Raw genomic sequence first — 72089 nt, forward strand, 5'->3', positions numbered from 1 at the left:
ACTTTAAAGTTTTTGGGTGTAAATGTTTTATTTTGAATGAAAAAGATACCTTAGGAAAATTTGATGCAAAATCCGATTTAGGGATTTTTCTTAGCTATTCTTCTATCTCTAAGGCCTTTCGAAATTTTAACAAAAGAACTTTAATTATAGAAGAGTCTATTCATGTTGTTTTTAATGAAGTTTCCGAAGTCAAGAAAAATGAGTTTGATGATGATCTTAATTTTGATGCTTTGAATTTAAATGAAACCCTTTCTCCATCTAGCAACTTGGATGCATTTTCTTATGAAACATCCTTACCCAAGGAATAGAAGTATGTAGATGCTCATCCTATGGAGGTAATCATTGGAGACACATCAAAAAGGGTTCAAACTCATTCTTCTCTTAAGAATTTTTGTGCAAACACCGCTTTTCTCTCCCAAATTGAACCTAAATGTATTGATGAGGCCTTAAAAGATAATTCATGGGTCATCGCAATGCAAGAAGAGTTGAATCAATTTGAGAGAAATGAGGTGTGGAAGCTTGTTCGAAGCCAATGACTATTTAGTTATTAGTACTAAATGGGTCTTTAGAAACAAGCAAGATAAACTTGGTATCGTGGTTATATTAGTGGCCAAGGGTTTCAACCAAGAAGAATGTATCGATTATGAAGAGACTTTCGCTCCCGTGAAATGATTAGAAGCTATAAGGATACTCCTTGCCTATGCTAGTAGTAATAATTTTAAATTATTTCAAATGGATGTTAAGAGTGCTTTTCTTAATGGCTTCATTTCCGAAGAAGTTTATATTGAACAACCATCCGGATTTGAGAATAATAATATCCCTAATCATGTGTTTAAATTAACTAAAGCTCTCTATGGATTGAAGCAAGCCCCAAGGGCTTGGTATAAGAGACTTAGCTCCTTTCTTATTTAGAGTAATTTCTCTAAAGGCAAGTTCGATACTATATTTTTATTAAAAATTTTAAAAATAATTTTTTTATTGTTCAAATTTATGTTGATGACATTATTTTTAGTTCCATGAATGAATCTTTATGTGAATCATTTGTCAAAAGTATGAGTCTAGAGTTTGAAATGAGCCTAATGGTAAAACTAACCTTCTTTTTAGGCTTACAAATTAAACAACTTAGCAATGATATTTTTTTTAGTCAAATAAAATATGCTTTAGACTTGTTAAAATAATTTAATATGGATAGTTCAAAAGCTATCAACACTCCTATAAGTACCTCTACTAAGTTAGACATTTACAAAAATAGAGAAAGCTTTGATAAAAAAACTTATAGGGGTATGATAGGTAGTTTACTATAGCTCCCCGCAACTAGACCGGACATCATATTTAGTGTAGGACTTTGTGCTAGATTTCAATCTAATCCTAAACTATCTTATCTTAAAGCAATCAAAAGAATACTTAGATATCTTAACGGAACCACAAATCTAGGATTATGGTATCCAAAATCGAGAACTTTGAGCTAATTGCTTATACTGATGCAGATTTTGCTGGATGTAGAATAGATAGAAAAAGCACATCCGGAATATGTCAATTTTTAGGACACGCACTTGTCTCTTGGTCCTCTAAGAAATAAAACTTGGTTGTACTATCCATAACCGAAGCCGAATACATTGCAGCTAGTGCATGTTGTGCACAAGTTATTTGGATGAAAAATATATTAGAAGATTATAAAATTTATCTTATCAATATTCTTATAAAATATGACAATACAAGTGTAATATGTTTAACAAAAAAACCCTATTTAACACTATAGAACTAAACACATTGACATTAAGCATCACTTTATACGAGATCTTGTCAATAATCATGATGTAATCCTAGAGTTTATTGATACAACGCATCAATTGGCCGATATCTTTACAAAACACTTAAATGATAGACAATTTGATTTCATTAGAAGAGAAATAGGAATGCTAAATATCCGAATGCATGAGTTTGTTGTATTTCTTTTCCTAACTATCCTTCTCTTAATGTATTTCATGAATGAGGCTTTCATGAATCTATTTCATTTTTATCTTCCTTGGTATTAAGTTTACTTCATACCCTTGCTCCATCACTTAATGATTTTTGATACACTTAATCACTTCATGGATTTCATTGACAAATACATCTCTCATAGGTTTATCTCTTGTGAATTTTTAATGAGAAATAGATTTGACTTATGAATTTCTTTTTTATATGATGCTCCTCTCCTTATTCTTCTCATGAAAGATGAATTTTATAAATTCCAATTGATATATTGATCCTTGAAAGATAAATTTTACTACATGATAACCACTTGCAAGAATGGGGATTTGATTTCGTATGATCCTTTTCATGAATCCCTTCTCTTTGATTAAAACATGTTTTAACAAAAACTTATTTAGTGTTTTTGACTTCACAAATTTGGTTCTTAATGGATTTCCTTCTTACTTTCCTTCCTCTCCTTCATGCAAATGTTTTGATGACAAAGGGGGAGAAGTTGATAAAATATATCACTTTAATGTTGATAAATTTGGATGTTGAGAATTTGTGAATGTTACCATGCGACGATGCAATATCGATTGTATAAGTTAGTTTGATACTTGAATTTTTTTTTACCACACTTGCATTGTTAAATTGTTCTCCTTTTTGTTAATGACAAAAGGGGAGAAACAATACCAAAATATGGTAAATCGATGACAAATTGGCATTGTAGATATATACAATGTATCTTATCGTAAATGCTTATCATAAACACTTGTACGCTTTGTGGTATACTTGAAATATAATTGGAATTATCATATACATTACAACACATTGCAAATGCTTGAAACATATCAAAATGTACTTCATATGCATTGTAGATAAATGTCTTTATTTATGATAAGATATCTTGAGCTTAGCCTGCTATTTTACAATTAATATCTTGTCATGGAATGATGGATTGCTATCTTTGTCATCTTGTTATGTTTAATATTTAAAATTTGTATCATACTTAAAAATGATGATTGTCTATCATTAGACTTGAAAATAAATATCATGCCTTGATATCATTTTTATTAATAAATACGTGGCATCATATTTTGAGAATGTTAAATCATGATAGGAATCATGATATGTATGTTGATAAGTTTAAATAAACTTAACATATCGGTTTGATGCTTGAATTCAAAGACCTTGAATTCAAGAATGTATTTTCTCAATTATGGCATATAGATAGAGGGAGTTAAGGTTAACTCCATCATTAATTGATTATCATCATCAAAATGTGGGAGATAATCGAATCTCGAATTTTGATGAAGAAATCAATTGTTAATTGTTTGATCTAATCTATATGTTGAGAAAAGTGTACAGGATTAACTACGATAGCAGTAAGATATAAAGCAGGTGTTGTGCTAGAGTCAAAATTGAGATCTCATTGGGAGTTTAAGAGTTCGTCGGAAGTCCGGACATTCATCGGAAGTTCTACCAAAACCAACCGAGAAATCCAAGAGCTTGCCAAAGAAGCTCATTGGAACTCACCAAGAAGATCGTTGTAAAGTTCAGGAGCTTGCTAGGAGTCTGCCGGAATATTGCCGGTAGTTCGTTGGAAGTTCGTCGGAAGATCGTCGGACGCTCGCCGGAAGAGCAATTGACGTACCGGAACAAGATGCTTTGTCAAGTTGTCTTAAATATTATAGTTAGTCTGTAAATTGAGTTAGGATTGGGAGACAATCCCACTAATTTAGTTAGGAGCCAACTAGGCTCTAAACAAGGCTGAATTGGGCCAGATTGAATAGCTCATTCAGCCCTTGAAAATATGACCGGCGGTGGCACCACCTAGGAGACCAAGTCTCCCAAGTGGACTAGGCGATGGTACCATCCATACTAGGTGGTGGTACTGTTGAATCTCGTATTTTAATGATGAAACTACTTGATATATGTTTATGATTTAATCTGTGTTTTGAGTGACGCAGGATGCTTCGATCAGGATGAGACAATTAAAGCAGGAAAATCATGTTGTGCCGGAGGAACATGTCAGAAGATTGGACGTCGGGCCGGTGGAACGGTCGATGTATCGACAGAAGGCTTCGGGTCATGGACTCGGGCATTGGGCCAAGAAGAGCGGGTATTGTGCTAAGGATATCGGAGTTGCAGAGTCAACTGGCCGATTGGGCAATAGGCCGTAGGAGAGGACGATGCGCCGAAGAATCGGACGAAGCGTCGAGGGACCAATGACATGCCGGAAAACTTGGTTAATTGCTTAGGATTAATTGTCTCGATCGAAGTTTTGTTTTATATGTGCAGGATTAACTACGATAGAAGTAAGACATGTAGCAGGAGTTGCGCTGGAGTCAAGACAATGATCACGTTGGGAGTTCGAGAGTTCGACGGAAGTTCGGACAATTGTCGGAGGTTCTACGGGAACAAATCCGAGAAGTCCATAAGCTTGCCAAAGAAGCTTGTCGGAACTCACCAAGTGGATCATCCCAAGTCCAGGAGTTTGCCGGAAGTCCGTAGGAGCATCACCGAGGGTTCATCGGATGATCGACGGAAGTTCGCCGGAAGCTCGCCAGAAGAAGCGATTGACGCACTGGAGCAAGTTGTAGTAAATGTCTTAGGAAAAATCATAGTTAGCATAATGATTAAGTTAGAAATGGGAGGTGATCCCATTAACTTAATCTTGGGGCAATTGGGCCCCTGAAAAACCCAAATTGGGCCGAATTGATCAACCTATTCGGACCCTGATTTCTGCTGGGAGGTGCAACCGCCCAACCCAGAAGGTAGCACCGCTTGGGCTAAGTCTCCGAGCGAGACTGGGTGGTGCAACCGCCCCAGCCAGGAGGTAGCACCGCCTGGGCTCAATCTCCGAGCGAGACTAGGCGGTGCAACCTCCCCTGACAAGAGGTAGCACCGCTTGAGCTCGGTCTTTGAGCTCTGGCAGGAGGTGCAACTGCTGCAGTCAGGCGGTGGCACCGCCTGAGCTTGGTCTTCGAGCTTTGTCAGGAGGTGCAACCACCCCTGACAAGAGGTAGCACCGCCCAGAGGCTCAGTCTTCGAGCTCTGCCAGGCGGTGCAATCGCTCCAGTCAAGAGGTGCAACCACCTGATCCCGGAATTCCGGGAATTGATAATTTTGAGCTCCAAATTTGAACAGGATTGGGGCCTATAAATACCCCACCCATTCAGCACTGAAAGAGAACAACTTACACTCGAAATCTTGATCTTTCTCTGTGATTCTTAGAGCTCAAAATTGTTGTAAAGGCCAAAAGTTCTTCTCCCTCTATTCTTCCAAGTTCTGAGTTGTAAAGAGAGGAGAGAAATTTTTGTAAGGGTTGTCTCCTAAGCCCGTCAAAAGGAGTGAAACTGTAAAAGGGTGGTTGGCCTTCGCCTATTGAAGGAAGGCCTCTAGTTGATGTCGGTGACCTCGTCGGTGGAGGAAGCCAAAAGTGGAGTAGGTCAAGATAGACCGAACCACTCTAAATCTCGGTTTGCATTTACTTTGGGCATTTTATCTTTACTGCAAACCTCCTCAATAGCTTACTGCCTTCTGCGCTTTTACGAATGAGTTTCTAAGTTCAGAACTTTCCGAATCTGCGTTTAGACGTAAATCGGCTTTATCGTATGAATATCATATTTCAGTTTGCGCTTACATTCTGATTTCCATTATAACTGCAAACTGCCTTCTGCGCATTTACAAAACGTATTTCAAAATTCAGTATTTTCAAAATCAGCATTTAAACGTAAACCAGTTTTATCGTATGAACGTCGTATTTCAGTTTGCGCTTACATTCTGATTTTCATCATAACTGCAAACTGCCTTCATAGATTTACTTTAATGTCATCTCGCTTAATCTTAAGTTAAAGTAATCTTAGAATCGGCTTTTACACCAAAATCACTTTTATCAATGGACGAAGTTTTAATCGTTGAAAGATTTCCGCTGCACTAATTCACCCCCCTCCCTCTTAGTGCTCTTGATCCTAACAATTGGTATCAGAGCGGGGTTTTTCTCATTTCGGATTTACACCCAAGAGAAATGGCTCTTCATGGCTTTCAAGAGGGCTTATCAGTTGTTCGTCCACCGTTGTTTAGCGGATTGGACTACACTTATTGGAAAACTCGAATGCGAGTTTTCTTGATTTCTATGAATTTGGATTTATGGAATATCATTGAAAATAGTTTTCAACTTCCCTCTAAACCGATGAATGAATGGTCGGATTTGGAGAAGATGTATTTTTCCTTTAAACGCAAAGGCTATGAATGCCTTATTTTGTGCTTTGGACAAAAATGAGTTCAATCGGATTTCTACGTGCGAAACGGCTTTTGACATTTGGCAAACACTTGAAATCACGCACGAGGGAACTAGTAGAGTCAAAGACTCGAAAGTTAACATTTTATTGCATGATTTTGAGCTTTTTCGAATGCAACCAAGCGAGACTTTAGGCGACATGTACACCCGTTTCACGGATGTCGTCAATAGTTTAAGAGCTCTTGGAAAATGTTTGTCGGATTTTGAACTCGTAAACAAGATTTTGCTTTCTCTTTCTAAGAAGTGGGATTCAAATGTAACTGCAATACAAGAAGCTAAAAACCTAAACAACTTACCACTTGAATAACTAATTGGTTCGTTGATGACATATGAAATGGTGCACAATGCACATGATGAACATGTTGAACACAATCACCTTCCAAAGAACAAGAAGGATTTGAAACTTCGGACAAATGAATACCACTTGAGTGATGACTCAAGTGATGAGGACAATGATGAACTTGAACTTCGAACACTAACTCTTAATAAGTTTATTAAACAAAAATCTAAAATAGACAATGAACTTGAACGAAAGAAGAGGAAGGCAACCAAAGATGAATCAAGAACTTCCAAAGGTGAAACGGCGAATTGGGCTTTGATGGGCTTTGACTACAAGGTAAGTAACTCAACTCTCTTGAATTATTTTGAAATTACATGATCCTCTTGATAATGCATTTCCTTTTTTAATATAGAATTAATTTTCTTGAAAATTACATGTTTAAAAAAAATATATGATGAAAATGCAAAATTTATGATCATGCTAGTAGTTGTCATCATCAAAAAGGGGGAGATTGTTGAATCTCGTATTCTGATGATGAAACTACTTGATATATGTTTATGATTTAATCTACATTTTGAGTGACGCAGGATGCTTCGATCAGGATGAGACAATTAAAGCAGGAAAATCATGTTGTGCCGGAGGAACATGTCAGAAGATTGGACGTCGGGCCGGTGGAACGGTCGACGTATCGATAGAAGGCTTCGAGTCGTGGACTCGGGTATCGGGCCAAGAAGAGCGGGTATTGTGCCAAGGATATCGGAGTTGCGGAGTCAACTGGCCGATTGGGCAATAGGCCGCAGGAGAGGACGATGCGCCGAAGAATTGGACGAAGCGTCGAGGGACCAATGATATGCTGGACAACTTGGTTAATTGCTTAGGATTAATTGTCTTGATCGAAGTTTTGTTTTACATGTGCAGGATTAACTATGATGGAAGTAAGACATGCAGCAGGAGTTACGCCGGAGTCAAGACAATGATCACGTTGGGAGTTCGAGAGTTCGACGGAAGTTCGGACAGTCGTCGGAGGTTCTACGGGAATAAATCCGAGAAGTCCATAAGCTTGCCAAAGAAGCTCGTCGGAACTCGCCAAGTGGATCGTCACAAGTCCAAGAGTTTGCCGAAAGTCCGTAGGAGCATCACCGAGGGTTCATCGAATGATCGACGGAAGTTCGCCGGAAGATCGCTGGAAGAAGCAATTGACGCACCGGAGCAAGTTACAGTAAATGTCTTAGGAAAAATCGTAGTTAGCACAATGATTAAGTTGGAAATGGGTGGTGATCCCATTAACTTAATCTTGGGGCAATTGGGCCCCTGAAAAACCCAAATTAAGCCGAATGGATCAACCCATTCGGACCCTAATTTCTACTGAGAGGTGCAACCGCCCAAGCCAAGAGGTAGCACCGCCTGGGCTAAGTCTCCGAGCGAGACTGGGCGATGCAACCGCCCCAGCCAAGAGGTAGCACCGCCTGGGCTCAGTCAGGGGAGGTTGCACCGCCTGAGCTCGGTCTTCGAGCTCTGGCAGGAGGTGCAACCGGCCCTGACAAGAGGTAGCACCGCCTAGAGGCTCAGTCTTCGAGCTCTACCAAGCAGTGCAACCGCTCCAGTCAGGAGGTGCAACCGCCTGATCCCAGAATTCCGGGAATTGATAGTTTTGAGCTCCAAATTTGAACTAGGGCCTATAAATACCCCACCCATTCAGCACTGAAAGAGCACAACTTACACTCGAAATCTTGATCTTTCTCTATGATTCTTAAGAGCTCAAAATTGTCGTAAAGGCCAAAAGTTCTTCTCCCTCTATTCTTCCAAGTTCTGAGTTGTAAAGAGAGGAGAGAAATTTCTATAAGGGTTGTCTCCTAAGCCCGTCAAAAGGAGTGAAACTATAAAAGGGTGGTTGGCCTTCGCCCATTGAAGGAAGGCCTCTAGTTGACGTCGGTGACCTCGTCGGTAGAGGAAGCCAAAAGTGGAGTAGGTCAAGATTGACCGAACCACTCTAAATCTCGATTTGCATTTACTTTAGGCATTTTATCTTTACTGCAAACCTCCTCAATAGCTTACTGCCTTCTGCGCTTTTACGAACGAGTTTCTAAGTTCAGAACTTTCCGAATCTGCGTTTAGACGTAAATCGGCTTTATCGTATGAACATCATATTTCAGTTTGCGCTTACATTCTGATTTCCATCATAATTGCAAACTGCCTTCTACGCATTTACAAAACGTATTTCAAAATTCAGTATTTTCAAAATCAGCATTTAGACGTAAACCGGTTTTATCGTATGAACATCGTATTTCAGTTTGCGCTTACATTCTGATTTCCATCATAACTGCAAACTGCCTTCATAGATTTACTTTAACGTCATCTCGCTTAATCTTAAGTTAAAGTAATCTTAGAATCGGCTTGTACACCAAAATCACTTTTATCAACGGACGAAGTTTTAATCGTCGAAAGATCTCCGCTGCACTAATTCACCCCCCCCCTCTTAGTGCTCTTGATCCTAGCAGGTACCACTAGCAGTTAATATTGCCAGTGGTGGTACCGCCAGAGCTCGGTCTCCGAGCTCTATCAAGCGATTGTACTGTTACGCCCCTCAAATAAATATCGATGATTTTAAAATTTTCATCACAAACTAATCCAGAATCCAAACTAACATTTGAGGATACTAAAAAACATTCTATCAAATTCATATTTATAAAACCTGTGCAGTTTATAATCATATATCACATCTCTCGATAATTCACATTTATGGCAACCCAAGCCAACTTAACAAACATGAACAACATTTATAAATCCACAAGCTAAGTAATTTATACAATCAGAACTCCAACCATTTACCACAAGTTCATATCATCGTAAACTAGACTTAACATTCCAAAATTTCAAATAAGAGAGAGCATCTAATACTTTTACAAGGTATATCCATTTCGGTTCATCGATAACATTTCATTAGATACAAAATATGCTTATACAATAATAACATAATAACCAACAAGACTTGCCCATAATTCTGAATAGCTCTCCACTGCCTCAGCCCAATTCAAACATCTCAAAGAGTGACAAGCTGACCTGAAAGATTTATATAACAACGGAGTAAGCTAAAAATAGCTCAGTAAGTGACAAAGCATATCTAGCACGAGAAGGGACAGTTTCAAACAAAATAAGATATCATAATGCAAGACAGAATCCAAGAGATTCAAGGATATCATCTCATTAGATACAGAATCGTAAATGTCATTTCATTCATAACATATTTGGTTCATAACACAAATGGAGAATAGAGTAATTAGAGCATATCAATAGCGTACGAGATGTTTCGGAGCATATCAATAGTGTACGAGATGTTTCGGAGCATATCAATGGTAAATAGGACATTTCAGAATATTTCAGTTCATAGCAAATGGAGAACAGAGTAATTGGAGCATATTAGTAGCGTACGAGATGTTCCGGAGCATATCAATGACAAATAAAGTATTTCAGAACATATCAATGGTATGTGAAGCATTTTGAAGTATATGAATAGCATAGGAAACATTTTGGAGCATATCAATACAAAATAAGAAACAGAAGCTCAGACATCGTACCCTAGCATAGTGCATGTGAGGTTTAACTCAATGGTGGCTCCACGCCGTGATGAGTTCTCGACTCCATCCACGGGTAGCCCTTTCCTACTCGAGCCCTCTCACCCTGCCCAAGTGCTAGGTCGACTCTGAATTTCATATCAAACAGATAGAAGATGAAGTGGGATTTCAAACATAATATGGTCCATCCATTTCTGAATGACCACCAAACATAATCTAGAGCATCGCGGGCTCTAAACACATACGCTTTACCATTTCTAACTAAGGTCCAAATAATCCCACAAACACCAGAGTATAAAAGGGTATTATGAACAATAAATTGGGACATATCGGATGCACATGCGGAACAACGAAATGTACATGTGCCTTTATGAGTCAATACGATGCAAACATAATCCTTCACAAATGTATTCAGATTTGAAAGGAAATGAAAGCAAGAGCATACAAAGATTCCAAGCAATCACATATAGCTCAATTCAAATAAGAAGGTTACATGAAATTAATTTACAAAGTAATGAAACCAGAATATGCGAAATCGACCAAAGCTCGATTTTTGGCAGAATTCAAGAGGCACATTGAACAAATGATTTCAACTATCAATCGTGCTCTAATTTACACAGAAATATATCATTGGAAATATATTTCAATCTACTTCCAGATAAAACAAGCTTCATATGAATTGAACTGTCCAATAGATAGAGTTACAAATAATTTGGTAAACAAGGGTCGTAGAACAAAATCTCTATTTGGTAGAATTCATAATGTCAGATTCAACAGATAACTTGGCAGGTGTTTGGATTCTAAATCTTTCAATCCATATATCAAAAGAAAGATCTACGAGTCTAGTTTCCAATGAAATCAGTCTTAAATAAATCAGAGTTTTCAACAAAGACTTATAGGTAGCTCGGTATCAAAAGGTCAGAATCTCAAAAGTTGCACAGATTCGAATCGTTACATCTAAACGGGAGATATATCAAATACAAGGCTATAACAATTTAAAGTTCCTCATATTCAAAGCAAATGTAGAGATAAAATTACAGTAAGGAAAGATCAGGACACTTGCAATAGGAAAGATTAGAAAGCTTACAATAGGAAGGATCGGAACACTTGCAAGAGAAAAGATTAGAAAGCTTGCAATAGAAAGGATCAGAACACTTGCAAGAGAAAATATTAGAAAGCTTGTAATAGAAAGGATCAGAACACTTGCCTTTCAAAGATTTTGATCCGAAGATCCAAAGAAGGTGTCAGCCCAAATCCTTCTACTTTTCCTCCGTGTCCTCTCCTTGTTTCGTGTCCTACATATGTCTTCTCTTTTTCCTCCACAACTGCAGCTCATTCAGAACATAGAGGCATAGTCACCTGCTCTCTCTTACTCTCATTCCTTCATTTTCTTTTTCAAACACAGTTGTCGCAGCCATCGTCGCTACCACTACCATAGTCGTAGTCACGACCGCAACTGCTATCACAACCACAGCGCCTTCCACTACATTACTTCCTTCCTCCCTTCTCTCGTTCCTATTTTTTCTTTCTTAAACACAACTACCGCAGACACAGCCACCACCACCGCAGCCGCAATCATAGCCACAGCCCCTTTTTTTTTTCCTTTCCTTTCTTTCTCTTTCCCAAATGCAGCTGCTGCAGCCACCACCGCTGCCGCAGCTACCGCAGCTAATGTCGCAGCCGCAGCCACAGTCACAGCCACGACCGTAGCCTCTTCTTCCTCCCCTGCTCTGTTTCCTCTCCTTCTCTTCCAGCTGCAGCTACAGCTGCCTCCCTTTCTCCTCTTCCTCTCTTCTTCCCTTTTCCTTTCTCTTTTTCTTCCTTTCCTTCTCTTCTTTCCTAGCTGCATTGCTGCAGTCGCAACCTCAGCCACGGCCACAGCCTCTTCTTCCTCCTGCTCATCTTCCTCTCCTTCTTCTCTTCCAACAGCAGCTGCCATCGCCATAGCCGCAACCCCTTCTTCCCCTTCTCTTCTTCCTCTCCTTCCCTTCTTCCTTCCTCTCCCTCTTTCCTTGCCACAATTGCAGCTGCCACAGCCGCAGCCGCTGCTACTTCTTTCCCTTCTCCTCTTCCTTCTCCTTCCTTTCTTCTTCTTCTCTTCTTCTCTGTCCTCCCCTTCTTCTCCCCGATGCACAGCAACTCCTCTCCTCTGTTTCCTCTTGCAGAAAACAGAGGTGCCGCCACTTCACCCGCTTCTACTTCTTCTCTTCCTCTTCTTCTTCTTCTCCTTCTCCTTCTTCTTCTCCTCTTCTTCCCTTCTCCTACCCAACACCCCACACCTTCTCACTGCAGCCCATGCCGCAGCCATCCTTCTCTTTTTTTTCTTTTTCTCTTCTTCTTTTTCCTCTTCTTCTTCTTCTCCTCCCCAATGCCCCACACCTCCTCTCCTCTGTTTCCGCCTGCAGGAAATAGAGGTGCTGCAGCCCTAGCTACTGCCACCTCTCGCTCCTCTCCCACTTCCCTCTCTTTTTCTTCTTCTTCTATTCTTCTCTTCTCCCTCTTCTTCCTCCTCTCTTCTTTTCCTTCTTCTTATTCTTTTCTTCTTCTCCTCTTCTTCCTTTCTCCTCCCCAACGCCCCACAGCTCCTCGCTGCAGCCCTTGCCGCAGCCACCTCCTCTTTTCTCTCTTCTTCTTCTTCTGCTTCTCTTCTTCTCCTCTTCTTCCCTTCTCCTCCCCGACGCCCCACACATGAACTCCTCTGTTTCCTCCTACACGAAACAGAGGTGCTGCAGCCCTAGCTGCTGCAGCTATCTCTCTTTCCTCTCCCTCTTCCCTCTCTTTCCTCTCCCTCTTCCCTCTCTTCTTCTTCTTCTTCTTTTCTTCTCTTCTCCCTTTTCTTCCTCTCTTCTTTTCCCTCTTCTTCTTCTTTTCTTCTCTTCTCCCTCTACTTCTCTTCTTCTTCTCCCCACACCCCACCGCTCCTCTCTCTGTTTCTCGAGAAATAGAGAGCGTGGGGGCGGTGGGATAAAACCAAAATTTTTGATTTTTTTTTGTGTAACTTAACAGTTTACTCATTGAAATTTTTATATTTACATATAGGTCCTTCAATTTATAAATAAATCTTTATTAATAAATTTTCAAAAGTGAGGGATATTACAGGTACCACCCAGACTTGGCTGTGGTACCGCCCAGTAATGGCGATGGTACCGCCAGTAACTCGAAAATCCGGGATGAGACACTTTTTTGCTCCATTTTTGAAGCCATTGGGGCCTATAAATACCCCACCATTTTCTACATGAAAGGGCATGAAAGCATTGGCAGAATCTTAAGTTCTTGAGTCTTAAAGTATTGTAAAAGTCAGAAGAGTTTTCCTCCTTCATCTCTTAGCCTTGTAACCATCCAAGAAAGAAGAGTGAGACTTGTAAGGGTTGTGTCCTAAACCTGGCAAAAGGAGAAAGAGCTATAAAAGGTGGTTGGCCTTCACCTATTGAAGGAAGGCCCTTAATGAACGCCGGTAATCTCGACGGAGGAGGAATCCAAAGTGGATGTAGGTCTCATTGACTATACCACTCTAAATTCTAATTTGCTTTTCCTTTCGTACAATTACTTTACTGCAAACATCCTTGAGCTTCTTCTTATATTCTTACGAAAGTTTTAAAGTTCAACATCTTTCTTAAACGATTTGAATCGAGACGAAGTTCATACGAAATCGAATAATTTTTTGCTACACTAATTCACCCCGCCCCCTCTTAGTGTTGCTCTTGATCCTAACATAGATCTCGAAAGAAAACTGATAGTATAGTTTTTTCGGATAGAAAATGTACGAACTCACGATAATACATCAATAAAATTGAAAAACAGCTCACCATCCAATTTAAAATCACAAAGGGATACAGAAAGTTCACCACACCCTAAGGAAATTAAACAAGGATATAGAACTGAAAATAAAAGACTCACCACTCAAGGAAGCATCCAAGAGTTACAAAGTTTAAGCGAGAACTCTAAGAGAGCTTCTGTAAAATATCATCAATTTCTAAAGTCCTTTCTAAGCCCTAAACACCAAAATAAGTACTAATACATGAAACAACCCTTCATGCATAGGAAATTTCGAAATTAAGTGTTCACAACTACTAGTCAACTCATTTAATGTATTCCTTGGTCATGAAGAAAAGCACCTTGAAGCAATTTTAACTTTGTGCAGCGAATATGCTGATGAGCTGTCATATTTGAGTGGGCTGAGTTGAATAATATGAGGTATCATTTTTTACTGAAAAAAATATCATATCATAATTAAGGTTCATATGATCAAATTGTAGTAAATTAAACACTCCCGTGTCATTCTCTCCTGGTTGATAAAGACTTGTCCTCAAGTCCATGTTTGATTCGTTAGTATGATTATAAAGAGGACTTAAATTAGCCACATTAAATATTGAGGATACTCCGTAATCTTCAGGTAGCTGAATCTCATAAGCATTTATGCTAATTCTCTTAAGCATCTTAAATAGACCATCAACCTTTAGTTTCAATTTTCCAAATTTGCCCAGTGGAAACCTCTCCTTCCTTAGATGAATCTAGACCAAATCTCCTACATTAAACTCCTCATGTTTTCTATGTTTGTTGGCAGCTTGCATGTACCTCTCATTTTGCTTCTTAATAGTTGCTTTAACACCCTCATGCAGCTTCTTTATCTGCTTAGCTCTTTCATCAGCATCTCCACTAAATTGCTTTGTTGTAGAATGAGGGATTAAGTCCAAAGGACTAGCATGATTAGCACCATAAACTACCTTAAAAGGACTCTTACCAATACTATGATGCATAGAACGATTGTAGGCAAACTCAATTTATGAAAGAATGAGATCTCACTACTTAATATTATTACCAACATAGCTTTTAAGCAAATTTCCCAAGCTTCTATTCATTACCTTAGTTTGCCCATCGGTTTGTACATATGCAAGCGACCGAAATTCAAAGAAGTACCCAGCTTTCTCCAAAGAGTTCTCTAAAAATGACTAAGAAATTTTGAATCTCGATCAGACACCATAGTTCTTGGAATAGCATGCAATTTAATAATCTCCATACAATATAAATCAGCAATATGAGATACATCATTCGATTTATTACATGGAACAAAGTGAGACATTTTTTAGAATCTTTTTTTTTTGTAAGTAAAAGTAAATTGAATAAGTGTGAAGGTTATACAAATAGCTTTGTTTATACAAGCCATAGACTAAAGCCTGATATCTCATAGAGTAGTCTATAATAGTATACCCTGCCTCAACGGTGGAATGCTCTCACTCTACAAACTCATCTCCTAGAGTAGTCAAACAAAGAGATAGTCATGACTACATATGCTGTAGACTATGACTCCCAACTGTAACCAGCAAATAAAGTGTAGTCATGACTACACATGCTGTAGACTATGACTCCAAACTATAGCCAATAAAAAAATGTAATCTCCAAATATGTCAAGACTACTTATGGGTACAACACATTAATAATGTAGATAACTACGGGATACATATAATTTTTCAATATCATTCTTAAGATATTTAACTAATAGCAAAATTGAATCTGATAAAAATATCTTTCTCTCTTCATGTAAAGTGCTCCATTTTGAGATCGTGCTCCATGATCTTGAGTCTCTAATAATCTCTATCAAAAGTTGAGCATTATTTGTGTGTCGACACTAAAAGATTTTGCTACATCTTTCCTTCCACATCCACCAAATAGCGCATCTGAAAGTAACCTTTGCTAATTGTGTAAGAGGCCATTTTCTTTAGAAACATTGCATGAGTTCGCATAATTCTTGATGCAAGTTTGGCTGTGATGGCCTATTGAGTTCAAATCGTCGAATAATCTCCTTCCATATCCATTTAGTATAGTCATAAACAAAATAGAGGTGGTCAACTTCCTATTGTATAGGAAGGGAGCATCGATTTACATGATAAATTTCTTTTCTCTTCATATTATCTCTTGTATGTAGTTTATTAAGAAGGGCCTACCATGTGTATAAGGTCAATCCCATGTCCAACTATTTGGGATCCACTTGTTGTTCCTTTGCCCGATTTGATTCCATGTTGATGTGGTACTAAATTTGCCATTGTCTAGATAAGCATATCTGAAGAGAGTTAATCCAGATTAAAATAGTTGTAATAGTCGACCAAAGTGATAATTATTATGACCCGAGCCTGATGAGCTAACTGGCCTATCAACTTCATTTGGTCTAAACCACTGACCAAAATGCTTAAGCTGAAGTTGATAGTAGTACACTCATCAGACCCTTATAAGTCATTCTTAGTCTTGCCCACTTTCGATGTGGGACTAATCAGGGATGTTACAATCACCCCCACTCAAAGGCTTGACGTCCTCGTCAAGCCCTAACATAACCCAGATCAAACCCTAGCATAGTGCATGTGAGGCGTAGCCTAGTGGTGGCTCCACGCCGTGATGAGTCCTCTGACTCCGTCTACGGGTAGCCCTTTCCTACTCGAACCCCCTCACCATGCCCAAATGCTAGGTCGGCTCTGATACCAAATATTATGACCGGAGCCTGATGGGCTAACTAGCCTATCAACTTCGTTTGGTCTAATCCACTGACCAAAATGTTTAAGCTGAAGTTGATAGTAGTACACTCATCAGACCTTTATAAGCCAATCTTAATCTTGCCCACTTTCGATGTGGGACTAATCACGAGTGTTACAATAACATTTCAAGAGAAACAGGATTAGGGAGACACTATGTACCATTAGCAATGAACCTGGAAACCTTCCAATCTTTGGGAGCCCCAAGGTGTTTTCGTATTCTATCAACATATAATTGAAATATACTCTTCCCATTCACCTAAGGAACGTACCACATATTAGTACTAGTTCCGGTAGAAATTACATAGGAAATGTGTTTGATTAGCCAATTCCTTGCCTTTAAAATTCCTTTCCAAGCTATAGAGTGATTTTTGAAAATCTATCAACAACAACCATGATAGAATCCTTGTTCCTTTGAGTTTTTAACAGTCCTAAAATAAAATCAAGACTCACATCCTCCCATAGAGCATTTGGCACTAGCAATGGAGTGTGCAAACCAGAATTTTATTTTTTTGTTTTTGCCAAATGACACAATTAGCATTGCTTCATATGTCTATCCACATCTCTAAATATTTTAGGCCAATAGAAATTTGATTGAATAAGAGCTAGAGTCTTGTCCCTATCAAAATGTCCTCCCAAAACACTACCATGAGCTTCAGCTAGAATTACTTATCTCAAAGAACAAGATGGAACATACAAGGCATTAGCTCGAGAAAGAAAACCATCAAAGATATAAAATTTTTTAAAGGAACCAAATTTATAATTCTACCATATTGAGCTAAAATCTACATCATTCTCATATAGATTTTTGAACATCTCAAATCCAACAACTTTGACTTCAATTGCTGATAATAAAGAATGCTTTTTGCTCGATGTGTCAACTACATTTTGAATATCAGATTTGTGCTTAATTGTAAAGTTATAAGATTGCAAGAACTCCACTCAAGCTGCATGCTTCATGATATGAATATAGAATAAATAGCTTGGCAAGAAGGTACTAACTCCAATGAGATAAAGCTCGATATATGGCATAAAACTCGTTATCATAGGTAGAATATTTTCTTCTTGTATCATTCAGCTTTTTACTGAAAAAAATAATGGGTTTTTCATTTTGACAAAAAACAGTACCAATTCCCATATTAGATGTATCACATTCAACCTCAAACACATTATCAAACTTTGGTAGAACTAAGAGAGGAGCTTCGGTCACCTTTCTTTTTAAAAACTCAAGCATCATTAGTCTTACTAGTCCATTTGAATTTATCACATTTCAGGCATTTGGTGATTGGAGCGACAATAGAACTGAAACCCTTGATGAATATTATGTAAAAGGAAGTTAAGCCATGGAAACTCCTCACATCATGTAATGAAGCAGGTGTTGGGCAATTGAAAATAGCTTCTACCTTACTTTAATACATCATGATTCCATCTTTTGAAACAACATACCCCAAAAACACAATACTAGAAGTAAAGAAATCACACTTCTTTAGATTAGCATAAAGCTTTTACTATCTTAAAATAAGAAAGATATTTTTCAAATGATTCAAATGCTCCTCTTCACTCTTGCTATACACCAATATATCGTTAAAGTAAATAATAACAAATATTCCAATGCATGGCTTAAGTATGTGATTCATAAATCTCATGAAAGTGCTAGGAGCATTAGATAGCCCAAAATGACTTAACCAACCATTCATATAAGCCTTCTCTAGTTTTAAATATTATTTTTCACTCATCTCCAAGCCTCATTCGTATTTGGTGATAGCCACTCCTCAAATCAATTTTAGAGAAAATAGAAGCACCACATAATTGATCAAGTAAATCATCTAACCTTGGAATGGGAAAACGATAATCCACTGTGATTTTGTTGATAGTGTGGCTGTCCACCCACATTCTCCAAAAACCATCATTCTTAGGCACCAACAAGGCTAGAACCGCACAAGGACTCATGCTCTCCCGAATTAACCTCTTTTTCACCAATTCATCAACTTGCCTTTGAAGTTCTTCATGTTCCTTGGAACTCATTTAGTACGTTACCTTATTAGGTAGAACAGATCCCGGAATCGAGATCAATATTAAGTTAGATGTCTCTCAAAGGTGGAAGGTCATGTGGAATCTCTTCTGGTATAAATAACATCTTGAAATTCCTCTAGGATTGGTTTCATAATTGTCGGTGTCTCCTTATGTTGTTCGTTCTCCTCTACTACTATTAGGGCCAAAACATTACCATCCTTGTCTAATTCACATTTGCATTCACCATAAGACATAAAAACACTAACTTTCTTTTTTGGTGCACTGATTTCGAAAGATTGTAATGGAGCTAAGATAATCTTCTTTTCATTCACCTTAAAAGAATAATTATGTTTATAGCCATCATACAATACCCTTCTTATCATAATGCCAAGGTCTTCCCAATAGCAAATGACAAGCATCCATACGAGCAACATCACACCATACTTCATCTTTATAATATTTACTAATAGAAAACGAAACTAAACATCTTCTAGTTATTTTTTCGCAACCAACATAATTGGTATGGATGTGGATGAGGGATTGTGTCCAACTTTAGCTTTTGTACCTCTCCAAAGAAACCATGTTCTCAAAGCTGTCGCTATCGATGATCACGAAGCATACCTTACCAAGAGAAGTGTATTTAGTGTGAAACACGTTTTTTCTCAACTAACTTTCATCCTCGGCCACATAAGACACTTGTAAGCTATGTTGCAATACAATAGATAAACCATGATCTGCATAAGTAACCTTTCCTCATCTTTATTATATTTTGGTTCATCATTAGCTTTAAATTCTCCTCCATCACTATGATCTTCAACTAAAGTTATAATCCTCTTATTTGGACAATCTAAAATAATATATTCAAAACCATAACATTTGAAGTATTTTCGGTCACTTAGGATAGAAGAATTAGGTGTTTTTTTACTACCAGTAGATTCTTCACCATTTTCTTGCACCTTCGATATCATCTTACTTTTGACAGTAGACTTAGAACTTTCTTCTTTTGTATATCATTCTTTTAAATTATACGGATAACTTCTTTTAAACTTCTATTATTTTTCAACTTTGAATATTGGCTTGCTCACATCATTCAAAGACCAAGATGACTGTAGTTGAACCACTTTAACAATATTATATTTCAGACCTCCTAAGTATCTTGTAATGGTTTGCTCTTCCGGTTCCACATACTCTCCTCTTAACATTAGATTATCGAAATTCTACAGTGTACTCCTCCAGAAATCATGAATTTTAAGAAAGATCTCTTGCCTATAATTATGAGGTAAATATTTTCTTTTCAACTCCTGTTTTACTTTTTTTCCCTATCACAATTTTACTTTTTTTCCTCACGTTCTCTTTATTTCTTCATATTTTCCTAAAAAAAATAAAAAAAATTTGACTTTCTTTTGTTCGGTGGTATTTGTGAATGGCAATCGGCGTCCAACGCGAACAAAAGAGCATAGATCTCTCATCGCCGTTTCTCTTCTTCCTCTTCTCGCCTCTCTGCCAGCGGGAACAGAGGAGGGGGAAATTGGGCTGATTTAGCGATCGGTGAATGGAGGAGAGAACTCCATTACTGTCGGCACTGCTCACCTCCTTCCTCTTCTCATCGGGGAAAAGGGGCCCGGCGTTGTGATCGGCCACCCCCATTTTTTTTCCTCTCCATCGGCGAAGGGGGAGAAACAGTAAAGAAGAAACGTCAAGAAACGCAACAGTGAAACTGCGCGCAGCCTTATGCTGCTCCGTTCCCTCTGCTCTTCTCCTCTTTGTGGAACAGAGGGGAAGAGGTTGGGGTAGATCGGCATCCAGCGCGAACAAAGGAGGAGCAGAGATCTCTCATCACCCTTTCTCTTCTTCCTTTTCTCGCCTCCCTGCCAGCGGGAACAGAGGGGGAAACTGGGCTGATTTGGCGATCGGTGAAGGGAGGAGAGAACTCCATTACTGTCGGGACTGCTCTCCTCCTTCCTCTTCTCGTCGAGGAAAAGGGGCCCAGCGCTGTGATCGGCCAACCCCCTTTTTTTTCCTCTCCATTGGCGAAGGGAGGAAGTGAAGGGGGAGAAACAGTGAAGAAGAAACTTCAAGAAAAGCAACAGTATAACTGCGCGCAGCCGAGAACAGAGAGGGGAAAACTGGGCTGATTCGGCGATAAGCGAAGGAAGGATATTAGAACCCTTACAGATTTTAAACTTGGGATTGATCTCTTTAGGGGATCGGTCTCTTTAGAACTCCGGGTTTCTCCCTCCAAGTTTCTGCTCAAAGGCGGTAGAAAAAATTTATCTATTGCTTAAGAAAAGAGAATGAATACATGGCTATTTATAGGGCTTCTAAACCCTAACTCCGAATATGACTCCTACTCAAAACTCTTATTCCCTTATAACTCCTAATTCTTCTCTAAGAAAAAACCTCCTAATCCTAGCCCCCTTCTTCATCTCTTTAATAGGATAATAGGAGTTGGCTTAAATAGGTTTTACATGAATGTCCCTCTCAATTAGGACTTTCCTAGCTAGAGTCCTAACAGACCCACTGTAATATCCCTCACTTTTGAAAATTATTAATACAGATTTATTTATAAATCGGAGGACCTATATGTAAATATAAAAATTTCAAGGACTAAACTGTTAAGTTACAAAAAGAAAAAAATAAAGGAAAACCAAAAATTTTGGTTTTATCCCACCGCCTCCCACGCTCTCTGTTTCTCGAACAGAGAGAGGAGCGGTGGGGCATAGGGAGAATAAGAGAGGAAGAAGAGGAAGAAGAGAAGAAGAGAAGAAGAAGAGAGGAGGGTAGCTATGGCAAGGCTGCAGCGAGGAGGTGTGTGGCGTTGGGGAGGAAAAGGGAAGAGGAGAAGAAGAGAAGGAGAAGAAGAGGGAAAAGAGAGGGAAGAGGGAGAGGAGCAAGAGTGTTAGAACCCTTGCAGATTCTAAACTTGGGGTTGATCCCTTTAGGGGATCGGTCTCCTTGGAACTCTATAGGGGTTCCTCCCTCCAAGTTGCTGCTCAAAGACTGCAGAAAAGATTCATCTATTGCTTATCAAAAGAGAAGGAATACATGGCTATTTATAGGGCTTCTAAACCCTAACTCCTAATAGGACTCCTACTTAAGACTCTTACTTCTAACCAACTCCTAATAGGACTCCTACTCAAGACTCCTATTCCCTTACAACTCCTAATTCTTCTCTAAGAAAAAACCTCCTACATGAATGCCTCTCTAAATTAGGACCCTCCTAGCTAGAGTCCTAACAGAATGTCCCTCTCAATTAGGACTCTCCTAGCTAGAGTCCTAACAGTTTTACATGAATGTCCCTCTCAATTAGGACTCTCCAAGCTAGAGTCCTAACAGACCCGCCCTCTTCAAATCAGCCTTGTCCTCGAGGCTGATGATTCGTGAATTCTAGGAATTTGATCTTCAAGTCGTCATAGTTCTCCCAAGTGGCATCTTCTATTGGTAGGTTCGCCCACTGTATTGACACTTCATTAGTGGGTTGTCGTCGTCGAGTCACGATCCGTCGATCAATAATGGCACTTGGCTGGGTCTGGAGTTCTCTTTGGGTAGTCATATTTGGTGGGTTGCTTTGGGTTGTCTCCAAGCACCTGTTTAAAACTTCCGGCTGGCTGTTGGTTTGTGGGTGATATGTCGTACTCCTTTTCAATTTAGTACCCTGCATATGGTGGAATAACTTTATCCAAAATCTGCTCTTGAAAATGCAAGTAGAATTTATCACAAGCACAATGCATCCCTTATAGCATAATTCTTTTAAGTCCCGATTGTAATGAGCCACAGAGCTTGGTGCTTCCTCTAATTTTTTTTATATCTTACTGATCTCCGAATCTTCCTACCATTCCATCTTAATATCCTCAAGGAAGTCGCCATTTTTGCTGCTCGGGGGAAGATATCTTCTGCTCCAAGAGATATTTTAGGCTTTCATGGTCGGTCTTGATTTGAAAGTATCGCCTGATCAAGTACGATCTCCACCTCGTTGCTGCATGCACAATGGCGAGCATCTCCTTATCATATGTTAACATGTTTTGATAGGAGGGAGACAATGTCTTGCTAATGTATGTGAGTGGTCGACCATCTTGCATGAGAACGTCTCCCATTCTGTCTCCCGATGCATCAGTCTTAATGATGAATGGTCGATTGAAAACTGGTAGCGCTAGCACCGACGTCGTCATTATGGCTGCCTTAAGTTTGTCGAAGGCAGTGGAGGCTCTGTCCGACCATTGGAAGACATCTTTTTCTAGTAAGGAAGTAAGTGGTGCACTGATCTTTCCATAGTTTTTCATGAACTTATGGTAGTAGCCTGTTAAACCCAAAAAGCCATGTAGCAATTTTATGTTCCTTGAGGTAGGCCAGTTTTGCATTGCTTCAATTTTGAAGGGGTCTACCGTCACACCTTCCTCTGATATGATATGCCCAAGATATTTCACCTTTTGTTGAAGAAAGTAAAAATTCGTAGGGGCCGTTATGTGTTCGAAAGACGGTTTTCGGTATGACTTCTTCATACACTCATATTTGATAATATCCGGATCGAAGGTCCGGCTTTGTGAAGATTTGTGCTCCCTTTCATCTAGCAATTCATCTGCTATTGGAATAAGGTATTTGTTCTTGATGGTTATGCCATTGAGAGCTCGGTAATCAATGCATATTCACCATGTTCCGTCCTTCTTGTGTACAAGTAGCACCGGTGAAAAGTAGAGGTTGCAACTTGGCCGAATAACTCCTATTTCAAGCATCTCTTTTAAAATCCTTTCTATTTCATCATTCTGGAGATGTGGATACCAATATGGCTGAGTATTTGCTGGAGATTTGATTGGAAAAATCATTATACAATGATCATGCCGATGAGTAAGAGGTAGGTTGTGCGGCTCATCAAATATATCTGAAAATTCAGCAAGCAAAGGAAATATGTTTGGATCTTCAAATTCTATTGGCTCTCCTTTAATTTGCTGCTCAAGTTGTACCAAAAAGCCTCTGCATGCTTTATGCAAAACCATCTCCATTTGTTGTGTGCAAATCATCGTTACGTCGCCCTCACGTTTCCCATGTAGTATCACCTGTTTCTCCTTACTGTAAAATTTTATAAATAGTTGCATAAAATTCCAAGAAATATCACCTAATGTCATCAACCATTTAATTATAAACATGGCCTTATGATCCTCAAGAGGGAGAAGGAAGAAATCTGCAATTATCTCTTGGTCCTACAGCAATAGTTTCTCCTGCGGGCGCTTACGATCACAATTCAAAATCCGTCCGTCGACGACCTTAACGTCAAACCTACTGCAATTCTCAATAGGTAAGGCCATCTGGATTGTAACCTAACTATTTATAAAGTTATTAGAACTGCCCGTGTCGATGAGAACAGTGATCGGTTGTTGTTTGAGAAGGCCTCCAACTTTCATCGTTTCCGGGTTTGAGTAGCCGGCTAGTGCATGTACCGTAACTTCAGTCGGTTGTGGCTCTTCTTCTGTATCTTCTTCTTCATGTTCAAGGCTCTCTTCTGGATGTTCAATGACCTCTTCTTCTATTGGTTCAATCATAAGAAGTCTCCCTTTACTACAGCGATGCTCACGGCTCTACGGCTCGTCACAATGCCAACATAACCCCTTCGCATATCGCTCCCGAAGCTCTTCTCTTGTTAACCTCTTTGGTGTAGGGACTTGGTCAATAGTAGGAGGGGCTGAGGGCTTCAATATTACTGGTTGAGGAGAGACCCTAGTCCTCCGAGCTTCATGGTTCAATTGCTCCTCTTGACGTCATGCGAAAGAGATGGCTGCCATAAGCGTATACGGTTGTCGCGCTTTAGCTTCTCTTCGGATCTTCGGCTTCAAGCCCTCAATGAAGGTCCTCAATAGCTATTTTTGAGACCAATCATGAGTTTGATTAGATAACCTTTCAAACCTGATTTGGTACTCCTGAATGGTGGAAGTTTGTCGGATCTTTGCTAGTTGTCCATCAATATTCTCGTAATCGGTTGGTCTGAAGCGGATCAGCAGTCCTTCTTTGAATTATTGCCATGAAAGGACTCTATAAGTATGTTCAAACCAGTCAAACCACTGTATAGCATCCTCTTCAAGATGTATAGCTGCAATTTTCACCATAGATACATCCGTGGTTTTGTGGTACCGAAAATATCGCTCTGTTCGCGAGATCCAACCAATCGGGTCTCCTTCTTCCCATCTAGGAAAGTCCACTCTCATGCATGGATAGTTGGGGTCAGTCATATAGCCTCCCCTCCCTTGGAAGTCATCTTTTCGGGCTTGGTGTGATTGGGCAAAGCTCTCTCCTTGATATGATTTCTTCGGGTTTAGTGGTCGGCCCAATCTGAGTTCGGTAAAGAGCATCCGAATCTTATCCTCCATTCGTGCCTCCATGGCTTCGAATTTAGCATTGATTGCCTCGTTAGATGCCATAGTATATGCTCCCAAATCTATGATGTTAAGATCTCTCTTTTGTTGTTGGGTTAAGGGCATGTATAGGTTGAGAGAAGTGGTGGTTGAAAGGGTTGGTGGATTGGTGGATGTAGGCTGCGGTTTATGCTTGTTTTGTAGCTGTTTTGGGTGCAGTTTGAGGGTGTAGTTTGGCAAAGTTTTAGGGTTATGAATGAAAGTTTTGGATCTATGGTAGATGGTAGCAAAGGTTTGACAGAAATCCGTGGGAGTTGCAGCAAGTATGTGCTGTCTTGTAAGAGTAGATTTATCGTCGAAGAAACAACGGTTTCTCGACGTAATTTCCACCAAAAACTTGAGAGAATTGAGGAGGGAATTGATAGCAAAATCACAGTTTATATGACAGCAAGGATATCTAATTTAATGAAGAAAATTTCGGCAGTATAACAGCAAGGAAATTAGTGGAAGTTACAATTGCAGAATTCTTGTCGAAAAATTTCAGCGGGTTACGACGAAAATTTGCAGCAACATAAAATCATTTTTAGAGATGAATTTTCTTAATAGATCAATCTTAAATGGAATCTAAGATGATCTATGAAGTGTATACAAAATTTCATTCAAAAAAGATTGCAAATAGATGGGTTAAGGCAACAATAAGCGGCTGAAATTTTCTGCAGCATAGATTTTTAGATATAGAAGATTTGACGTAAAAGATCAGTGGTTTATATTGAGAATTTTTTGATGAAACCAAAGGGAAATACACTGTTAGGAAGTGTCAAAGCTATCATAAAAATTTCGTAGAGATTTGGATAGAAACAATATAGTATCAAGATCAAACAATCAGTGATATGCGGCTTAAATTTTACAGTGCAGATTTTCAAGTATAGCAGATTAGACGTAAAAGATCAATGGTTTATTTTGAGAATTTTTTGAAAAAACCAAAGGAAAATCTGCTGTTAGGAAGTGTCAAAGATGTCATAAAAATTTCATAGAAATTTGGATAGAGAAAGCACAGTAGCAAGATCAAACAGATGGTGCTATGCGGTTGGAATTCTGCAATGTATCTTTCGTCGTAGAGATGAAAACTTTGTGACGAAAGGTTTATGCAGCAGTATAGGAACAATTTTTTTTTTTTTTTTGGATTTTTGAATACGGATAACTAAATTGCAGCAGTAGTAAGGTAGGAAACCAGAACCTGTTGCAATTCACGGGGAGATCAAAGGATGATCTGCGGTGGTGGAGATGACGACAGAATTTGGTGACGATCTTTTAAGCAATTGTGTGAATTGCTTTGAGCGGTTGTGGAGGGTTGATGGATGGCTGTGGAAGGGCAGCGAGATGCCAAGAACGCTGCTCTGATACCAGGTGTCAGAACCCTTGCATATTCTAAACTTGGGGTTGATCTCTTTAGGGGATCGGCCTACTTGGAACTCTATAGGGGTTCCTCCCTCTAAGTTGCTGCTCAAAGGCTGCAGAAAAGATTCATCTATTGCTTATCAAAAGAGAAGGAATACATGGCTATTTATAGGGCTTCTAAACCCTAACTCCTAATATGACTCCTACTCAAGACTCCTATTCCCTTACAACTCCTAATTCTTCTCTAAGAAAAAACCTCCTACATGAATGCCCCTCTAAATTTGGACTCTCCTAGCTAGAGTCCTAACAGAATGTCCCTCTCAATTAGAACTCTCCTAGCTAGAGTCCTAACAGTTTTACATGAATGTCCCTCTCAATTAGGACTCTCCAAGCTAGAGTCCTAACAGAGAGGTGGCAGCAGCTAGGGCTGCAGCACCTCTGTTTCCTGCAGGTGGAAACAGAGGAGAGGTGTGGGGCGTTCGAAGAGGAGAAGAAGAAGAAGAGTAAGAGAAGAAGAAGAGGTTGTGATACCTCTGTTTCCTGCAGAGGAAACAGAGGAGAGGGTGTGTGTGACGCCGGGGAGGTGGAGGAAGAAGAAGAGGAGAAGAAGAGAAGGGAAAGGAGGAGCTGCAGCTGTGGCGGTGGCAGCTGCAGCTGGAAGAGAAGGAGAAGAAGAGAAGGTGAGGAAGAAGAGAAGAAGAAGAAAGGAAGGAGAAGGAAGAAGGAGAAGAAAAGGGAAAAGAGAGGGAAGAGGGAGAGGAGCGAGAGGTGGCAGCAGCTAGGGCTGCAACACCTCTGTTTCCTGCAGGTGGAAATAGAGGAGAGGTGTGGGGTGTTCGAAGAGGAGAAGAAGAAGAAGAGGAAGAGAAGAAGAAGAGGAAGCAGGAGAAGAGGTTGTGATACCTCTGTTTCCTGCAGAGGGAACAGAGGAGAGGGTGTGTGTGATGCCGGGGAGGAGGAGGGAAGAAGAAGAGGAGAAGAAGAAGAGAAGGGAAAGAAGCAGCTACGGCTGCGGTTGTGGCAGCTGCAGTTGTGGCTGGGAAAGAAGAGAAGGAAAGGAAGAAGAAGAGAAAGGAAGGGAGAGGAAGAAGAGAGGAAGAGGAGAAGGGGTGGCAGCTGCGGTAGTGGCAGCTACAGCTGGAAGAGAAGGAGAGGAAATAGAGCAGGGGAGGAAGAAGAGGCTGCGGTTGTGGTGGCCGCGACTGCGACTGCAGCTGCGATAGCTGCGGCAGCGGTGGTGGCTGCAGTAGCTACTTTTGGGAAAGAGAAAGAAAGGAAAAGGAAAAAAAAAGGGGCTGTGGCTGTGATTGTGGTTGCGGTGGTGGCGGCTGCATCTATGACAGTTGTGTTTGGGAGAGAAAGAGTAGGAATGAGAGAAGGAAGGAAGGAAATAGTGCAGTGGAAGGGGCTGCGGTTGTGACCACAGCTGCGGTCATGGCTACGACTATGGTAGTGGCAGCGGCGATGGCTGCAACAGTTGTGTTTGAAAAAGAAAACGGAGGAATAAGAGTAAGAGAGAATAGGTGACTGTGCCTCTATGTTCTGCATGAGCTGCAGTTGTGGAGGAAAAAGAGAAGACATATGTAGAAAACGAAACAGGGATAGGACACGGAGGAAAAGTAGAAGGATTTGGGCTGACACCTTCTTTGGATCTTCGGATCAAAATCTTTAAAGGGCAAGTATTCTAACCCTTTCTATTGCAAGCTTTCTAATCTTTTCTCTTGCAAGTGTTCCGATCCTTCCTATTGTAAGCTTTCTAATCTTTACTATTGCAAGTGTCCTGATCTTTCCTTACTATAATTTTATCTCTACATTTGCTTTGAATATGAGGAACTTTAAATTGTTCTAGCCTTGCATTTGATATATCTCCTATTTAGACGTAACGATTCGAATCTGTGCAACTTCTGAGATTCTGACCTTTTGATACCGAGCTGCCTATAAGTCTTTGTTGGAAACTCTAATTTGTTCAGAACTAATTTCATTGGAAAATAGACTAGTAGATCTTTCTTTTGATATATGGATAGAAAGATTTGGAATCCAAACACCTGTCTAGTTATCTGTTGAATCTGACATTATGAATTCTGCCAAACAGAGATTTTGTTCTACGACCCTTGTTTATCAAATTATTTGTAACTCTCTCTGTTGGACAGTTCAATTCATATGAAGCTTGTTTTATCAGGAAGTAGATTGAAATATCTTTCCAATGATATATTTCTGAGTAAATTAGAGCACGATTGATAGTTTGAATCATTTGTTCAATGTGCCTCTTGAATTCTGCCAGAAATCGAGCTTTGGTCGATTTCGCATATTCTGGTTTCATTCCTTTGGAAGTTGATATCCTTTAGCTTTCTTATTCAATTGAGCTTTATATTACTGCTTTGAATTCTTGTATGCTCTTGTCCTTCAAATTATTTACATTCTTGAAAACTATTGTGTAACGTTTATGCTATATCGTATTGACTCATATAGGCACATGTATATCCCATTGTTTCGTATTTGCTTTCGATATGTGCCTATTCCAGTTTCATTCCTTTGGACATTGAATTCATATAACCTTTTTATTTGAATTGAGTTATATATGATTGCTTGGAATCCGTGTATACTCTTGCTTTTATTTCATTCCAAATCTGAATACATTTGTGAAAGATTGTTGCTTGCATCGTATTTGACTCGTAAAGGCACATGTACGTTTGTTGTTCCGTGTGTGCTTCCGATATATGCTATTTATTGTTCATACTGCCCTTTTGTACTCTGGTGTTTGTGGGATTTGTGAACCTTTGCCAGAAATGGTAAAGGGAGTTATGCATAGAGCCTGCGATGCTCTACCGGCCCCCTCTAACTTCACCTAGACGTGGGTGGATGGAGCTCCCACACGTGGGAGACTTCTGTCTGGTGGTCATTCAGAAATGAATGAATCACATTCTGTCTGTGGTCCACTACACCTTCTGTATGTTTGATATGATATCCAAAGCTTTGGTTATGTGTTTCTATACATGCTTTAGATATGAATGATATGAATGCAACGTCAAATACAACGTTTGAGCTTCTGTTTGGTATTTATTATTGATATGTTCCGAAATGTTTCATTTGTTATTGATATGCTCCGAAACATTTCATACCCCATTGATATGCTCCGAAATATTTCATCTGTTATTGTTACGCTTCGAAATGTTCCATGTCATTGATATACTCCGGAACATTTCATACGACATTGATATGCTCCGAAATGCTTCATCTGCTATTGTCTCAAATTATTGTTCACAATACCCTTTTGTACTCTAGTGTTTGTGGGATTATTTGGACTTTTGCTAGAAATGGTAAAGGGTATGTGCTTAGAGCCTACGATGCTCTAGATTATGTTTTGTGGTCATTCAGAAATAGATGGACCATATTATGTTTGGAATCCTACTTCACCTTCTATCTATTTCATCTGTTATTGTTATGCTTTGAAATGTTCCATATGTCATTGATATGCTCCAGAACATTTCATATGCTATTGATATGCTTCAATTACTCTATGGTCCATTTGATATGAACTGATATGTTCTGAAATATCCTAATTACCATTGATATGCTCCGAAACATCTCGTACGCTATTGATATGCTCCAATTACTCTGTGCTTCATTTGCTATGAACTGATATGTTATGAAATGTCCTATTTGCCATTGATATGCTCCGGCACATCTCGTACGCTATTGATATGCTCCATTTGCTATGAACTGATATGTTCTGAATTGTCCTATTTGCAATTGATATACTCCGGAACATCTCGTACACTGTTGATATACTCCAATTACTCTATGCTCCATTTGTTATGAAACAAATATGTTATGAATGAAATGACATTTGCGATTCTGTATCTAATAAGATGATATCCTTGAATCTCTTGGAATCTATCTTGCATTGTGATATCTTGTTTGTTTGAATTGTCCCTTCTCGTGCTAGATATGCTTTGTCACTTGCTGAGCTGTTTTTAGCTCGCTCCGTTGTTATATAAATCTTTCATGTCAGCTTGTCACTCTTTGAGATGTTTGAATTGGGCTGAGGCAGTGGAGAGCTATTCAGAATTATGGACAACTCTTGTTGGTTATTATGTTATTGCTGTATAAGCATATTTTGTATGTAATGAAATGTTATCGATGAATCGAAATGAATATACTATGTAAAAGTGTTAGGAGATCTCTCTTATTTGGAATTTCGGAATGTTAAGTCTAGTTTATGATGATATAAACTTGTGGTGAATAGTTGGAGTTCTGATTGTATAATTTATTTAGCTTGTGGATTTATAAATGTTGTTCTTGTTTGTCAAGTTGGTTTGGGTTGCCATAAATGTGAATTATCGAGTGATGTGATATATGATTATAAACTGCACAGGTTTTATAGATGTGAATTTGAAAGAATGTTTTCAGTGTCCTCAAATGTTAGTTTGGATCCTGGATTGGTTTGTGATGAAAATTTTAAAAAAAAATCATCGATATTATTTGAGGGGCATGACACCTGCCCTCTTTAAATCAGCCTTGTCCTCAAGGCTGAGATTCCATGAACTCAGGGAACCGGGTCTTCAGCTCCTCATATGGTTCCCATGTGGCATCTTCAAGTGGTAACTTATTCCAATGCACTAATACTTCAGTAGAAGGACGTCGGCGACGCATCACGATCCTACGATCGAGGATGGCTTGTGGTTGAGCTTGAATAACTCCATCCTCAATGGTGTTGGGCAGTTGGATCTGGGGTGACTCGTGTTCTCCCAACTTGGGCTTCAAGCATGACACGTGGAAGACAGGGTGAATTTTGGCATCCTCAGGTAATTTAAGTCTATACGCCACTGCTCCAATACGCTCTGTGATATGATAGGGCCAAAAAAATCATGGAGATAGCTTCATGGAGGCTCGAGTGTTGATAGAGAGTTGCTTGTATGGTTGTAGGCGAAGATAAACCTAATCTCCTACTGAAAATTCTCTTTCGCTTCGTCGTGTATCGGCTTGCTGCTTCATTCTGGCTTGAGCTGTAGAAAGATTATCTTTTAACAGTTATAGGAGTTTGTCCCTATCAATCAATTCTTGTTCAACCTGATCTACCTTGGCCGAGCCAATTACATACTTTGGAATCACAAGGGTCAGTCGACCATACAATGCTTCATAAGGGGCACATTTTGTAGATGAATGATATGTAGTATTATACCACCATTCGGCCCAGGGAAGCCATTTTGCCCACTCTTTTGGTCGGTCGCTAGCGAAACACCGAAGGTACATCTCTAAACACCTGTTTACCACCTCTTTTTGGTCGTTAGTTTGTGGATGATACACTGTGCTCATCTTGAGTTTGGTGCCTTGTAACTGGAATAACTCGGTCCAAAATTTACTAGTGAAGATCCTATCATGATTACTTACAATGGACCTTGGCATCCCGTGCAGTTTACCAATATTTTCTATGAAAACTTGGGCAATACTAGCTGTAGTGTAGGGACTTCTCACAGCACAAAAATGAGAATATTTCGTAAGTCGATCAACCACCACGAGAATTATGCATTTACCTTTGGCAGGTGGAGTAACACCCCCCATTTCCGAATGTTCGTATAAATTTCTGGTGATAATGTAAGCATCTATTTTAAATTAACAAAAGAAATAGAGTATGAATCAGAGGTAACTTATTTTTAAGATTTGGGAGATCTGTTCAAAAAAAAAAAGAAAGAATCTGAGGACCTATATGTAAACCCTAAGGACCTAATCGTGAATATGATAAAAACAAGGACTAAACTACAAAACACATAAAATGACAAATCCCACCGCTTAAGCCTCTCTGCCTTCGTTCTTAAGGAACCAGAGAAGGCAGCTGCGGTGTGGAAGAACAGAGAAAGAAAGAAAGAAAGAAGAAGAGAAAAGAACGGGGGAAGAAGAAGAAGAAAAATTGGGGCTTTGTGGTTTCTTACTCAATCTTCTCAATTGGGGGTCAAAATTCTCAAAGGCAAGTGTTCTAACCTCATCCTACAGAAAATTAGTCTCTGTTTTTATGTTGTTTCAAAATAAACTGAAGGATTTCTAGTTAGAAACTGATATGTCTCTCCTTGGACATAGAACCATGGATTCTGAAATTTTTTTAGTAAACTGACCCCTATATATAGTTCCAGCTATAATTTTTAGTACGAAATGCTGATTTGAGCAGGACCTAGTTTGTTTGAAATTAGACTCTTATATATTTCTTTTGACACAAATTTTGAAGATTTTGAACACCAAATGCTTACCCAAACGTCTGTTTCAAATGAGCCTATGGATGCTGCAAAACAGGGATTAAGATTTCTGACCTTTCGATACTAAAATGCCTATAACTCACTGATAGAAATTCTAATTTATACCAAACTAATTTTATTTGAAACTAGACTTGAAAATATTTCTTTTGATATATAGATTAAAAAATTTAGAATTCAAAGGCCTATTCTGCTATCCGTTGATTCCGCCCTATAAATTCTGCAAAACAGTGATTCAGTCTTTGACCTTTGGTCACTAAATCCATGGTAACTCCTTCTTGGAAACCTTGATTCGTATGAAACTTATTTCATCAGAAAACAGATTGATAGATCTGTCAACAGTAGCTTTCTTTTGGTTATTGGAGCATAATTGATATTCTGAAGTATTTGTTCGATGTGCCACGTGAATTTTGTCAGAAATCGAGCTTTAGTCGATTTCGCGTATTCTGTTCCATTTCTTTGGATATTGAATTCATCTCACCTTCTTATTTGAATTGAGCTAAACATGATTGCTTGGAATCCCTGTATACTCTTGCTTTCATTTCATTCCAAATCTGAATACATTTGTGAGAGATTTGTTCTTTGCTTCGTATTGTCTCGAAAAGGCACATGTACGTTTTGTTGTTCCGTGTGTGCTTCCGATATATGCTACTTATTGTTAAAACTACCTTCTTGTACTCTGGTGTTTGTGGGATTGTCTAGACCTTTGCCAGAAATGGTAAAGGGTATGTGCTTAGAGCCTGCGATGCTCTGCCGGCCCCCTCTGACTTCACTTAGACGTGGGTGGATGGAGCTCCCAAACGTGGGAGACTTCTGTCTGGAGGTCATTCAGAAATGGATGAATCACAATTCTGTTTAAGATCCCACTACACCTTCTGTATGTTTGATATGATATCCAGAGCTTTGGTTATGTGTTTTTGTACATGCTTTGGATAAGAATGATATGAATGCAACGTCAAAGATGACGTTTGAGCTTTTGTTCGGTATGTGATATAGATAAGCTTTGAAATGTTTCATTCATTGTTGATATGCTTCGAAATGTTCCATACGCTGTTGATATGCTCCGGAACATTTCATATGCCATTGATAAGCTCCGATATGTTTCATTTGTTATTGTTATGCTCCAGAACGTTTCATTCGTTTCTGATATGCTCCAATTACTCTATGCCCCGTATGTTATGAACCAAATATGTATGATTGAAAGGACAATTATGATTCTCCACCTAATGATATTATGTCTACAAATTCGTATATTCTGCCTCGAATTATGAAACTTTATCTCTTTGGAAATTGTCCTATTTTGATATGGATATGTTAGTCACCTGTTGAGCTCTATATGCTCACCCCGTTTGTTGGTAAATTTTTCAGGATAGCGTATCGCTTGCTTAAATGTTAAGATTGGGCTGAGGCAATGGAAAGTTAGAAGATTTTGGGCAGATTCTTTGTTAGCATATATGTCTTTGTTGTATAAGCCACTCTGCATCTAATGAAATGTTGACGATGAATCTAAACCTGTGGATTTTGTGTAAGTTAAAGCATCACTCATGTTTAGGATTTTGGAATGTTAAGTTAAATTCATGTAATGATACGAACTTATGGTAATCGTTGGTTTGGTGACTGCGTAGACTTCCTCACTTGTGAAATTATGTTGTAGTTATTATTTTGATGAGTTAAGTTCAGTTTGTTTGAATTATCGAGTGATGTGTGGGATGTTTATGAACTACACAGGGTTATGAATTTGTAGACTATAGAGGTGAAATTTTTGATCTAAATGTTTTCTTAGTGACCTCGAATGTGTGTTTGGATCCTGGATTAGTTGTGATGAAAATTTTAAATATCATGGATATTTTGAGTGGCGTGACAGAGGTGGTATCAGAGCATGATTTGAGAATCACTAAGAATATTATTTTTTTTGAGGTTTATTGACTATTATTTAGAGATTGATCGAAGAAAATGTTCTTTTGATGTTTTAGGAAGCAAGGATGACGAGATCATCTAGTTCTCCTGTTGCATCTACTACTGATCAATTGAGTGGTATCATGCGGACTTTGGAGACTATGGCACAAGTGATGCAACAACAACAACAACCTGTCCTACAAGGAAGAAATGATGGAACAAGAACATCAAACCAGACGGGGTTGGGAATTGAATAGTTTAAGAAGCTTAGTCCTCACATTTTTAGTGGTGAGTCTTATCCAATGGTGGCAGAACGATGGATGATGCAGATAGAGAAAATATTTGATGCCTTAAATTACACTGATGATCGAAAGGTTTTTCTTGACACCTTTATACTGGAAGGAGAAGCTGAACACGGGTGGAGAATGATTAAGAGGATGTTTGAAATCAAACATGAGCCAATGACCTGGAAGTTATTCCAAGAAAAGTTTAATGATAAATATTTTCCAAATTGTTTGAGAGAGCAAAAGGAATTGGAGTTCTTGAATCTTATCTAGGGAAGTATGATGGTTACAAAGTATGAATCTAAATTCACTGAGCTCTCCAGGTTTGCCACACATATGACTGATGATGAATCTAGAAAAGCAAAAAGGTTTGAAAGGGGATTACGCCCATCAATAAGAAGCCGAATGTCAGCTTTAAAACTACAAACATATGCAGATATGGTAGAAAGAGCTTTGAAAATTGAACGAGACATGGAGGAAATTCAAGAAATCATTGGCAAGTACAAAAAAGACAAATTTACTAGCAAAAGTAGGAGAGAAAATGAATATGAAGCAAGTAACAAGACATTTAAGACATCTGGATTTGAGAAATGGAAACCATTGCGGAGGACTCAGTCATGTGCAAAATGTGGATTAAATCATGAAACAAGTCAGTGTTTTCGGGTGAGTGGAGCCTGTTTTGCTTGTGGAAGGTTAGATCATCACTTAAGAGATTGCCCACTGAAAAGGAAGAAAGAGCCACTATCTCCTAGACCCTCAGCCCATGCTAGAGTGTACGCTATCGCTGAACAAGATTCTAAAGCTTCTAAATCAGTGGTGGAAGGTATTCTTCATGTTTCTAAAAGAAATGCAAAAGTTTTGTTTGATCCCGGCTCCAACTTATCTTTTGTTTCACAATACTTTGCTTGTCACTTGGATATTCTACCTAGACCCCTGGATTATATATTATATGTAACAACTGCTGTTGGAGATTCATTGGCAACAAACTTGGTTTACCCATCTTGTTTGATCTCTATTGGAGAACACGAACTCTTTGCTAATTTGATTCTCCTAGAGATCCAGGGTTTTGATATTATACTTGGCATGGATTGGTTATCTTCTCATCACGCTAGTATTGATTATTACACAAAAAAAATTACTTTATGCATACCAGATTAACCTATATTTTTCTTTGAGGGCATTAAGCATGATTTGCCTCCTTGCTTGATATTAGCACTTCAAGCTTATCGTCTTATGCAGAAAGGTTATTTTTGTTATATGGTGTGTGTAAAGGAGCATTCAAATCAGGAAACCCACCTAGATGAAATTTCAGTGGTCAAAGAATTCCCTGATGTATTCCCAGATGACTTGCCTGGTTTACCTCCAGATAGAGAGGGTGAATTTGCTATTAATATGGTCCCCAGTACAACCCCAATATCTAAGCCTCCCTACAGAATGGCACTACTCGAGCTAGAGGAATTAAAGAAGCAAATACAAGAATTATTAGATAAGGGTTTCATACGACCCAATGTATCCCCATGGGGTGCTCCGGTACTATTAGCGAAGAAGAAGGATGGAACATTGAGGCTTTGTATTGATTATAGACAGTTGAATCAGGTGACCATCAAAAACAAGTATCCCATACCTAGAATTGATGATTTGTTTGATCAACTACAGGGTGCACAAGTATTCTCTAAGATTGACTGGAGGTCAGGTTACTATCAGTTGAAGATCAAGGAGGAGGATATTTCAAAAACAGCCTTCAGAACTCGATATGGTCATTATGAATTCTTGGTGATGCCTTTTGGTTTGACAAATGCCCCTGCAGCTTTTATGGAACTAATGAATAGGATATTTCAACCGCTCTTGGATATCTGTGTAATTATATTTATTGATGACATATTGGTGTATTCAAGGAGTAATCAAGAGCATGAGGAACACTTTAGAAATGTATTGTCCATACTAAGAGAAAAGAAGTTGTATGCAAAGTTCAGCAAATGTGAATTTTGGTTGAATGAAGTTGCCTTCTTAGGCCATGTGATTTCAGGGAATGGTATATCTGTTGATCCAAGAAAAATAGAAACTGTTGTTGAATGGGAAGTACCAACAAATGTAACTTAGGTTAGAAGCTTCTTGGGCATGGCAGGATATTATAGGAGATTTGTGGAGGGATTTTCTCGAATTGCTCAACCTCTCACCAAACTCACTAAGAAGAATATGAAATTTGTATGGGGTGATGATTGTGAGCAAAGTTTTCAAGAGTTAAAAAGAAGATTGACTAGTGCCCCTATTCTCACAATTCCAAGTGGTAGTGATGAGTTTGTAGTTTATACTGATGCTTCAAGAAAGGGCCTAAGATATGTTTTGATGCAGGAAGGGAGAGTAATTGCGTATGCTTCTAGGCAACTTAAAGGTTATGAATTGAATTATCCAACTCATGATTTGGAATTGGCAGCAATTATTTTTGCTTTAAAGATTTGGAGACATTATTTGTATGGTCGACAGTTTGAAATCTTTACTGATCACAAGAGTTTAAAATATATTTTCACTCAGAAAGAGTTAAACATGAGGCAGCGAAGATGGATAGAACTTCTGAAGGATTATGATTGTGCCATCCGTTATCACCCGGGCAAGGCCAATGTTGTAGCTGATGCACTTAGTAGGAAATCTACAAGTTTTATGGCTAGTCTAGTCGTGAAGCAATGGAAGTTATTAGAAGAAAATTTTGATTTGAAAGCTTTGAGGAAAGAGCAAGACTCGATGATATTGATGGCCTCCATTCAAGTGCAATCTGATCTTTTTCAACAAATTAAGGAAGGACAATTACGAGATCCACATTTAATCTACTTGAGGAATAAAGTAGAAAAGGAATTGAAGCCACAATTTCAAGTTTCAAAGGATGGCCTATTGAGATTTGGGGAGAGAGTATGTGTACCAAATGAACTGGATATCAAGAATCAAATCCTAAAGGAAAGTCATACTTCAAAGTACACTATACATCCTGGAAGCACTATGATGTATAGAGATCTTCAAAGTCATTATTGGTGGGAAGGCATGACGAAGGAAATTGCAATGTATGTTTCAAAATGTTTGACTTGTCAGCAAATCAAAGTAGAACACCAAAGACCTGGATGGTTGTTGCAACCTTTAGATATTCCTGAATGGAAATGGGAATGTATTACTATGGATTTCGTTTCAGGACTACCCAGAACCTCTAGAAAGCATGATGCTATTTGGGTTATCATCGATAGGTTAACAAAATCTGCACACTTCCTACGGATTAATATGACTTATTCGCTTGATAGACTTGCAGATTTATATGTTAATGAAATAGTAAGACTTCATGGTATTCCAAAGGAGATCATCTCTGATAGAGACTCCAGATTTCTCTCTAGATTCTGGAGAAGATTACAGGAATCTATGGGCACTAAAGTCAAGTTTAGTACTGCATATCATCCTCAGACTGATGGTCAGTCAGAAAGAATAATTCAAACACTTGAGGATTTACTTAGAGCCTATGTTATGGATTGGAAAGGTGAATGTGATAAGGATATTTCACTTATTGAGTTCACTTATAATAATAGTTATCATTCTAGTATTTAGATGGCTCCTTCTGAAGCTTTATATTGGCGAAAGTGCATAGCACCTATATGTTGGGAGGAAGTTGGTGACAGAAAGCGGTTAGCACTGGACAAAGTACAAGAAACTACCGAGAAAATTAAAGTTATAAGGAAAAGGTTAAAAACTGCTCAAAGTCGTCAAAAGAGTTATGCCGACAATAGGAGACGAGATATTGAGTTTGAAATCGAAGATTTTGTATTCTTAAAAGTCTCCCCTTCCAAAGGCATTATAAGGCTAAGGAAGAAAGGAAAGTTAAGCCTAAGATTTATTGGACATTTTGAGGTTCTTGAGAGGGTTCGTTTTGTCTTTTACAGGATTGCCTTGCCACCAGCATTGAGCCATGTCCATGATATATTTCATGTCTCGATGATTAAGAAGTATATATATGACCCTTCTCACATCCTTGAGTATGAGCTGATGGAGATCGATAGAGATTTATCTTATGTGGAAGAACCTATTCAGATTGTTGATAAGAAAGAAAAAATCCTAAGGAATCGGGTCATCCCACTGGTTCAATTAATTTGGAGACATCATGCTGGAGAGGAAACAACTTGGGAGCTAGAGGAGGAAATGAAAAAGGTGTACCCCCGTCTTTTCGTCGATAGAGGTACGATAAATTTAGAGGACTAAATTTTTCTTTTAAGGGGGGGGAGGTGTAACACCCCTCATTTCCGAATGCTCGTATAAATTTCTGGTGATAATGTAAGCATCTATTTTAAATTGACAAAAGAAATAAAGCATGAATCAGAGGTAACTTATTTTTAAGATTTGGGAGATCTGTTCAAAAAAAAAAAAAAGAATATGAGGACCTATATGTAAACCCTAAGGACCAAATCGTGAATATGATAAAAACAAGGACTAAACTGCAAAATGCACAAAATGACAAATCCCACCGCTTAAGCCTCTCTGCCTTCGTTCTTAAGGAACTAGAGAAGGCAGCTACGGTGTGGAAGAACAGAGAAAGAAAGAAAGAAGAAGTGAAAAGAAAGGGGGAAGAAGAAGAAGAAAAATTGGGGCTTTGTGGTTTCCTACTCAATCTTCTCAGTTGGGGGTCAAAATTCTCAAAGGCAAGTGTTATAATCCCATCCTAGAGAAAATTAGTCTCTGTTTTTATGTTGTTTCAAAATAAACTGAAGGATTTCAAGTTAGAAACTGATATGTCTCTCCTTGGACATAGAACCATGGATTCTGAAATTTTTTTGGTAAACTGACCCCTATATACGGTTCCAGCTATAATTTTTTGTCCGAAATGCAGATTTGATCAGGATCTAGTTTGTATGAAATTAGACTCTTATATCTTTCTTTTGACACAAATTTTGAAGATTTTGAACCCTGAATACTTACCAAAACGTCTGTTTCAAATGAGCCTATGGACGCTGCAAAATAGGGATTAAGATTTCTGACCTTTCGATACTAAAATGCCTATAACTCCCTGTTAGAAATTCTGATTTGTACCAAAGTGATTTTATTTGAAACTAGACTTAAAAATCTTTCTTTTAATATATAGATTGAAAAATTTGGAATTCAAAGGCCTATTCTGCTATCCGTTGATTCCGCCCTATAAATTCTGCAAAACAGTGATTCAGTCTTTGACCTTTGGTCACTAAATCCATGGTAACTCCTTGTTGGAAACCTTGATTCGTATGAAACTTATTTCATCAGAAAAAAAATTGATAGATCTATCAACAGTAGCTTTCTTATGGGTATTGGAGCATAATTGATATTATGAAGTATTTTTTCGATGTGCCACATGAATTCTGTCAGAAATCGAGCTTTAGTCGATTTCGCGTATTCTGTTCCATTCCTTTGGATATTGAATTCATCTCACCTTCTTATTTGAATTGAGCTAAATATGATTGCTTGGAATCCCTATATACCCTTGGTTTCATTTCATTCCAAATCTGAATACATTTGTGAGAGATTTGTTCCTTGCTTCGTATTGTCTCGAAAAGGCACATGTACATTTTGTTGTTCCGTGTGTGCTTCCGATATATGCTACTTATTGTTAAAACTACCTTCTTGTACTCTAGTGTTTGTGGGATTGTCTAGACCTTTGCCAGAAATGGTAAAGGGTATGTGCTTAGAGCCTGCGATGCTCTACCGGCCCCCTCTGACTTCACCTAGACGTGGTTGGATGGAGCTCCTAGACGTGGGAGACTTCTGTCTGGTGGTCATTCAGAAATGGATGAATCACAATTCTGTTTGAGATCCCACTACACTTCTGTATGTTTGATATGATATCCAGAGTTTTGGTTATATGTTTTTGTACATGCTTTGGATAAGAATGATATGAATGCAACGTCAAAGACGACGTTTGAGCTTCTGTTCGGTATGTGATATTGATAAGCTCCGAAATGTTTCATTCATTGTTGATATGCTTCGAAATGTTCCATACGCTGTTGATATGCTCCGGAACATTTCATATGCCATTGATAAGCTCTGATATGTTTCATTTGTTATTGTTATGCTCCAAAACGTTTCATTCGTTTCGGATATGCTCCAATTACTCTATGCCCCGTATATTATGAACCAAATATGTATGATTGAAAGGACAATTGTGATTCTGCACCTAATGATATTATGTCTACGAATTCGTATATTCTGCCTCGTATTATGAAACATTATCTCTTTGGAAATTGTCCTATTTTGATATGCATATGTTAATCACTTGCTGAGCTCTATATGCTCACCCCATTTGTTGATAAATTTTTCAGGATAGCGTATCGCTTACTTAAATGTTAAGATTAGACTGAGGCAATGGAAAGTTAGAAGATTTTGGGCAGATTCTTTGTTAGCATATATGTATTTGTTGTATAAGCCACTCTGCATCTAATGAAATGTTGACGATGAATCTAAACCTGTGGATTTTGTGTAAGTTAAAGGATCCCTCATGTTTAGGATTTTGGAATGTTAAGTTAAATTCATGTAATGATACGAACTCATGGTAATCGTTGGTTTGGTGACTGCGTAGACTTCCCCACTTGTGAAATTATGTTGTAGTTATTATTTTGATGAGTTAAGTTCAATTTGTTTGAATTATCGAGTGATGTGTGGGATGTTTATGAACAGCACAGGGTTATGAATTTGTAGACTATAGAGGGGAAATTTTTTATCTAAATGTTTTCTTAGTGACCTCAAATGTGTGTTTGGATCCTGGATTAGTTGTGATGAAAATTTTAAATATCATGGATATTTTGAGGGGCGTGACAGAGGTGGTATCAGAGCATGATTTGAGAATCACTAAAAATTTTTTTTTTTTTAGGTTTATTAACTATTATTTAGAGATTGATCAAAGAAAATGTTCTTTTGATGTTTTAGGAAGCAAGGATGAAGAGATCATCTAGTTCTCCTGTTGCATCTAATGCTGATCAATTGAGTGGTATCATGTGGACTTTGGAGACTATGGCACAAGTGATGCAACAACAACAACAACCTGTCCTAAAAGGAAGAAATGATGGAACATGAACATCAAACCAGACGGGGTTGGGAATTGAACAGTTTAAGAAGCTTAGTCCTCACAATTTTAGTGGTGAGTCTTATCCAATGGTGGCAGAACGATGGATGATGCAGATAGAAAAAATATTTGATGCCTTAAATTACACTGATGATCGAAAGGTTTTTCTTGCCGCCATTATGCTGGAAGGAGAAGCTGAACACAGGTGGAGAATGATTAAGAGGATGTCTGAAATCAAACATGAGCCAATGACATGGAAGTTATTCCAAGAAATGTTTAATGATAAATATTTTCCAGATTGTATGAGAGAGCAAAAAGAATTGGAGTTCTTGAATCTTATCTAGGGAAGTATGACGGTTATAAAGTATTAATCTAAATTCACTGAGCTCTCTAGTTTTGCCACACATATGACTGATGATGAATCTATAAAAGCAACAAGGTTTGAAAGGGGACTACGGCCAGCAATATGAAGCCGAATGTCAGCTTTAAAACTACAATCATATGCAGATACAGTAGAAGGAGCTTTGAAAATTGAACGAGACACGGGGGAAATTCAAGAAATCATTAGCAAGAAGAAAAAGGACAAATTTACAAGCAAAAGTAGGAGAGAAAATGAATATGAAGCTAGTAACAAGAGGGTTAAGACATCTGGATTTGAGAAATGGAAACCATTGCGGAGGACTCAATCATGTGCAAAATGTGGATTAAATCATGAAACAAGTCAGTGTTTTCGGGTGACTGGAGCCTGTTTTGCTTGTGGAAGGTTAGATCATCAATTAAGAGATTGCCCACTGAAAAGGAAGAAAGAGCCACTATCTCCTAGACCCTCAGCCCATGCTAGAGTGTACGCTATCACTGAACAAGATTCTAAAGCTTCTAAATCAGTGGTGGAAGGTATTCTTCATGTTTTTAAAAGAAATGCAAAAGTTTTGTTTGATCCCGGCTCCAACTTATCTTTTGTTTCACAATACTTTGCTTGTCACTTGGATATTCTACCTAGACCCCTAGATTATATGTTATATGTAACAACTGCTGTTGGAGATTCATTGGCAACAAACTTTGTTTACCCATCTTGTTTGATCTCTATTGGAGAACACGAACTCTTTGCTGATTTGATTCTCCTAGAGATCCAGGGTTTTGATATTATACTTGGCATGGATTGGTTATCTACTCATCATGCTAGTATTGATTGTTACACAAAAATAATTACTTCTTGCATACCAGATCAACCTATATTTTTCTTTGAGGGCATTAAGCATGATTTGCCTCCTTGCTTGATATCAGCACTTCAAGCTTATCGTCTTATGCAGAAAGGTTGTTTTTGTTATATGGTGTGTGTAAAGGAGCATTCAAATCAGGAAACCCACCTAGATGAAATTTCAGTGGTCAAAGAATTCCCTGATGTATACCCAGATGACTTGCCTGGTTTACCTCTAGATAGAGAGGGTGAATTTGCTATTAATCTAGTCCCCTGTACAACCCCAATATCTAACCCTCCCTACAGAATGACACCACTCGAGCTAGAGGAATTAAAGAAGCAAATACAAGAATTATTAGATAAGGGTTTCATACGACCCAATGTATCCCCATGGGGTGCTCCGCAACTATTAGTGAAGAAGAAGGATGTAACATTGAGGCTTTGTATTGATTATAGACAGTTGAATCAGGTGACCATCAAAAACAAGTATCCCATACCTAGAATTGATGATTTGTTTGATCAACTGCAGGGTGCACAAGTATTCTCTAAGATTGACCTGAGGTCAGGTTACTATCAGTTGAAGATCAAGGAGGAGGATATTTCAAAAACAGCCTTCAGAACTCGATATGGTCATTATGAATTCTTGGTGATGCCTTTTGGTTTGACAAATGCCCCTGCAGCTTTTATGGAACTAATGAATAGGATATTTCAACAGCTCTTGGATATCTGTGTAATTATATTTATTGATGACATATTGGTGTATTCAAGGAGTAATCAAGAGCATGAGGAACACTTAAGAAATGTATTGTCCATACTAAGAGAAAAGAAGTTGTATGCAAAGTTCAGCAAATGTGAATTTTGGTTGAATGAAGTTGCCTTCTTAGGCCTTGTGATTTCAGGGAAGGGTATATCTATTGATCCAAGAAAAATAGAAGCTGTTGTTGAATGGGAAGTAGTAACAAATGTAACGGAGGTTAGAAGCTTCTTGGGCATGGCATGTTATTACAGGAGATTTATAGAGGGATTTTCTCGAATTGCTCAACCTATCACCAAACTCACTAAGAAGAATATGAAATTTGTATGGGGTGATGATTATGAGCAAAGTTTTCAAGAGTTAAAAAGAAGATTGACTAGTGCCCCTATTCTCACTATTCCAAGTGGTAGTGATGAGTTTGTAGTTTATACTGATGCTTCAAGAAAGGGCCTAGGATATGTTTTGATGCAGGAATGGAGAGTAATTACGTATGCTTCTAGGCAACTTAAAGGTTATGAATTGAATTATCCAACTCATGATTTGGAAATCATAGCAATTATTTTTGCTCTAAAGATTTGGAGACATTATTTGTATGGTCGACAGTTTGAAATCTTTACTGATCACAAGAGTTTAAAATATATTTTCACTCAGAAAGAGTTAAACATGAGGCAGCGAAGATGGATAGAACTTCTGAAGGATTATGATTGTGCCATTCGTTATCACCCGGGCAAAGCCAATGTTGTAGCTGATGCACTTAGTAGGAAATCTACAATTTTTATGGCTAGTCTGGTCGTGAAGCAATGGAAGTTATTAGAAGAAAATTTTGTTTTGAAAGCTTTGAGGAAAGAGCAAGACTCGATGATATTGATGGCCTCCATTCAAGTGCAATCTGATCTTATTCAACAAATTAAGGAAGGACAATTACGAGATCCACATTTAATCTACTTGAGGAATAAAGTAGAAAAGGAATTGAAGCCACAATTTCAAGTTTCAAAGGATGGCCTATTGAGATTTGGGGAGAGAGTACGTGTACCAAATGAACTGGATATCAAGAGTCAAATCCTAAAGGAAAGTCATACTTTAAAGTACACCATACATCCTGGAAGCACTAAGATGTATAGAGATCTTCAAAGTCATTATTGGTGGGATGGCATGAAAAAGGAAATTGCAATGTATATTTCAAAATGTTTGACTTGTCAGCAAATCAAAGTAGAACACCAAAGACCTGGAGGGTTGTTGCAACCTTTAGATATTCCTAAATGGAAATGGGAATGTATTACTATAGATTTCATTTCAGGACTACCCAGAACCTCTAGAAAGCATGATGCTTTTTGGGTTATCATCGATAGGTTAACAAAATCTGCACACTTCCTACCGATTAATATGACTTATTCGCTTAATAGACTTGCAGATTTATATGTTAATGAAATTGTAAGACTTCATGGTATTCCAAAGGAGATCATCTCTGATAGAGACTCCAGATTTCTCTCTAGATTCTGGAGAAGATTACAGGAATCTATGGGCACTAAAGTCAAGTTTAGTACTGCATATCATCCTCAGACTGATGGTCAGTCAGAAAGAACAATTCAAACACTTGAGGATTTACTTAGAGCCTATGTTATGGATTGGAAAGGTGAATGGGATAAGGATATTTCACTTGTTGAGTTCACTTATAATAATAGTTATCATTCTAGTATCAGATGGCTCCTTATGAAGCTTTATATGGGCGAAAGTGCATAACACCTATATGTTGGGAGGAAGTTGGTGATAGAAAGCTGTTAGCACCGGACAAAGTACAAGAAACTACCGAGAAAATTCAAGTTATAAGGAAAAGGTTAAAAACTGCTCAGAGTCGTCAAAAGAGTTATGCCGACAATAGAAGACGAGATATTGAGTTTGAAATCGAAGATTTTGTATTATTAAAAGTCTCCCCTTCCAAAGGCATTATAAGGTTTGGGAAGAAAGGAAAGTTAGGCCCAAGATTTATTGGACCTTTTGAGGTTCTTGAGAGGGTTGGTTCTGTCTCTTACAGGATTGCCTTGCCACCAGCATTGAGCCATGTCCATGATATATTTCATGTCTCAATGATTAGGAAGTATATATATGACCCTTCTCACATCATTGAGTATGAGCTGATGGAGATCGATAGAGATTTATCTTATGTGGAAGAGCCTATTCAGATTGTTGATAAGAAAGAAAAAATCCTAAGGAATCGGGTCATCCCACTGGTTCAAGTAATTTGGAGACATCATGTTGGAGAGGAAACAACTTGGGAGCTAGAGGAGGAAATGAAAAAGGTGTACCCCCGTCTTTTCGTCGATAGAGGTACGATAAATTTAGAGGACTAAATTTTTCTTTTAAGGGGAGGGAGGTGTAACACCCCTCATTTCCGAATGTTCGTATAAATTTCTGATGATAATGTAAGCATCTATTTTAAATTGACAAAAGAAATAGAGTATGAATTAGAGGTAACTTATTTTTAAGATTTGGGAGATCTGTTCAAAAAAAAAAGAAAGAATCTGAGGACCTATATGTAAACCCTAAGGACCAAATCGTGAATATGTTAAAAACAAGGACTAAACTGCAAAACAAACAAAATGACAAATCCCACCGCTTAAGCCTCTTTGCCTTCGTTCTTAAGGAACCAGAGAATGCAGCTGCAATGTGGAAGAACAGAGAAAGAAAGAAAGAAGAAGAGAAAAGAAAGGGGGAAGAAGAAGACGAAAAATTGGGGCTTTGTGATTTCTTACTTAATATTCTCAATTGGGGGTCAAAATTCTCAAAGGCAAGTGTTCTAACCCTATCCTACAGAAAATTAGTCTCTGTTTTTATGTTGTTTCAAAATAAACTGAAGGATTTCTAGTTAGAAACTGATATGTCTCTCCTTGGACATAGAACCATGGATTCTGAAATTTTTTCGGTAAACTGACCCCTATATACGGTTACGGCTATAATTTTTAGTACGAAATGCATATTTGAGTAAGACCTAGTTTGTTTGAAATTAGACTCTTATATCTTTCTTTTAACACAAATTTTGATGATTTTAAACACCGAATGCTTACCCAAACGTCTGTTTCAAATGAGCCTATGGACATTGCAAAATAGGGATTAAGATTTCTGACCTTTCGATACTAAAATGCCTATAACTCCCTGTTAGAAATTCTAATTTGTACCAAAGTGATTTTGTTTGAAACTAGACTTGAAAATATTTCTTTTAATATATAGATTGAAAAATTTGGAATTCAAAGGCCTATTCTGCTATCCGTTGATTCCGCCCTATAAATTCTGTAAAACAGTGATTCAGTCTTTGACCTTTGGTCACTAAATCCGTGGTAACTCCTTGTTAGAAACCTTGATTCGTAGGAAACTTATTTCATCAGAAAACAGATTGATAGATCTATCAACAGTAGCTTTCTTATGGGTATTGGATCATAATTGATATTCTTAAGTATTTGTTCGATGTGCCACTTGAATTTTGTCAGAAATCGAGCTTTAGTCGATTTCGCGTATTATGTTCCATTCCTTTGGATATTGAATTCATCTCACCTTCTTATTTGAATTGAGCTAAATATGATTGCTTAGAATCCCTGTATACCCATGCTTTCATTTCATTCCAAATCTGAATACATTTGTGAGAGATTTGTTCCTTGCTTCGTATTGTCTCGAAAAGGCACATGTACGTTTTGTTGTTCCGCGTGTGCTTCCGATATATGCTATTTATTGTTAAAACTATCTTCTTGTTGTTAGGATCGAGAGCACTAAGAGGGGGGGGGGTGAATTAGTGCAGCGGAAATCTTACAGCGATTTAAAACCGAAAGCTGCGTTCGTCCGATAAAAAATGATTTCGATATAAAAGTAGAATCACAGTGCAGTTTGCGTCTAAGTGCAGTTTTGCGTCTAAGTGCAGTTTGCATCTAAACACAGTTTGTGTCTAAGCGCAGTTTGCATTTAAGCACAGTTTGGGTCTAAGCACAGTTTGCGTCTAAGCGCAGTTTGCGTCTAAACTCAGTTTTATGTCCAAACGTAGTTTTACGTCTAAACGCAGTTTTACGTCTAAACGCAGTTTTGCGTCTAAACGCAGTTTTACGTCTAAATGTAGTTTTACGTCTAAACGCAGTTTTACGTCTAAAAGCAGTTTTGCATCTAAACGTAGTTTTACGTCTAAACGTAATTTTACGTCTAAATGTAGTTTTGCGTCTAAAAGCAGTTTTGAACCTTGAAAAGCATTTTACGTAGAAAGCAATTTGCAGTTATAAATGGAATCGGAATGTAAGCGTAAACTGCAGTGTGAAGATCGTACGAAAACACGATTTACGTTTGAATGCAGATTCTGAAAGATCAGAGCTTAGAAACTCGTTCTTAAAGGCGCAGAGGGCAGTAGCAATGTAGGAGGTTTGCAGTAATGATAAAGTGCTCAAGGTAAAAGCAAACCAGAGATTTAGAGTGGTTCGGTCAGTCTTGACCTACTCCACTTTTGGCTTCCTCCTCCGACGAGGTCACCGACGTCAACTAGCTGCCTTCCTTCAATGGGCGAAGGCTAACTGCCCTTTTACAGTTTCTCTCCTTTTGATAGGCTCAGGAGACAACCTTAACAGATCCTTTCTCTCCTCTCTTTACAACTCAAGACTTGAAGAACAGAAGGAGGAGAACTTTAGGACTTTACACAAATTTGAGCTCTTAGAATCACTGAAAAGATCAAGAATTCGGTGTGGATCTGTATTCTTTCAGTGTTGAATGGGTGGGGTATTTATAGGCCCCAACCCAATTAAAATTTGGAGCTCAAAACGATCAAATCCTGGAATTTCGGGATCAGGCGGTTGCACCTCTTGACTGGAGAGGTTGCACCGCCTGGCAGAGCTCGAAGACTGAGCTCAGGCGATTGCACCTCTCTGCCAGAGCTCGAAGACTGAGCTCGATGGTTGCACCGCCTGGCAGAGCTCGAAGTCTGAGCTCGGTGGTTGCATCACCTGGCAGAGCTCGAAACTGAGCTCAGGCTGATGCACCTCTCTGCCAGAGCTCGAAGACTGAGCTCGGTGGTTGCACCGCCTGGCAGAGCTTGAAACATGAGCTCTGGCGGTGCTACCTCTTGACAGAGGAGGTTGCACCGCCTAGTCTCGCTTGGAGACTGAGCCCTGGGCGGTTGCACCTCTTGGCTGGGGCGGTTGCATCGCCCAGTCTAGCTCGAAGACCGAGCTCTGGGCGGTTGCACCGCCTGGCTGGGGCGGTTGCACCGCCCAGTCTTGCAGCCCTGGCGGTTGCACCTCCTGGCCTAGGCGGTTGCACCGCCTGGTGCAATCAGGGTCCGAATGGTTCGCTCCATTCGGCCCAATTTGAATCTTTTCAGGGGCCCAATTGCCCCAAGATTAAGCTAATGGGATCACCTCCCATTTTCAAGCTTAATCATCGTGCTAACTACGATTAACTCTAAGACAACTTCTGCAGCTATGCTCCGATGCGTCAATCGCTTCTTCCGGCGAGTTTCCGGCGAACTTCCGTCGATCATCCGATAAACCCTCGGTGATCCTTCTGCGGACATCCGGCATACTCCTGGACTTTGCGACGATCCACTTGGCGAGTTCCGACGAGCTTCGCTTGGCAAGCTTCTGGACTTCTCGGATCTGTTCTCGCTGAACCTCCGATGACCGTCCGAACTTCCGTCGAACTCTCGAACTCCCAACGTGATCATGATCTTGACTCCGGCGCAACACCTGCTGCTTGTCTTACTCTCATCGTAGTTAATCCTGCACAACAAAACAAAACTTCGATCGAGACAATTAATCCTAAGCAATTAACCAAGTTGTCCGACATGTCATTGGTCCCTCGACGCTTCGTCCGATTCTTTAGCGCATCGTCCTCTCCTGCAACCTATTGCCCAATCGGCCAGTCGACTCCGCAACTCCGATATCCTTGGCACAATACCCGCTCTTCTTGGCCCGATGCCCGAGTCCACGACCCGAAGCCTTCTGTCGATACGTTGACCGATCCACCGGCCCGACGTCCAATCTTCTGACATGTTCCTTCGGCACAACATGATTTTCCTGCTTTAATTGTCTCATCCTGATCGAAGCATCCTGCGTCACTCAAAACGTAGATTAAATCATAAACATATATCAAGTAGTTTCATCATCAAAATACGAGATTCAACAATCTCCCCCTTTTTGATGATGACAACCACTTGATGACGGAGTTAAACTTAACTCCCGGAGTTTAAACAAACTCCCCCTATCAATATGCCATATTGATAGAACCTTGAATTCAAACTGAATTCAAGTCATTGCAATATTCATCATGAATACTTGCAACACGTCAACATGAATATATGCATAAACTTATGCATCACATATCATGTCATCAACATACTTTCATCAACATACTTCTCCCCCTTTGTCATCAACAAAAAGGAGAAGTATCACAATCAATTGTTTGTGATATAGATTCAACTCATTGCATGAAAAAGATAGTATCAAGTTTTATCATCATGCAATCTTGGAGCTAGAAGATTTAGCAAGTATTACATCATGCTTAGAACATTTATGCTATCAAGTTTTAGATATGCAAGTTTTATAGCATATAAGATAGCACTTTTGGTAATGTTCAAGATAGCAAGTTCTATATCATGCAAGCTAGCAAATTAGAGATGTTCAAGAAGGCAACTCTTGCTTCTTGAAAATTTTGCTCACTTTGCTAGATGCGCAAGTTAGCATTTTTGCCTCTTGAGATAGGCAAGATAGCACATTTGCTTCTTTTGAGATAGCAACTTTTTGCTTCTCTTTAGACCAACAAGCTAGCAATTTTTATGATATACAAGTTTCACAATATATAAGCTAGCAAAAATTTCGAAAGCAAATGCAAGATAAATTTCTTGTGTAAGCTCATGATTCTTGCTTCCTATTGCAATGTGCAAATTGCAAGTTTTGCTTCTTGAGATATTCAAGATAGTGATGTTCAAGAAGACAATTTTTCTTCTTGAAATAAGCAAGTTAGCAATCTTTGCTTCTTAAAATAGGCAAGCTAGCAATCAAGTTTTTGCATCTTCTTGACTTGTACAAGCTAGCTATCTCCCCCTTTGTCATTGTAAAAAAGAAAGAGAGAATATAGTTTTGTAGTTCTCTTTTCCTTTTACAACGATTTCAAAATCATGACAAATGATGAATAATCAAGTTATGAATGTCAAGATAATTTTTCATCATGAATATTTTATCATTGCATGCATCATTATCATAAATTGAAGTATTACATGCATGATATCATATCACCATTCATAATTACATTAATATTTCAATATAACAATTTCTTCTCAAAATGTGTAACTTGGCACTCATAGCATTTTAAATCATGATTTACATCATATGCAATACATCACATCATAATTAGAAAGCACAAGTATTGCATGCATAATTGCACATCATAAATGTTTCATATCATGATGGTATCAATTTTGTCAAATTATATCCTACCATGCATGATCAAAACTTCTCCCCATTTTATCATTGAAAACGAGAAGAAAGTAGGGGGAAGAGCATAAAAGTGTTAAATATTTCAATCATTTCAAGGCATTTATATCATAGATCAAGTCATGATTCGTAATTCATCATAAAGCAGGTTAGTTTTCAATCATCACATTAGGCATTTAAGGAATTTTTTAAACATAGGAGAATGATTAATTTAAGCATATAATGTTTCAATCCAATTCAAGTCATGAATATTAATGCTTTCATATTGTGAGTATCAATTCATGAATACCACAAGATATTATTTGTGACTTCAATTTTGCAAGATCAAGATTATGATTTAGATAAAACTTATTCAAATCAAATTATTAATTTGAAATTCATAATCTAGTCATTAAAATTAATTTCGAGATTCACAAAATGTCATGAAATCATTAATCTCGATCAGATGGGAAAAGCATTTTTTAAGAGATTCTTTTTCATCTAAGCATGCCTTAATCTTTATATGTCAAATTAAGATAAGCATTAAAGTTCAAGACATAAGGCAAAGAAATCTTGTATTATGAAATATATGATATCAAGGCTCATGATTCATTCGAAAAGATATAGTACAAAGAGCAACTTGAAACATTCTTATCAAGATCACATTTTGAAATATTCCAAGTTTCAAGATATCAATATGACACTTCATTGAATTGCATTTCATTTGAAGAACTCCTTTTTGATAAATGTAGGGAGCATAATGAACGATCTTGATTTATAAAGAGCTTCATGTTATCAAGATCATGATTTTAATAATTATTCTCTTTAGCAAAGAATCACAAAAGCACTTTATTTTTGCATAAGAAATCACATTGTGTTATGATTTATAAATTCTTTTTCTGCACACGAATCATAGGAGATATGAATGTGAAACAAATCTTTGCAAGCAAAAACACTATCATTCATATTTCAAGATGGAGTTTATAAGCATGAATCATTTCATCAAATCCATTTTAGAAAAATATTTTTCATAAGTGTATGAGAAAATCTGATTGTTAGGATATCAATTGTTAAGTGAATCCGAAAATGAAATTAACATTTTCATATATTCATACATGATTTTTGCTATAGATCTTGAAATTAAATCAAGAAGATCAAATAAGCTCATGATCATGGATAACTTAAAATCTCATGCATAAAATTGTTAATAACCATTTAATATTACATCTTTATGCATTACTTTAAATCAAACGTGATTTCATTCAATAATGTTAATCAAACATGATACACATTATTACTTCTTAACCATGATCAGAATCATTTTATTTGTTTATCATGCAATATTATCATTTTTTAAATTATCAGCATGATCATAATTTTTGTATTTTTTTTTTTTTAAACATGTAATTTTCAAGAAAATTAATTCTAAACTAAAAAAGAAAATATATCATGAAAGCATCAAGTAATTTCAAAATAAATTAGGGGGATTTCGATTACCTCATCATTGTAGGCTGTTAAGGCGTAGTTTGCCGCCTTGCTTTTGTTGACTTTCTCTTCTTCGGAGGAGCTCGATTCATCCCAATTTTTGTTCTTCTTCTTGCGTTTAAAGCAAGTAGTTCGATTCTTCTTGCTTTTTAATTTTCGTTTCATTTGTAGTTTAAGTTCACCATCACTTGAGCTTATGCTCGAGTGGTCTTCAAATGTTCTATGTCCCAAATCCTTCCTGTTCTTTGGAAGGTTGGTTTGTTCATCATTGTCCTCATCACTTGAGTCATCGCTCAAGTGGCATTCATTTGTCCAAAGTTCCAAATCCTTCCTGTTCTTTGGAAGGTGATTGTATTCAACATGTTCATCATGTGCATTGTGCACCATTTCATATGTCATCAATGAACCAATTAGTTCTTCAAGTGGTAAGTTGTTAGGTTTTTTGATTCTTGAATAGCAGTTACTTTTGAATCCCAAGTTTTAGAAAGTGAGCGCAAAATTTTGTTAACGAGTTCAAAATCCGAAAAGCTTTTACCAAGTGATTTTAAACCATTGACGACATCCGTAAAACGGGTGTACATGTCAACAACGGTTTCGCTTGGTTTCATATGAAAAAGCTCGAAATCATGCAGTAAAATATTAACTTTCGAGTCTTTGACTCTACTAGTTCCCTCATGCGTGATTTCAAGAGTGCGCCAAATATCGAAAGCCGTTTCGCACAAAGAAACCCGATTGAACTCATTTTTGTCCAAAGCGCAAAATAAGGCATTCATAGCCTTTGCATTTAAAGAAAAATACTTCTTCTCTAAAACCGACCATTCGTTCATCGGTTTAGAGGGAAGTTGAAAACCGTTTTCAACGATATTCCATAAATCCAGATTTAGAGAAATTAAGAAAACTCTCATTCGAGTTTTCCAATAAGTGTAGTCCAATCCGTTAAAGAACGGTGGACGAAAGACCGAACATCCCTCTTGAAAAGTCATTTCTCTCGGGTGTAAATCCGAAATGAGAAATACCCCACTCTGATACCAATTGTTAGGATCGAGAGCACTAAGAGGGGGGGGGGGTGAATTAGTGCAGCGAAAATCTTACAGCGATTTAAAACCGAAAGCTGCGTTCGTCCGATAAAAAATGATTTCGATATAAAATCAGAATCACAGTGCAGTTTGCGTCTAAGCGCAGTTTTGCGTCTAAGCGCAGTTTGCGTCTAAACACAGTTTGCGTCTAAGCGCAGTTTGCGTTTAAGCACAGTTTGCGTCTAAGCACAGTTTGCGTCTAAGCGCAGGTTGCGTCTAAACTCAGTTTTACGTCCAAACGTAGTTTTACGTCTAAACGCAGTTTTACGTCTCAACGCAGTTTTACGTCTAAACGCAGTTTTGCGTCTAAACGCAGTTTTACGTCTAAACGCAGTTTTACGTCTAAACGCAGTTTTACGTCTAAACGTAATTTTGCATCTAAACGCAGTTTTACGTCTAAACGTAATTTTACGTCTAAATGTAGTTTTGCGTCTAAAAGCAGTTTTGAACCCTGAAAAGCATTTTACGTAGAAAGCAATTTGCAGTTATAAATGGAATCCGAATGTAAGCGTAAACTACAGTGTGAAGATCGTACGAAAACACGATTTACGTTTGAATGCAGATTCTGAAAGATCAGAGCATAGAAACTCGTTCGTAAAGGCGCAGAGGGCAGTAGCAATGTAGGAGGTTTGCAGTAATGATAAAGTGCTCAAGGTAAAAGCAAACCAGAGATTTAGAGTGGTTCGGTCAGTCTTGACCTACTCCACTTTTAGCTTCCTCCTCCGACGAGGTCACCGACGTCAACTAGCTGCCTTCCTTCAATGGGCGAAGGCTAACTGCCCTTTTACAGTTTCTCTCCTTTTGATAGGCTCAGGAGACAACCTTGACAGATCCTTTCTCTCCTCTCTTTACAACTCAAGACTTGAAGAACAGAAGGAGGAGAACTTTAGGACTTTACACAAATTTGAGCTCTTAGAATCACTGAAAAGATCAAGAATTCGGTGTGGATCTGTATTCTTTCAGTGTTGAATGGGTGGGGTATTTATAGGCCCCAACCCAATTCAAATTTGGAGCTCAAAACGATCAAATCCCGGAATTTCGGGATCAGGCGGTTGCACCTCTTGACTGGAGAGGTTGCACCGCCTGGCAGAGCTCGAAGACTGAGCTCAGGCGATTGCACCTCTCTGCCAGAGCTCGAAGACTGAGCTCGATGGTTGCACCGCCTGGCAGAGCTCGAAGTCTGAGCTCGGTGGTTGCATCACCGGGCAGAGCTCGAAACTAAGCTCAGGCTGATGCACCTCTCTGCCAGAGCTCGAAGACTGAGCTCGGTGGTTGCACCGCCTGGCAGAGCTCGAAACTTGAGCTCTGGCGGTGCTACCTCTTGACAGAGGAGGTTGCACCGCCTAGTCTCGCTTGGAGACTGAGCCCTGGGCGGTTGCACCTCTTGGCTGGGGCGGTTGCACCGCCCAGTCTAGCTCGAAGACCGAGCTCTGGGCGGTTGCACCGCCCAGTCTTGCAGCCCTGGCGGTTGCACCTCCTGGCCTAGGCGGTTGCACCGCCTGGTGCAATCAGGGTCCGAATGGTTCGCTCCATTCGGCCCAATTTGAATCTTTTCAGGGGCCCAATTGCCCCAAGATTAAGCTAATGGGATCACCTCCCATTTTCAAGCTTAATCATCGTGCTAACTACGATTAACTCTAAGACAACTTCTGCAGCTATGCTCCGATGCGTCAATCGCTTCTTCCGGCGAGTTTCCGGCGAACTTTCGTCGATCATCCGATAAACCCTCGGTGATCCTTCTGCGGACATCCGGCATACTCCTGGACTTTGCGACGATCCACTTGGCGAGTTCCGACGAGCTTCGCTTGGCAAGCTTCTGGACTTCTCGGATCTGTTCTCGCTGAACCTCCGACGACCGTCCGAACTTCCGTCGAACTCTCGAACTCCCAACGTGATCATGATCTTGACTCCGGCGCAACACCTGCTGCTTGTCTTACTCTCATCGTAGTTAATCCTGCACAACAAAACAAAACTTCGATCGAGACAATTAATCCTAAGCAATTAACCAAGTTGTCCGACATGTCATTGGTCCCTCGACGCTTCGTTCGATTCTTTGGCGCATCGTCCTCTCCTACAGCCTATTGCCCAATCGGCCAGTCGACTCCGCAACTCCGATATCCTTGGCACAATACCCGCTCTTCTTGGCCCGATGCCCGAGTCCACGACCCGAAGCCTTCTGTCGATACGTTGACCGATCCACCGGCCCGACGTCTAATCTTCTGACATGTTCCTTCGGCACAACATGATTTTCTTGCTTTAATTGTCTCATCCTGATCAAAGCATCCTGCGTCACTCAAAACGCAGATTAAATCATAAACATATATCAAGTAGTTTCATCATCAAAATACGAGATTCAACACTTGTACTCTGGTGTTTGTGGGATTGTCTGGACCTTTGCCAGAAATGGTAAAGGGTATGTGCTTAGAGCCTGCGATGCTCTACCGGCCCCCTCTGACTTCACCTAGACGTGGGTGGATGGAGCTCCCAAACGTGGGAGACTTCTGTTTGGTGGTCATTCAGAAATGGATGAATCACAATTCTGTTTGAGATCCCACTACACCTTCTGTATGTTTGATATGATATCCAAGGCTTTGGTTATGTGTTTTTGTACATGCTTTGGATAAGAATGATATTAATGCAACGTCAAAGATGATGTTTGAGCTTCTGTTCGGTATATGATATTGATAAGCTTCGAAATGTTTCATTCATTGTTAATATGCTTCGAAATGTTCCATACACTGTTGATATGCTCCGGAACATTTCATATGCCATTGATAAGCTCCGATATGTTTCATTTGTTATTGTTATGATCCAAAACGTTTCATTCATTTCTGATATGCTCCAATTACTCTATGCCCCGTATGTTATGAACCAAATATGTATGATTGAAAGGACAATTGTGATTCTGCACCTAATGATATTATGTCTACGAATTCGTATATTCTGCCTCGTATTATGAAACTCTATCTCTTTGGAAATTGTCCTATTTTGATATGGATATGTTAGTCACTTACTGAGCTCTATATGCTCACCCCATTTGTTGATAAATTTTTCAGGATAGCGTATCGCTTGCTTAAATGTTAAGATTGGGCTGAGGCAGTCGAAAGTTAAAAGATTTTGGGTAGATTCTGTGTTAGCTTATATGTATTTGTTGTATAAGCCACTCTGCATCTAATGAAATATTGACGATGAATCTAAACCTATGGATTTTGTGTAAGTTAAAGGATCCCTCATGTTTAGGATTTTGGAATGTTAAGTTAAATTCATGTAATGATACGAACTTATGGTAATCGTTGGTTTGGTGACTGCATAAACTTCCCTACTTGTGAAATTATGTTGTGGTTATTATTTTGATGAGTTAAGTTCAGTTTGTTTGAATTATCGAGTGATGTGTGGGATGTTTATGAACTGCACAGGGTTATGAATTTGTAGACTATAGAGGTGAAATATTTGATCTGAATGTTTTCTTAGTGACCTCAAATGTGTGTTTGGATCCTGGATTAGTTGTGATGAAAATTTTAAATATCATGGATATTTTGAGGGGCGTGACAGGTGGCAGCCCTTCAATGAAGTCCATGGAGATGTCAGTCCACACCGAGTCCGATATAGGTAGTGGTTGTAGTTTCCCTGGATTTGCCACAGTTTCACCCTTGTGCTGTTGACATACATCACATTGTGCCACATATTAAGCATTAATTTTTTTCATCCCTCTCCAATAAAAAATTTACTTCACTCTTTTGTAGGTTCTTAGGAATCCAGAGTGCCCTGCTAAAGGTATGGAGTGCATTTCATGCAGGATGATTGTGATACAAGGGGAGTCAGGTATAAGCACAATACGACCTTTGTAGCGTAGATCCCTCGAATCCCAAGTGTAGTGGGCTATTGCACTTGGATCCTCCTCCAATTTTTTTATAATATTGCTGATCTCTGGATCCTTCTTCCATTCTTTCCTAATGTCCACGAGGAGACTAGTGGTAGGAAGGGAGATGGCTGAAACCTTAGCTTGCTCAGGTAGCCGTGAGAGTGCATCTGCAACAACGTTTTCTTTCCCCTTTTTGTAAATAATTTCATAATCAAATCCAAGAAGTTTGGTTACCCATTTTTGTTGCTCAGGGGATGATATCTTTTGCTCCAAAAAATACTTGAGGCTTCTATGGTCGGTTTTAATTTGAAATCGCTGGCCAATCCAGTAGGGTCTCCACCTCATTACTGTGTGTACAATGGCGAGCATCTCCTTATCATATACTGACATGTTTTGATGGGAGGAAGATAATGCCTTGCTAGTGTATGCGAGTGGTCGACCATCTTGTATGAGAACGACTCTAATTCCGACTCCAGATGCGTCGGTCTCAATGATGAAGGGTCGACTGAAATCTGGTAGCGCTAGCACCGGTGTCGTTGTTATAGCTAAGGCAGCAGAGGCTTTGTCCGACCATTGGAAAGCATCTTTTTTCAGTAGAGAAGTGAGTGGTGCATTGATCTTCCTATATTCCTTAACAAATTTTCGGTAGTAGCCTATTCGTCCAAGGAACCCGTATAGTAATTTCACGTTTGTAGGTTTCGGCCAACCTTGCATTGTCTCAATTTTTGTTGGGTCTACCGCCACTCCCTATGATATTATGTGCCCAAGGTACTCTACTTTTTGTTGGAGAAAGCTACACTTTGGTTGCTTAACAAAAAGAGTATTCTCCCGAAGGATCGTCAAAACAATCCGTAAATGCTGAAAGTGAGTCTCAAGAGAAGGGTTGTAAATAAGAATATCATCGAAAAATACCAGCACAAATTCGTAAAGCTCCAAAAAATATTGTTCATGAGACTTTAAAAGGTTGAAGGAGCATTAGTGAGTCCAAAAGGCATTACCAAGAATTTATAATGACCATCATGTGTGCGAAATGCAGTTTTTAGAATGTCATCTTCACATACCCGAATTTGGTGGTAACCGAATCGGAGGTCCAACTTCGTGAAGACTCGAGCTCTTTTTAATTCATCAAGAAGTTCATCCACCACTGGTATTGGGTACTTGTCCTTAACAGTGATGCCAATTAAAGCTCAGTAGTCGATGCACATCCGTCAAGTTCCGTCCTTCTTGCGTACAAGTAGCACTGGCGAGGAATAGGGGCTGCAACATTGCCGAATCACCCCTGTTTCAAGCATCTCCTTTACGATCTTTTCAATTTCATCTTTTTGGAGGTGAGGATAATGGTACGGTCGAGTGTTCGTTGGTGGCTTGCCCGGATGGATTGGAATTCGATGGTCATGTTGTCGAGAAGGAGGAAGACCGCATGGTTAAGCAAAAATGTCGACAAATTCAGTAAGCAATTGGGCAAGATTTTGATCTTCAATTTCTATTTTCTTCCCCTCTAGTTGCTGCTGGAGGTGCATCAAAAAGCCGTCATTTACCTTGTGTAAAACTTTCTCCATTCGTTGGGTCAAAACAGTGGTAACGTTGCTTCCGCGCTTCCCGCGTAGGATGATCTGTTTGCCCTTATAGTAGAATTTCATAATTAATTTAGAAAAGTTCCAAGAGACATCACATAGTGTTGTCAGCTATTCTATACCAAGCACTGCCTCATAGTCATCAAGTGGTAGGAGGAAGAAATCGGTGATAATTTTTTGGTCTTGCAGTAATAGTTTCACTTGCGGGCATCTTTGGTTGCACTTTAGGATTCTGCCGTCGGCCACCTTTACATCGAACTTGTTGCAACTTTCAATATGCAGTGCCATCCGAGTAGCAACCTTACTATTCAGGAAGTTATTAGTGCTGCCTGTGTCGATGAGAACAGTAATCGGCTGTTGTTTGAGAAGGCCTCCAACTTTCATCGTTCGCGGGTTTGAGCAGCCGGCTAGTGCGTGTACCGTAATGTCGGTCGGTTGTGGCTCTTCTTCCATATCTTCTATTTCATATTCAAGGCTCTCTTATGGATGTTCAATGACCTCTTCTTCTACTGGTTTAATCATAAGAAGTCTTCCTTTTCTACAGCGATGCTCGTGGCTCCACGGCTCGTCGCAATGCCAACATAACCCCTTCGTAGATCGCTCCCGAAGTTCTTCTTTTGTTAACCTTTTCGGTGCAGGGACTCGGTTGATAGTAGGGGGGGTTGACGGCTTTAGTATTGTAGGTCGACGAGTGATCCTAGTCCTCCGGGCTTCATGGTTCAATCGCTCCTCTTGAAGTCATGCAAAAGAGATGGCTGCTATAAGTGTGTATGGTTGTCGTGCCTTAACTTCTCCTCGGATCTCTGGCTTTAAGCCCTCAATAAAGGTCCCAAATAGCTGTTTTTCAGACAAATCACTAGTTTGATTAGATAACCTTTCAAACCTGGTTTGGTACTCCTGAATGGTGGAGGTTTGTCGAATCTTTGCTAGTTGTCCATCAATGTTCTCGTAATAAGTTGGTCCGAAGCAGATCAGTAGTCTTTCTTTGAATTGTCGCCATGAAAGGACTCCATAAGTGTGTTCAAACCAGTCAAACCACTGTATGACATCCCTTTCAAGATGTATAGCTGTAATTTCCACCATGGATGCATCCACAGTTTTATGGTACCGAAAATATCGCTCCGCGTGCGAGATCCAACCAATTGGGTCTCCTTCTTCCTATCTAGGGAAGTCCACTCTCATACGCGAATAGTTGGGGTCGGTTATAGAGCCTCCCCTCTCTTGGAGGTCATCTCTTTGGGCATGATGTGATTGGTTAGAGCTCTCTCCTTGATGTGATTTCTTCGGGCTTGGTGGTCGACCCAAACTGAATTCGGTAAGGAGAGTCCGAATCTTATCCTCCATTCGTGCCTCGAAGGCTTCAAATTTAGCATTGATTGCCTCCTCAGATGCTATAGTATATGACTACAAATCTGTGATGTTAAGATCTCTCTTTTGTTGACGGGTTAAAGACATATATAGGTTGAGAGAAGTGATGGTTCAAAGGGTTGGTGGATTGGTTTGGACAAAGAAAATATAGTATCAAGATCAAACAAACAGTATTATGCGGCTGAAATTATGCAATGTATCTTTCGTTGTAAAGATGAAAACTTTGTGACGAAAAGTTTATGCAGTAATATAGGAACAATTTTTTTTTTTTGGATTTTTGGATAGGGATAACTAAATTGCAGCAGCAGTAAGGTAGGAAACCAAAACCTGTTGCAATTCACGTGGAGATTAAATGATGATCCGCGGTGGTGGAGATGATAGCGGAATTTGGCGAGAATCTTTTAAGCAATTGTGGGAATTGCTTTGGGCAACTATGGAGGGCTGATGGATGGCTATGGAAGGGCAGCGAGATGCTAAGAACGCTGCTCTAATACCAGGTGTTAGAACCCTTACAGATTCTAAACTTGGGGTTGATCTCTTTAGGAGATCGGCCTCCTTGGAACTCTATAGGGGTTCCTCCCTCCAAGTTGCTGCTCAAATACTACAGAAAAGATTCATCTATTACTTAAGAAAAGAGAAGAAATGTCTAAATCTTAACTCCTAATAGGACTTACTTAAGACTCTTATTTCTAACCAACTCCTAATAGGACTTACTTAAGACTCTTATTTCTAACCAACTCATAATAGAACTTATACTCAAGACTCTTATTCCTTTACAATTCCTAATTCTTCTCTAAGAAAAAATCTCTTCATCTTTTTAATAAGGATCGACTTAGATAAATTTTACATGAATATTCTTCTCAATTACGACTCTCGAAGAACTCCGTTCCTAAGTGCTCTCCACCTTCCTCTTCTCATCGGTGAAGGGAGGAAGCAGAGGAGAAACAGTGCAGAAGAAACTTCAAGAAAAGCAATAGTGAAACTGCGCACATCCTTACGTGGCTCTGTTCCTTTGCTCTTCTCCTCTTTGTGGAATAGAGGGGAAGAGGTTGGGGCAGATCGGCATCCAGCGCGAACAAAGGAGGAGCAGAGCCCATTCTCTTCTTCCTCAGCGGGAAGAGAGGAGGGGGAAACTGGGCTGATTTGGCGATCGGTGAAGGGGGAGGAGAGAACTCCATTACTGTCGGCACTGCTCTCCTCCTTTCTCTTCTCATCGGGGAAAAGGGGCCCGGCGCTGTGATCGGCCACCCCCTTTTTTCCTCTCCATCGGCGAAGGGAGGAAGCGAAGGGGCGAGATACAGTGAAGAAAAACCTTCAAGAAAAGCAATAATGAAACTGCGCGCAGCCTTACGAGGCTCCATTCCCTCTGCTCTTCTCCTCTTTGTGGAACAAAGGGGAAGTAGTTGGGGCAGATTGGCGCCCAGCGCGAACAAAGGAGGAGCATAGATCTCTCATTGCCCTTTCTCTTCTTCCTCTTCTCGCCTCTTTGCCAGCGGGAATAGAGGAGGTGGAAATTGGGCTGATTTGGCGATCGGTGACGGGATGAGAGAACTCCATTACTGTCGGCACCGCTCTCCTCCTTCCTCTTCTCATCGGGGAAAAGGGGCCCAGTGCTGTGATCGGCCACCCCCTTTTTTTCCTCTCTATCGGTGAAGGGAGGAAGCGAAGTGGGAGAAACAATGAAGAAGAAACTTCAAGAACAGCAACAGTGAAATTGCGTGCAGCCTTGCGCAGCTCCATTCCGTCTGCTCTTCTCCTCTTTGTAGAAAAGAGGGGAAGAGGTTGGGGCAGATCGGCGTCCAGCGGGAACAAAGGAGGAGCAGAGATCTCTCAATCCTCTTTCTCTTCTTCCTCTTCTCGCCTCTCTGCCAGCGGGAACAGAGGAGGGGGAAACTGGGCTTTGTTGGCGATCGGTGAAGGGAGGAGAGAACTCATCCTGTCAGCACTACTGTAATCGCACCCTTTCTCTCCTCCTGTTCTGCTTGGTGAAACGGAGAAAGTTTCTTTGTTGGCGGAAACTACGTGCAGCCCTCTTCTCTCTTTCTTCCCCTTAGGGATAATTTCCCTTAGGAATAATGGTGTTGGACTCTAGGAGATATAAAATCTACCTAAGTCAAAGAGGTGAAGAGACCGGCTAGGATTAGGAGGTTGTTTCTTATAATGAATTAGGAATTGTAAAGGAATATGAGTCTTGAGTAGAAGTCCTATTAGGAATTGGTTAGATGTAGGAGTTTTAAGTATGAGTCATATTAGGAGTTAAGGTTTAGAAACCCTATAAATGGTCATATATTTCTCCCTTTTTGATAAGCAATAGATGAATCTTTTCTACAGCATTTGAGTAGCAACTTGGAGAAAGGAACCCCTATAGAGTTCCAAGGAGGTCGATCCCCTAAAGAGATCAACCCCAAGTTTAGAATCTACAAGGGTTCTAATGTTGAATCTCGTATATTGATGATGAAACTACTTGATATATGTTTATGATTTAATCTGCGTTTTGAGTGACGCAGGATGCTTCGATCAGGATGAGACAATTAAAGCAGGAAAATCATATTGTGCCGAAGGAACATGTCAGAAGATTGGACGTCGGGCCAGTGGATCGGTCGACGTATCGACAGAAGGCTTCGGGCCGTGGACTCGGGCATCGGGCCAAGAAGAGCGGGTATTGTGCCAAGGATATCGGAGTTGCGGAGTCAACTGGCCGATTGGGCAATAGGCTGCACGAGAGGACGATGCGCCGAAGAATCGGACGAAGCGTCGAGGGACCAATGACATGTCGGACAACTTGGTTAATTGCTTAGGATTAATTGTCTCGATTGAAGTTTTGTTTTAATTGTGCAGGATTAACTATGATAACGATGAAGACATAAAGCGAAACAAAGTGTCGGAGTCAAGCGCGAAGGATTTGTTGCGAGTTCGAGAGTTCGACGGAAGTCCGAAGATTCGTTGGGAGTTCGCGGAGCTCGCCGAGAAAGATCGGAGCTTGCCGAAGAAGCTCGTTGGAACTCGCTAAGAACAAATCGTGAAGTCTAGGAGCTTGCCGGGAGTCCGCAGAATGGTTTCCGAGAGTTCATCGGAAGACCGCCGGAAGTTTGCCGGAAGCTCGCTAGAAGAAGTCTTGACTTGCGGACTTTGTAATAGCTTAGAAAATGTCTTTAAATTCATAGTTAGCACGTTAATTAGGGTTAGGATTAGGTGTTAATCCTATAACCCAAGTAGGGGCCAATTAGGCCCAAGTTCGGACTGGTTTGGACCAAGTTTGGAGCCAAACCAAGTGAGCTGGAATAGTGAAGAGGTGCCACCTCTCCAGCTTGGAGGTAGCACCGCCCAGGCTATGTCTTCCTGCGAGGTTGGGAGGTGCAACCGCCCCAGCCAGGAGGTGCAACCGCTTGGGCTGTGGGGTTGGGAGGTGCAACCGCCCCAGCCAGGAGGTGCAACCGCCTGGGCTGTGGGGTTGGGAGGTGCAACCGCCCCAGCCAGGAGGTGCAACCGCCAGGGCTGCGAGGCTGGGAGGTGCAACCGACCCAGCCAAGAGGTTGCACCGCCAGAGCTCAAGTTCCGAGCTCTGCCAGGCGATGCAACCACCGAGCTCAGTCTTCGAGCTCTGGCAGATAGGTGCATCAGCCTGAGCTCAGTCTCGAGCTCTGCCAGGTGATGCAATCACCAAGCTCAGTCTTCGAGCTTTGGCAGAGAGGTGGATCAGCCTGAGCTTAGCTTGGAGCTCTGCCAGGTGATGCAACCACCGAGCTCAGTTTCGAGCTCTGCCAGGTGATGCAATCACCAAGCTCAGTCTTCGAGCTCTGCCAGGTGATGCAACCATCGAGCTCAGTCTTCGAGCTCTGGCAGAGAGAAGCAATCGGCAGAGCTTAGTCTTCGAGCTCTGCCAGGCGGTGCCACCTCTCCAGTCGAGAGGTGCAACCGCCTGATCCCAGAATTCTGGGATTTGATCGATTTGATCGTTTTGAGCTCGGATTTTGAATTGGTTTGGGGCCTATAAATACCCCACCCATTCAGCACTGAAAAGATACAGACCTACACCGAAATCTTGATCTTTTCTGTGATTCTAAGAGCTCAAAAGTGTTGTAAATCCTTTAAGTCTCCTCCTTCTGTTCTTCAAGTTTTCAATTGTAAAGTGAGGAGAGAAAGGTCTGTAAAGGTTGTCTCCTAAGCCTGTCAAAAGGAGAGAAACTGTAAGAGGGAAGTTTGGCCTTCGCCCATTGAAGGAAGGCACCTAGTTGACGTCGGCAACCTCATCGGTGGAGGAAGCCAAAAGTGGAGTAGGTCAAGGCTGACCGAACCACTCTAAATCTCTGGTTTGCGTTTATTTTCGAGCACTTTATCATTACTGCAAACCTCCCTCATCACCACTGCTCTCTGCGCTTTCACGAACAAGTTCTAAGTGTTGTTCTTCCAAATCTGCATTCAGACGTAAATCAGCTTTCCTCGCTCAATCATCAGATTTCAGTTCACGTTTACGTCTTGTTTTCAACTGCATACTGCCTTCTGCGATTATACAAACGAGTTTCAAAGTTTAGACGTAAATCTGCGTCTAGACGTAAAACTGCGTTTAGACGTAAATCTGCGTTTAGACGTAAAACTGCGTTTAGACGTAAATCTGCGTTTAGACGTAAAACTGCGTTTAGACGTAAATCTGCGTTTAGACGTAAATCTGCGTTTAGACGTAAATCTGCGTTTAGACGTAAATCTGAGTTTAGACGTAAAACTGCGATTAGACGCAAAACTGCGCTTAGACGCAAAACTGCGCTTAAACGCAATCTGCGCTTAGACGCAAACTGCACTTAGATACAAACTGAGAATTTGCTTTTGCATCATAATAATTTTTGAACGAACGCAGCTTTTGGTTTTTAAATTATTGTAAGATTTCCGCTGCACTAATTCACCTCCCCCCCTCTTAGTGCTCTCAATCCTAACAATTGGTATCAGAGCGGGGTATTTCTCATTTCGGATTTACACCCGAGAGAAATGACTTTTCAAGAGGGCTGTTCGGTCTTTCGTCCACCGTTCTTTAACGGATTGGACTACACTTATTGGAAAACTCGAATGAGAGTTTTCTTAATTTCTCTAAATCTGGATTTATGGAATATCATTGAAAACGGTTTTCAACTTCCCTCCAAACCGATGAACGAATGGTCGGTTTTGGAGAAGAAGAATTTTTCTTTAAACGCAAAGGCTATGAATGCCTTATTTTGCGCATTGGACAAAAATGAGTTCAATCGGATTTCTACGTGTGAAACGGCTTTCGATATTTGGCGCACTCTTGAAATCACGCACGAGGGAACTAGTAGAGTCAAAGACTCGAAAGTTAATATTCTACTGCTTGATTTCGAGCTTTTTCATATGAAACCAAGCGAAACCGTTGTTGACATGTACACCCGTTTTACGGATGTCGTCAATGGTTTAAAATCACTTGGTAAAAGCTTTTCGGATTTTGAACTCGTTAACAAAGTTTTGCGCTCACTTTCTAAAACTTGGGATTCAAAAGTAACTGCTATTCAAGAATCGAAAAACTTGAACCATTTTCCACTTGAAGAACTAATTGGTTCATTGATCACATATGAAATGACGTGCAATGCACGTGAAGAACTTGAGAACCACCTTCCAAAGAACAGGAAGGATTTGGAACTCTGGACAAATGAATGCCACTTGAGCGATGACTCAAGTGATGAGGACAATGATGAACAAACCAACCTTCCAAAGAACAAGAAGGATTTGGGACATAGAACATTTGAAGACCACTCGAGCATAAGCTCAAGTGATGGTGAACTTAAAATGAAACGAAAATTAAAAAGCAAAAAGAATGGAACTACTTGCTTTAAACGCAAGAAGAAGAACAAAAATTGGGATGAATCGAGCTCCTCCGAAGAAGAGAAAGTCAACAAAAGCAAGGCGGCAAACTACGCCTTAACAGCCTACAATGATGAGGTAATCGAAATCCCCCTAATTTACTTCGAAATTACATGATGCTTTTCATGATGCACTTTTCTTTTTCTTTAAATTTTGTTAAAAATTATATTTTTAATAATTTAACCATGAAAATGCAAAAATATGATCATGCTTGTAATCTTGAAAATGATAATGAAAATTGCATGTCTTATGTTAATGCAAGATAGAAATCTAATGATTTTACACCTAGTGAGATTAATCTTATGTGCTTGAGAAGCAAGAATGTATATTTTGATGATTTTCATATTGCTTTTCAATGACGATACATGGCTTTTGTCTGGAAGGCTTGATATTTTTCATTGTCTTTGTTTATTAAATATAATGTATGGTTTTGACATAAGAATAAAGATTTGAGCATGCTATTATAAAGTCAATCATAAATTAAAATTAAAGAAGTTTTAGGCATTTATAAGAATCATTCAAAATTATCTTCAATGAAACCTTGCTTAATGTTGCAATGAAAATATTAAAGTTATACTTGATGATTTCAGATTTGACAAATGCTACACTTTAAATATGAATCATTCTTCAATCAGATTAAATGCTTCAATCATTTTCTAACTCTAGAGTTCTCGATTTTGGTGAAATACAAGTGATAAATTCATTTATGATATCTTGTAAATCACTTGAATTATGAATGAGTTTTTCTTTTTTATGATGTGTTAAAAGAATCACTTAAAAAGAAAATGTTTTTCCCATTTTATCGAGATTAATGATTTCATGATATTATGTGAATCTCGAAACTGATCTTGATGAAATAGTAATAACGTTATTCATGTTATGAATCTTAAAAATGATTGAAATATTTAACACTTTTATGCTCTTCCCCCTACTTTCTTCTTGTTTTCAATGATAAAATGGGGAGAAGTTTTGATCATGCATGGTAGGATATAATTTGACAAAATTGATACCATCATGATATGAAACATTTATAATGTACAATTATGCATACAATACTTGTGCTTTCTAATTATGATGTGATGTATTGCATATGATGTAAATCATGATTTAAAATGCTATGAGTGCCAAGTTACACATTTTGAGAAGAAATTGTTATATTGAAATATTAATGTAATTATGAATGGTGATATGATATCATGCATGTAATACTTCAATTTATGATAATGATGCATGCTATGATAAAATATTCATGATGAAAAATTATCTTGACATTCATAACTTGATTATTCATCATTTGTCATGATTTTGAAATCGTTGTAAAAGGAAAAGAGAACTACAAAACTGTATTCTCTCTTTCTTTTTTTTACAATGACAAAGGGGGAGATAGCTAGCTTGTACAAGTCAAGAAGATGCAAAAACTTGATTTGCTAGCTTACCTATTTTAAGAAGCAAAGATTGCTAACTTGCTTATTTCAAGAAGAAAAATTGTCTTCTTGAACATCACTATCTTGAATATCTCAAGAAGCAAAACTTGCAATTTGCACATTGCAATAGGAAGCAAGAATCATGAGCTTACACAAGAAATTTATCTTGCATTTGCTTTCGAAATTTTTGCTAGCTTATATATTGTGAAACTTGTATATCGTAAAAATTGCTAGCTTGTTGGTCTAAAGAGAAGCAAAAAGTTGCTATCTCAAAAGAAGCAAATGTGCTATCTTGCCTATCTCAAGAGGCAAAAATGCTAACTTGCGCATCTAGCAAAGTGAGCAAAATTTTCAAGAAGCAAGAGTTGCCTTCTTGAACATCTCTAATTTGCTAGCTTGCATGATGTAGAACTTGCTATCTTGAACATTACCAAAAGTGCTATCTTATATGCTATAAAACTTGCATATCTAAAACTTGATAGCATGAATGTTCTAAGCATGATGTAACACTTGCTAAATCTTCTAGCTCCAAGATTGCATGATGATAAAACTTGATACTATGATTTTCATGCAATGAGTTGAACCAATATCACACACACTTGATTGTAGTACTTCTCCTTTTTGTTGATGACAAAGGGGGAGAAGTATGTTGATGACATGACATGTGATGCATAAGTTTATGCATAAGTTCATGTTGACGTGTTGCAAGTATTCATGATGAATATTGCAATGACTTGAATTCAGTTTGAATTCAAGGTTCTATCAATATGGCATATTGATAGGGGGAGTTTGTTTAAACTCCGGGAGTTAAGTTTAACTCCGTCATCAAGTGGTTGTCATCATCAAAAAGGGGGAGATTGTTGAATCTCGTATTTTGATGATGAAACTACTTGATATATGTTTATGATTTAATCTGCGTTTTGAGTGACGCAGGATGCTTCGATCAGGATGAGACAATTAAAGCAGGAAAATCATATTGTGCCGAAGGAACATGTCAGAAGATTGGACGTCGGGCCAGTGGATCGGTCGACGTATCGATAGAAGGCTTCGGGCCGTGGACTCGGGCATCGGGCCAAGAAGAGCGGGTATTGTGCCAAGGATATCGGAGTTGCGGAGTCAACTGGCCGATTGGGCAATAGGCTGCACGAGAGGACGATGCGCCGAAGAATCGGACGAAGCGTCGAGGGACCAATGACATGTCGGACAACTTGGTTAATTGCTTAGGATTAATTGTCTCGATTGAAGTTTTGTTTTAATTGTGCAGGATTAACTATGATAACGATGAAGACATAAAGCGAAACAAAGTGTCGGAGTCAAGCGCGAAGGATTTGTTGCGAGTTCGAGAGTTCGACGGAAGTCCGAAGATTCGTTGGGAGTTCGCGGAGCTCGCCGAGAAAGATCGGAGCTTGCCGAAGAAGCTCGTTGGAACTCGCTAAGAACAAATCGTGAAGTCTAGGAGCTTGCCGGGAGTCCGCAGAATGGTTTCCGAGAGTTCATCGGAAGACCGCCGGAAGTTTGCCGGAAGCTCGCTAGAAGAAGTCTTGACTTGCGGACTTTGTAATAGCTTAGAAAATGTCTTTAAATTCATAGTTAGCACGTTAATTAGGGTTAGGATTAGGTGTTAATCCTATAACCCAAGTAGGGGCCAATTAGGCCCAAGTTCGGACTGGTTTGGACCAAGTTTGGAGCCAAACCAAGTGAGCTGGAATAGTGAAGAGGTGCCACCTCTCCAGCTTGGAGGTAGCACCGCCCAGGCTATGTCTTCCTGCGAGGTTGGGAGGTGCAACCGCCCCAGCCAGGAGGTGCAACCGCCCCAGCCAGGAGGTGCAACCGCCTGGGCTGTGGGGTTGGGAGGTGCAACCGCCCCAGCCAGGAGGTGCAACCGCCTGGGCTGTGGGGTTGGGAGGTGCAACCGCCCCAGCCAGGAGGTGCAACCGCCAGGGCTGCGAGGCTGGGAGGTGCAACCGACCCAGCCAAGAGGTTGCACCGCCAGAGCTCAAGTTCCGAGCTCTGCCAGGCGATGCAACCACCGAGCTCAGTCTTCGAGCTCTGGCAGATAGGTGCATCAGCCTGAGCTCAGTCTCGAGCTCTGCCAGGTGATGCAATCACCAAGCTCAGTCTTCGAGCTTTGGCAGAGAGGTGGATCAGCCTGAGCTCAGCTTGGAGCTCTGCCAGGTGATGCAACCACCGAGCTCAGTTTCGAGCTCTGCCAGGTGATGCAATCACCAAGCTCAGTCTTCGAGCTCTGCCAGGTGATGCAACCATCGAGCTCAGTCTTCGAGCTCTGGCAGAGAGAAGCAATCGGCAGAGCTCAGTCTTCGAGCTCTGCCAAGCGGTGCCACCTCTCCAGTCGAGAGGTGCAACCGCCTGATCCCAGAATTCTGGGATTTGATCGATTTGATCGTTTTGAGCTCGGATTTTGAATTGGTTTGGGGCCTATAAATACCCCACCCATTCAGCACTGAAAAGATACAGACCTACACCGAAATCTTGATCTTTTCTGTGATTCTAAGAGCTCAAAAGTGTTGTAAATCCTTTAAGTCTCCTCCTTCTGTTCTTCAAGTTTTCAATTGTAAAGTGAGGAGAGAAAGGTCTGTAAAGGTTGTCTCCTAAGCCTGTCAAAAGGAGAGAAACTGTAAGAGGGAAGTTTGGCCTTCGCCCATTGAAGGAAGGCACCTAGTTGACGTCGGCAACCTCATCGGTGGAGGAAGCCAAAAGTGGAGTAGGTCAAGGCTGACCGAACCACTCTAAATCTCTGGTTTGCGTTTATTTTCGAGCACTTTATCATTACTGCAAACCTCCCTCATCACTACTGCTCTCTGCGCTTTCACGAACAAGTTCTAAGTGTTGTTCTTCCAAATCTGCATTCAGACGTAAATCGGCTTTCCTCGCTCAATCATCAGATTTCAGTTCACGTTTACGTCTTGTTTTCAACTGCATACTGCCTTCTGCGATTATACAAACGAGTTTCAAAGTTTAGACGTAAATCTGCGTCTAGACGTAAAACTGCGTTTAGACGTAAATCTGCGTTTAGACATAAAACTACGTTTAGACGTAAATCTGCGTTTAGACGTAAAACTGCGTTTAGACGTAAATCTGCGTTTAGACGTAAATCTGCGTTTAGACGTAAATCTGCGTTTAGACGTAAATCTGAGTTTAGACGTAAAACTGCGCTTAGACGCAAAACTGCGCTTAGACGCAAAACTGCGCTTAAACGCAATCTGCGCTTAGACGCAAACTGCACTTAGATACAAACTGAGAATTTGCTTTTGCATCATAATAATTTTTGAACGAACGCAGCTTTTGGTTTTTAAATTATTGTAAGATTTCCGCTGCACTAATTCACCCCCCCCCCCCTCTTAGTGCTCTCGATCCTAACTTTTAACACTTGGTATCAGAGCAGCGTTCTTGGCACCTCGCTACCCTTCCACAGCTATCTATCAACCCTCCACAACCGCCCAAAGCAATTCTCGCAATTGCTTAAAAGATCATTGCCAAATTTTGCCATCATCTCCACCACCACGGATCATCCTTTGATCTCCCCGTGAATTGCAACAGGTTCTGATTTTCTACCTTACTGCTTCTGCAATTTAGTTATCCTTATTTGAAAATCCTAAAAAAATTATTCCTAGATTGCTGCATAAACTTTTCGTCATAAAGTTTTCATCTCTACGACGAAAGATACATTGCAGAATTCCAACCTTATAGCACCGTCTATTTGATCTTACTACTATGTTTTTTTATCCAAATCTCTACAAAATTTTTATGACATCTTTGAAAATTTCTAACAGTAGATTTTCTTTGGTTTTGTCAAAAAATTCTCAATATAAACCATTGATATTTTACGTCTAATCTTTTATACTTGAAAATCTGCACTGTAAAATTTCAGCCGCATAGCACTGCTTATTTGATCTTGATACTATGTTGTTACTATCCAAATCTTTATGAAATTTTTATGATAGCTTTGACACTTCCTAATAGTGGATTTCCCTTTGGTTTTATTAAAAAATTCTTAATATAAACCACTGATATTTTACATCCAATCTGCTATACTTAAAAATCTGTGCTGCAGAAAATTTCAGTTGCATATTTTTGCCTTAACCCATCTATTTGCAATCTTTTTTTAATTAAATTTCTTATACACTTCATAGATCATCTTAGCTTCCATCTAAGATTGATCTATTAAGAAATTT

The sequence above is a fragment of the Musa acuminata genome, chromosome BXJ3-7, assembly GCF_036884655.1.
Source record: "Musa acuminata AAA Group cultivar baxijiao chromosome BXJ3-7, Cavendish_Baxijiao_AAA, whole genome shotgun sequence".
Lineage (NCBI taxonomy): Eukaryota > Viridiplantae > Streptophyta > Magnoliopsida > Zingiberales > Musaceae > Musa > Musa acuminata.